At 37.0% G+C, this 72089-nt stretch overlaps 4 protein-coding genes and 1 long non-coding RNA gene across 5 annotated transcripts in view; 3 read left to right on the plus strand and 2 right to left on the minus strand.

The window, feature by feature from the left end:
- The window catches only part of DUBAI (Deubiquitinating apoptotic inhibitor), a gene marked incomplete in the record, with an annotated part of 38943 nt that extends 34576 nt beyond the window's left edge, over window positions 1-4367 (minus strand). The window contains 2 exon segments of the mRNA XM_074096478.1: window positions 1123-1286; window positions 3900-4367. Coding sequence (XP_073952579.1) covers window positions 1123-1279 — 157 coding nt within the window.
- Window positions 4368-8086: 3719 nt separating this feature from the next.
- Window positions 8087-17579, plus strand: LOC141434165 (uncharacterized). The gene is made up of 9 exons (XM_074096490.1): window positions 8087-8499; window positions 8644-8844; window positions 10444-10548; window positions 10631-10780; window positions 10860-12139; window positions 12314-13511; window positions 13936-14054; window positions 15101-15488; window positions 17096-17579. The coding sequence occupies exons 1-9, from the start codon at window positions 8358-8360 to the stop codon at window positions 17347-17349; spliced, it is 3837 nt and encodes a 1278-aa protein (XP_073952591.1). The 5' UTR covers window positions 8087-8357; the 3' UTR covers window positions 17350-17579.
- A 3948-nt stretch (window positions 17580-21527) lies between these two features.
- Window positions 21528-54528, minus strand: LOC141434169 (SPARC-related modular calcium-binding protein 1-like). The gene is made up of 12 exons (XM_074096506.1): window positions 54213-54528; window positions 46482-46650; window positions 45789-46007; window positions 36221-36274; window positions 34912-35117; window positions 34427-34553; window positions 33728-33796; window positions 31939-32054; window positions 28251-28443; window positions 27812-27905; window positions 27474-27730; window positions 21528-26499 (listed from the first exon to the last, which is right to left on the minus strand). The coding sequence occupies exons 1-12, from the start codon at window positions 54291-54293 to the stop codon at window positions 26423-26425; spliced, it is 1662 nt and encodes a 553-aa protein (XP_073952607.1). The 5' UTR covers window positions 54294-54528; the 3' UTR covers window positions 21528-26422.
- Window positions 54529-59362: 4834 nt separating this feature from the next.
- On the plus strand, window positions 59363-65183 carry LOC141434170 (BPTI/Kunitz domain-containing protein-like). The gene is made up of 5 exons (XM_074096521.1): window positions 59363-59525; window positions 59726-59812; window positions 61615-61806; window positions 61907-61994; window positions 64471-65183. Exons 1-5 carry the CDS (start codon window positions 59378-59380, stop codon window positions 64631-64633), a joined length of 678 nt encoding a protein of 225 aa, XP_073952622.1. The 5' UTR covers window positions 59363-59377; the 3' UTR covers window positions 64634-65183.
- A 4248-nt stretch (window positions 65184-69431) lies between these two features.
- Window positions 69432-70754, plus strand: LOC141439489 (uncharacterized). Its single transcript, XR_012452599.1, has 2 exons — window positions 69432-69652; window positions 70464-70754. It is a non-coding gene; the product is annotated as an uncharacterized lncRNA (long non-coding RNA).
- Window positions 70755-72089: the final 1335 nt, after the last annotated feature.

Genomic DNA, 72089 nt, shown 5'->3' on the forward strand with positions numbered 1-72089 from the left:
CGGGAGACGAGGTGTCGGTAGGCCTCCAACAAGATGGAGCGACGACCCGGTTAAGATCGCGGGATCGCGGTGAATGCGGAAAGCACAAGACCGGTCTGAGTGGAGAGCCTTGGAGGAGGCCTATGTCCAGCAGTGGACGTCTTTCGGCTGACATGATGATGTCAAACAGAAAGTCTCGTGTGAGGATTTTTTGAACAATTAGACAATGATTCCCGTAAAGTCAAGTAGGTATAACTAATGACAAAATATAATTTCTCGTGTGGGCAAGGAAAAACAGTAAATACTACAAAAATTAACAGCTTAAGGTTTTTATATAATGTAATTCCCCTCTGTATACCTATACCTACATGAAAATAAATATTTTACTAAAATATACGTACAAAGTAAGAAGCCGGATAGTCGGCGCTTTTTGCCGACTATTCGCCGACTAGTCGCCGACTACGAAAGTGGCCGGATAGTCGGCTTTCCCGACTAGTCGGCACATCTCTAATAGCCAGTATTAGGGTAATACCATTTGCTTGTACTAGGTGGTGTCTCTGTTATATTATCTACTCTGTGACGGCGGGGAACAACGCAGTCTTTGAATTGTTGTTGTTTGTTTTGTGATAAATGTTTTTTATTTCCTCGCAGTGGTTGTGAAAAGCACAATGTTTAGTCTCGGCCAAAAGTGCAATGTATGAATTGAACTCGTATTATCGAAGGCCTCCCCTTTCATCTATTGCTTACTTTTCAGCCTCTACAACAATGTACTATTATTTTGTTGCATTCATTATTTGACAAAGCCAACAAAGTTGCGGACGATAACGTGATACAGTCACCAGCCCCAATATCTGACACGCTAAAGCGTGCATTAATATCTGATACTCGTAGGACTCTATTTCTAGGGCCGGTAGAAAATATCAAATATTTTTGCACACTCACGAAATTATGGAAGTTACAAGTTTAGCTTTGCGAACTTTGTGAGTTATCAGTTTAATTAAACAACAAAAAGAACTTGCTGAGTGGCCCATCTGGCAGCTGGCCCTCTCTCTAGTAAGCTGTAAAAGCCATCAGAGGCTAACAGCAACATTCAGAGAAAAAAAAAATAGGAAACATCAATGAATAGAAGAGAAAAGTACTTACATAAACATTTCACAATATCTTGGCAATTCTTGACCAGCTCATTTGGAGGTGGCAGATAGTTAGGCTGCTCATTCATTAGTTTAATATACTGCGCAAGCGACTTCAAGTCCAGCTGGTTGCGATTGTCGTGCACCAGCTCATGCTTCTTAACCGCCATACTGAAGCTAGTTTAAAACAAAAACAATACATTAACACTTTTCCAGAATACATGGACATCAGACAATACAACTGATAACTAGACTTATGACAGCACAAGGGACTTTAGGCTTCGTATTTACAACCTAGCACTAGCCACCTTGGCCCCCTTTTTAAATATTCCCCTATTAGTTAGACCGTGTCATACTAGAGCCAACATCATTCCAACACAAGCAAAAAAATTCTAAAATATGTACACCAACTTGTATCAAGACCCGACCTTCACAGACAAGACACGGTATGCTACATGTTAGTCTATTCATGTCTATCATCAAGGGCGTCGCCAGGGGGAGCAGGGAGGGGCGCTGCAGCAAAAGTTGCCAAATACAAAGCAAACAAACCAGACTTAAGTTTTTGACTTAACTTGCTTGATCAATCATTCCTGTAAGTCAAAACCGAAACTCAAAATGAATTCACCAATTCCAATAAATACCTATAATTCATAACTTTTTCATTCTCTATATCAACTTGACACCCCCCCCCCGAACCATCGGCTGGCGACAGCTTTGTCTATCTTTCCATCTGGCACATCAAATTTGATCAAAATCCCCATTTGGTGGGCCAATCAGAAAAAACCTAATTCAATCTTTAAGATACTTCCATTTGACATAAAATTTAACAAGTGTTAATTTGGCATCAGCTTGCAGAGCCAGCAGCATTTTCGGAAAGGTACAATTTGGGGATCTTCAAAAAATGAGCCTACTCATTTCTCATACCATACAAAAACATCACTATGGACAATGAGTGAAATTATCAACAATCCTAATACGTATACTATACATAGTATAGTAGTAAAGATAGCATATGTGATGACAAAATAAATATTTAAAAAAAGCTTGTACCTACCTCAACATCAATGCTTTTCTTACTAAAGGTAAACATTATTTTAATCTAAAATGAACATTATTTATTTTAATCTAAATAAAATGCTAGTGTTTCTCTTCATCCTGAAAAAGTGAATACAAGTCTTGTAAAAAGAGATTTATTTTAGTGAAAAATAAATACATAACCTGTCTGCTGGTCCATGCTCAATTGGCATAAAAAGTTACCATAGCACAGTACTACAATATTCAAGGGAGTCATTATGCTAACTCCAGAGCCTTTTCATTCATTAAATGAGGTGAAACTCATTTAAAAAAAGACAGGCAAGTGCAAACTGAATTTAAACATGCACTATAAAAGTAAAAATTGATTAAACTTTTAAATTTATGCTTTACCATGGGCAAAAATTACTTTTCTTTTCAATAGCATGTTTTAGTAAGGCTTTAGTATATATATATATATATATATATTTGTAAACCAAGTTATTTTTGCTAAACTAAATGACAGTCTTTCTATTATCGATAGCAATCAGTGATTCTCTGCATTTTATCTTTATTTGTGATGAGACTTCTTGCCACACATAATATTTGTATATGTAGATGGCATGAAGTAATCTAGATTTTGATACCCATTTTATATTATATGAAGATAATTTTTCTTTTGCCTGTGTGGACTAAGATATACATATTTTTTACTTTTACAGTTGCAAGTGACCACATTTCTAAAAATTTCATATGAAGTTCAGCCTGAAACCTCCACACATTTTTGAGAAAAGAGTTACAACATGCATGCAAAGACAGGCAACAAAGCAATCCCATACAGGTCATGTTTTTTCAGTTTCAGTAAGAAATCCCAAAAAGTGTAATGTATATAACTTGACAAGTCTCTGTAGAACCCTGATGCAGTCAGCATTTGCCTGACTTTAAAAAATAACCTTGTTAAAAGGCAGCAGAGGTTCCCTGCAACAGCATTCTACCGAGTGTCACTTACGATCTTGTCAAGGTTATAGTATGCAATTGTTATCCAAGAGCTATTTCATCTTTAATTTAATGTAGGTATTGTCAGTTGATCAAAAAGATAATGGAAAAGCAATTCAATCTGACTGAGGTTGGTAGGAAGACCAAGACTGAGATCTCGGTCTCTGTCTCGGCCCAAAACAGCCGTTACTCAACCGCAACCGAGACTCCGCGGCGGCACTCATATTCTGACCTCATATCTGACCCATATTTGCATTAGCGGGACACATCAATTAAAGATATACCTGTGAGAAGGATCCATCCATTAACAAAGCAGGTTGCATCAACCAAATAAAGACAGGTAAAAGCAGCAACAACAACAAAAATAAGTTTTTGTTTTCCTTAATTTTTTACAATAACAATGAAGTCCAAATAGTTTTCACTGCTTGCTGTTGCAACAAATTTATGTTAGGTTTGGATCTACCTGTTAATATTCTTATTGTAGGGAACAATATTGCATTCAGACATGGTGTAAAATTAAAAAGCCTATACGCGCGGGCCGCAGCGCATTGTGCGACCGAGACAGGAGGCTACTGGCGACTGGCAATTGCTCCAGCCCGACGGCTACGCAATAGGCCGTGGATGTCAAAATATTGCACCCCTACACATCACATGCGCATTTGCATCCACCCCTGCCCGCTGATATACGTAGAAATATAGCTAAGGAATATAAAATGGCCTCCACATCACATCTGGTGATAATGATTGCTGATAAATGATGAAAACTTAAATAAATATACTCACATTCGTTCGAAGTCCTTATGTAGGTATTAACAATAAATGCAGGTGGGTTCACCAGTTCTCGTCAAAAATAGAAAAACACATTGTCCTTTGCATCATATCTTTTAAATCTATGATGGAATGCCAAAGAAAGCATAGTGGAATCTTATAAAATACAATTAAAGCAAACACTTGCTGCCTCGCATAAAGAAGTACATTTGAACAACAAAGTGACCACTATGCAAGTCCGTCTTCATTGAACACCAACACTGTCCAACACCAACGAGATCAGCCATGCAGTGTCTAGTCTATGCACTGCAACTACACAAAAATAATCGTTATTTCATGAACATCAGCAACACTAACAAAAAACTTTTCAATCACAGCATTATCGAAAATTAGCTTTTTAACGAGCGAATTGATTTTTGTTTCACTAGCAAAATTTTCCATTTTCCATGAGTCGTAAATGTAAGTAAAGTTACCAGACTAGTGTTGTCTATGACTTGACTGATTGTGATTGGTTGGATTGAACCTGAGCATAAACTCATAGATAGAACTCCACAGAACTAGTAAATTTCTTTTGATTCGTTATTGTATGAATTATTTTAAGAATAAATGGAAAGAATAACATTCTTTGCAAGGCATAACAATACTTAAAATAACTTATAATTTTTGGGTGACACTCTTTCCCGGCTCAAATAATACCTACATGGAAATACCATCCCTGTTTTTCGTGAACACGCCCATAGAAGCTCCTGTCAGTTTCTATTCTATGGGCGTTTCTTAGACTATAGAGATCATAGATATATTATAGAGATCCAGCAGGGCTACTACGAAACTCGAAACTCGAAGTTCGTGTTCGAAGTGCGGTCCTTCTGACACTTACACTATTTAATACGAGAGCGAGAGGGACGGTACTATACGAACTTCAAGTCTCGAGTTTCGTAGTAGCCCTGCAGCTTTGAGTATTTATCTAGTCAAATACTATATATATCTATTGCACAGACTTCACAGACTACCTCAGAGTACTATAAAGAGATAAGAGATAGGATATTTTGTTATTTATATTTGTGTATAGATATTTTGTTTTCAAGAACCACAACAAATAAATAAGGAAGGTATCATTCAATGAATAGAATATTACATCGCACGCGTTATAATTTTGTTTAGCACAATGTGCTAAACATGTCATTCATAATTTTCATAAATAGGTAATCAAAATCAGGATTGCGTCGGCTTTGATTGAAATAGGCACTGAAGTAGATGTAAGAGCTCTGTAAGGGACAATAATCTAACCAAAAAAAGTTGGAAAACCCCCGACTTTGTCACTTCCAAAGTTCAATATCTGAAAAACGGCTAAACCAATTTTGATAAAACATGTCTAAGAACCATTGCTAGAAAACCTGCTTTCAAATAAAAACAACGCATTCTAATCGGTCCACCCGTTTAAGAGCTACGGTGCCACAGACAGACACACAAACACACATAGCGGTCAAAATTATAACACCCCTCTCTTTGCGTCGGGGGTCAGAAACAACTATAACTCTGTTTCATTTCATTGCAAACAAGAAGCTATTGTATACATTGCGATTTGCGATGCGAGTTAAATAAATTTTCTTTTCGAAAATTTTCCCTTCAGGCTACTACGAAATTCAAAAATCGAAGTTCGTGTCGTTCGGTTCCTCTGACACTATTATTTTATTTAATACTAGCTTTTACCCGCGGCTTCGCACGCGTAAACTATTCGGCCTGGTAGTTGCAATTGAAATTTTCGGGATTTTACAAAATTTCCCTGGAATTTTCTAAAATTGATATCGTTGTCTTCATTGAGGTTGTGTTGTGAATTCACAATTTTTATTATTCATTCAATTCTTATCTTAGTTATTCATAACTGTACAGAATTCAAGACTCCAAACTCAGTGATGAAATTTAAAATAAATCCCTATCCAAATTCAAATTCAAAATCAAATCATTTATTCAGTAAAAAGGCCGCAATGGGCACTTTTACACGTCATTTTTTTTAACTACCAGCGCTTTCGGAAAGACCATCATTGCCAAGAAGAATGCACCGCAAGAAACTTGGCAGTCATTTTTTCAAAATAACATAATTACAAATAAAATACTTAAAAACTACAGTATACAATTAAAGAAAAAATTACAAAATAATAATAATAATAATTATGTGTCGGGGCAGATATTTGTATGAAAAATACGAATGTTTGTTCTCGGGTCTTGGGTGTTTACTATGTATTTAAGTATGTATCTATCTATATAATTATATTTATCCGTTGCTTAGTACCCATAACACAAGCTTTGCTAAGCTTACTTTGGGACTGGATCAATTGGTGTGAATTGTCCCGTGATATTTATTTATTTATTTAATAATAATAATAATAATTCATGGATGTAAGGGGTCCCTTAGTTACAAAACTATCCCGTGGGAATATCGGGATAAAAAGTAGCGTATGTGTTATTCCAGATGTCCGGCTACCTACATACCAAATTTCATGGCTCTAAGCCCAGCGGTTATTATTTCGAGATTTTATCCCTAGGTATCCCGTGAGAATATCAGGATAAAAAGTCGCCTATGTGTTATTCCAGACGTCCAACTACCTACATACCAAATGTCATGACTCTAAGCCCAGCGGTTGTTATTTCGAGACTTTATCCCTATCCCGTGAAAATATCGGGATGAAAAGTATCCGATGTTTTAATCCAGGTTATAAACTAACTTTTTGCCAAATTTCATCCAAATCCGTCCAGCCGTTTCAGGGTAAAGAAGTAACAAACATACTCACTCACTCACTCACTCACAAACTCACATTTATAATATTAAGTAGGACGAGAGCGAGAGGGACGGTACAATACGCTTCGGAGTAGGCCCTCTTTACTACGAAGAGCAAAATTCGAACTTCGTATCTTGCCATCCCGCTAACGCGTATATTATTTAAAACGAGAGTGAAAGGGACGGTACGGTTTTAGAATTTCGTAGTAGTCGCCCTGTATAGTTACATTTACATAAACTTGGATTGTACTAGTTGTACTATTACTTATTCTATGGTATAGTGTAGCCAGCAGGGCTACTACGAAACTCAGAACTCGAAGTTCGTGTCGTGCGGTCCCTCTGACACTTACACTGTTTAATACGAGAGTGAGAGGGAACGCACGACAAGAACTTCGGGAGTAGCCCTTCTATATATAGCGAACAACATCAGTGCTGTCAACGTAGGCAACTTGTCGCCAATTAGGCTACTCAAGATGAAAATCGGCGACGTACAATTCTAAATGGCGACTGGTCGCCTTTGAGGCCACTTAAAGGACAAGAAGTTGAACGAAAGAATCACAACACAAATTAACATAAGCACAAGAAAAAAAAATACCTCCCACGCAAAATGTAGATTGTGTGGGATCAAAAAAAAAGAGTGGATGAATTAATAAAAAAAAAGCAAGTGCGAGTCGGACTCGCGCACTGAGGGTTCCGTACAAATTTATAGGTATGTAACCGGAATCGTGTTGAAGAAATTTCCCGCTTTTTCCGAGTGATTTTATACATTTGGTCCAGTGTAAGCAGAGCCCTGCTCCTAAGCAAAACGTACGCAGTGTGGGGTCAGATTATATTGGTCAATGATATTTACAGAAAAAAAAAACAAGATTTTCAGACTTCTAGTTGGTTGTGTTATAATAGCTACCTTCACACCAAATTTCAAGTTTCTAGGACAACTTGAAGTACCCTATAGGTTTTCAGTGCACGGCAATTTGTATGGAATCACGTTGTTTAAGGGTATTACTTAAAAGCACAAAAAAAGTCCTTTTTATATCCAAAAAAATCCGAATTCACAATAAAATTACTGATTGCACAGCAAAATACTCCACTCAAAATATCAATTTCAGCTTGATACCTCCTCGCGTTCCTGAGAAAAAGGTCTTGACAGACGGACGGACGGACAACAAAGTGATCCTATAAGGATTCCATTTTTCCTTTACAGGTACGGAACCCTAAAAAATAATTAACAAATAAATAACAATAACAAAATAAATAACCATAAAACTGACCAAGCGCAGGCTTCCGTAGTAATATTTTGCATTATCTTACTAATCTTACAGCCCCTTCTAGTTATGAAATTTGACACCTGTTCTGGACTAACACATAGGCTACTTTTTTAGGCGACCTCAGTTCAAATTTGGCTACATTAGGCTGTGAAGAATGGCAATATCAGGTTCCGAGTCGTTTGCATTGCATGTCGTTTGCTACAGCCACAGAGTACATATATAAACTAAGCGTAAAAAACGATGTCAAAAATAAAAGCAATCAAAAACATTACAATGTAAAAATGTAAAAATTACCCGAAATTAACTAGAACAGCTAAACATTTTGTGACTTATTTTTAATGTTTGGTTTTCTGCGCAGAATATATTTTACATTATGTGGTGTTGTATTACATCTCTAAACATATATACTTTCTGAAAATTTAATAGTGAGCAATGGATGCATCGGTGTCTCCGAGGGTTGATTCTGATATCAATGATGTGTTTTTCCTTAAAATCGAAGACTCCGCATATCCAGAAAAGAAACGCACCGTAATCAAATACACTAAGTTGCCGGACTTTGACTATGATTCAAAAGGTATGTGATAGATAAATCTTGTTATTAAAAGTCCTACCATGAACTGTTATCATTGCGTGTTCATTTGGTTTCAAAGGCAAAATAAAACAAGTTTGCAGAAGGTCTCATGATGTAAATACTTGATGGTTTATTGATATATTACAGTATCGTGGCCTAAACACGGTAGCTACACGTTACAACCAAGACTACGCCGAATTATTGAGCTAGATGACGCGCAGCAGCAGACAACTCGATCTCTCAAAACCAGCACAATGGCCCAGTCAAAAACAAATTCTACTACTCACGCAAAACGGAAAACAGTGACAATTTGTGAAAATGATGACAACAGTCTTACTCAAAATCAAGGTTGGTAAAACCATTCTTCATAGGACTGAGGTGAAGCCCTACTAGGAAGTTAATGTTTTTCACTATCATGTATGTATGAATATAAATCCAGTTCTATGCACCCTGCTACAGCATTACATTACTTGTACAATTCTGAGAAATCATCAAATGTTACTGGCATTTTTTTTTATTATAGTTTATTTATAATAAATATCGGATAAAAAAAGGAAGGAGGAGGGATGTGTATGTATTATTGTCATGTTTTCATTATTTTTTAACTGTACAGACAATGATGCTAGGGCTTGTGTGGTAATCATTTGTGTTGTATAAAAAAATTGAACCAACAACAAAAACCATGAAAATAATTTACTACCGTTTGAAGTCAGTGCCTTAGCGCAAGCCAGCAGGAGTGATAGAAGTGGCATGGAATGGAACAAATAAGACTTCCCTCTAGATCTGAAAATGATGATTGTGGAATGTCCTACTCATGGTACATTTGATGCATTTAGCATGCAGCACACAGTTATGGAGTGAAGCACTCCCAGTCTTTTCCAAAGTTGTGTGGATTGCAGCCACAAAACAAATAATAAAAGGAATAGAAATGTCATACAAGCTAAAAACACAACTGCACATATGACTGAAAAGCCACTATGTTAATTTCCTAGGTTAGCCTAAATTTCATTGATGAATACTGCTATGGAAATCTACAAAATTATTAAGAAATGTGTGCTTATCAATGGCAAGATAGGTAAAAAAAATCTGACATGGATAATGGAAGAAAGTTAATATTCTAACATTTCTATCCCTCTTATACCTATTAGGTCTGTGATTGTGAGTCATATAGAAAGTTACTAAGTTTGGGACCCAGCTTACCTGGCATTACTGTTTGAGCGGTTTTACTACTACTTAAGTGCCTAAGGCGGACTTGCACAGAGTAAACAATATAACTCTGGGTTAAGCGCAAACCCAGGAACTCAGGAAACTGTCATCCATAACCCAGGGTATTTTTTTTATATCTACTGCAAGTGGCCTTAAGACAGCTGTTCATCGAAAATGAATGCTGCTCTGTCCTATAAAGAATATTTTGGGACAACTTTGGGAAAGACTGAGAGTGCTTCAATCCATATTATTGTGCACTGCATGCTAAATGCATCAAATTTCTATCATGGATGTACCAGTACCACTACAAGTTAAGTGACATGCTCTCTCAGCGAATAAAGCAGCATTTCCACCAGAAATGTGCAAGGATGTGTTGATATGAATGGTTTTACATTAACTAATAGAAACGCTTCATTTACCTCGCCTCGCTATGCTCAACTGTTTCCACCAGAGATGTGCTGTGCGAGGATAAGTAAATGAAGCGATTCTATTGGGTAATGATAAACATATCCCTCGCAACACATCCTCGCACATTATTGGTAGAAACGCTGCATAAAGGTTTTCTACTTCTCATTCTCATGCTAAGACCAAGACTCAAAAGTATTAATGTTGATGTTACTCAATATTTTTCATTATAACTTATCCGATCTTGAGTTAGGATATTTAGATCTATTTGTTTTTTAATTTAACATAATCGGTTATTTCTTATGGTTTTGTTTTATAAACTCTTCTGTTGAATAGTTTGGAATGAGAAAATATCTACAAAATCTACAACAAGTGTCTCCAAAAGCGAGAAACATGTAATACAGAGAAGTAATTGTAGATTAACAAATACTCCACTGAAATGTAAGTATAAACAAGATTTAATTCCTTTATGTGTATTTATTACTACATGCTCACTTGATACTTTTATATTTAATATTTGCAGATGCTCGCGATTCTAAGCAAAGTGCCAAATCAAATAATCTCCAGACTAAGAGAGATAACAGTGTTCCTAAACTGAGTCTTAGTGGTAAATCATCACCGAACAATCGTTCATTACCTGATAACACCCGAACTAGAAGTATCAGAGAGAGAGGTATGCAATGGAATTTTATTGTGATATTTGTATATTACAGTTAATTTTAAATTTCACTGTGCATCGTTATATATTTCAGAAGCACCTAGGTTCACACACAACAGTTCTAAGATAAATACAAGCAAAAATATATCAAATCCCAGTGTGAGTGATAAAGAAATATCTATGTTGAACAAAAAAAATCTTGAGGAGGTTAAATATACAACTCCTAAACAGCCTTCAGAAAAAAACCGTGCAACAAGAACAGCTCCACAAAGCAGAACTAAGATAGAATTATTAAAAGACATTAAATCAAATACTAGGCCTATCACTGTAATACATGTGCCACTTGATAATCAATTTAACAACAAGAAAATAGAATTAGAAGAAACAACATCAGAGTCTGACATATATCATACAGATGTTCGTGCTAATGTAGATGGTAGCACTGACATGGGTACTGATGTACATCCTACAGATGCAAATGTGGGAACAACTCCACTACCAATGCTGGTAAATCAAGCAACTGAGACATTAAATAGTCAACTGAATGATATTTGCCATCTCCAGGATAGTGCTATTCAAACTGAACAAGTAAAAGAGATCTTTGATAAGCTTGATATACCAAATGTTACATTAACAAAGGATAAAAATAATTATCTCAAAGAAGATTTAGTCACTTTTTGTAGTCATTCTTTACCAAATCTTCAAACATCAATGACACCATCATTTAAAATAAGTCCCGAAGAAGAAAACAATGTCAACCATCATGGATTTATTAACAGCAAGTCCTTTATAATTGGTCGAGCCACTGTTACATACACAACCAAGCAAAAAATAAATTTCCATGTTGTCGGCAGCAGTGACGACGGCTTGTCTCATCAATCGTCTAGTCCATTAGGTTACCCATTAAATGTAGTATCCGTCTTTAAAAAGAAGTTAAATGACTGTGAGAGCTCTGAAGAAGATAATTTTAGAGGCAAAAAAGAGAAACCTATTGGTCTACGTAGTAATTTATGTGAACTCCAAGCTCTTGACTGCTCGTATATCTTTAAAAATACTAAATTAGTAAAGCCATCTGACTTAATAAGTACTATAAGTGTTAATAGTGGATTATTGCAGAACAACTACATTTGCGAACAGTTCCAAAGAGAACTACATTTTATTGATTCGTTTTTCGAATCTTTACAATACTTAGAAAGTTGTTCTTTATCTGAAAAATGCTTTCCTCTTGAGAAACCTGACACTTGGATAAGGAAAACAGGATTGGATTTTAAAAATTCGGAGTATAATTCCTTATTGTCCAAGATTGAAAATGGCGCTAACACACTCGCGCATGTTGACGATATCGAAACAATGGCGTCGAAAAGTCTTTGTCTGGTAAGTGCTATTCGTAATACCAGTAAATATTTTGACAGCAATGACTACACATACACAACATTCTGCTCTGTAAATTGAGTCATTACTTTATCACATGTATGTAAGTGTGATCATTGAGCGAAAAAATGTTTTTGTCTTTTTTAATTTGATTAATGACAAAATTTACCGTTTCAGCTTAATTTACTTATCCGCGATGAACAGAGGCGAGCCAAGAATCTCCTTTTTGTATTAAAAATGCGAGAAGATGCATTGAAAGATTTTACTAAGAGTCAGATTATTTGGTTAGAAAACAAGAAGAAGCAAGAAAATACGGACGTGTCGACGTTGAAGAAAAAACAACGCGGTGCTTTATTGAAACTGCAGCATGAATGCGGAGAAATGCAACGGATGCGCAAAGCTTTGCTGACGTTGTCAGAGAAGCGCAAAGCGGCTCTAATGAAAACGAGAAATAACATAGAATTAAAATTAAAGAACAACGTAGACGTAGATCAGATATTGTTAGGAAAGAAGAAGTTGAAGAGAAACACAGCTGCGGATCGTAATGTAGCACCTCTCAAATGTTTTGATTTGTCAAGCAGTGGGTGTGATGAAAGTGTATCACCAAAGCAAAAACCAGAAAAATTACAAGATATCCCGCACAAGACTTCATCGGCCGAGAAGTGTATTCAGACAGGCGACAGCATCTTAGACACGCCCGTTTATGTAGACCAAATGACTGACACGGCAGCCGAAAACTTTGTCGCAGTCGACGGTAGCTACTTAAATATTCTCTTTCAAAGCCTTTCGCTGCCGCAGATATTTAGTAGCGGGAAACAATACGAAGTGAATGAGGAGGCTTTGAGAAATATTGTGAACTCATCTAATAACTCCCATCACAAGAATCTTTGTGATGATTTTGTCGAAAATTTCATGGATAAAATAAAAAGTAGAGAATCTGACAGGTCTACTTCGCCATCTACAGCGCACAGTCTCGTGGACGAGTATGATCAGTACTACAAAGGCTTAAGCGATGGAGGCAAGTCGCCAATAGATTTACCTGATGTCGAGTACCACAACCAGAGTTCTGTGTTCGAAATCAAGGATTCATATGTTCAGGCATCTGATATTAAACAGGATCATTATGATAGAGGTAGTGGACAGAGTGCAGGAACCATGACTAGCGGTAGTGCTGAGACTGTGTTGAATCGGTATGACTTTGAACAGGGTTGCGCATGCGAGGTGTTGTCTATTTCTGTAGAGACTCAATCAGTGAAGGGCAGGGATGTGACAGAAGTACTAAACCAGGCCGGGCCTTTGCCCGTGCCGCCCGGCGCTGCTGCCTCGCCCGAACCTCCCAGCTCTGACGGACCAGAATCATCATCTACAAGCTCAGGTAAGCTTTTTCTACCGCACTAATGTAGCATTATGTCAATATTTTTGGCGCATTCGAGGAACGTGTACACGATTATTGTTGCCATTAACGTTTTGAAAGTTAGTGATAAAATCGCATTTATTTCAAAAGGTAATTATCTAAAGCAAAAAGGAAAGTAAGTATCATCGATAAAATTGAACAAACAATTTATGTCAACGCATCTGGCTAATAGATCAGATTTACGCTGCCGCCCAACAACGTCCAGTCGTTACGACCACGTTGCCTGAGATTTTTCCTTGCAATAAGTCTTAACAAATTAGCCGTCCAGAGGTCGTCTTGTCGCTGAATAAACGTCACTGTCCTACCTCAGATTGTAGTCACAACGATTTCCTTGCAAAAATTCTGGCATTAGGTGTATTATTAACTATTTATCACGTAATTACAGAGAGCCATAGTTCAAGCAGTGCGGCGCTATGTCCTAGCGTGTCATCTCTGTCTACGCTCGCTCCGGGCCACAACGAGGCAGAAGAGTTACGCCGTCAGCAACTGGCGATAGAGAGAGAGGTATAGCCTAATTAGACTTTTTTGTGGTAATCTTCAATGTCCATCAGCTAAAGTAGCAAACCAGTTGAAGAATACACAACGCTATAGTCTTACAGCCTTATTCATAAAAAGTTAGAGCCTCCGATGCTAAAAAACGTGATTCATAAACATCTGTTAGCGCTAATCAGTCGATCAAGGCTCTGCTAAAGTTAGAGGACCGTAGACCCTCCTTTATTTCCCTGCTAAGTCACGAAATGGCCGCCACAAGTTTGAACAGCTGACTTTGACAAGAGCAAAAAACCATACCGAAGATATTTTTAGTGAAGGGTGAAGTTACGCAAAGATGAAAAAAAAACAGGAAAATTTATTTTCAGGAATTTGTATTTAAAAATCCTCTAAAATTACTGCTACTTTACTAACAATAAATATGAAAAAAAAAAATTAGGATGATTAACATAATTACGACTTTTAAACATGCAGATCGGAAATGGCGGGAAAACAAACATCTCGCTTTTTTCCTGCTAATTTGCTGTCACTGCTGTCATTTTTTTTTTAATTATCAATGAGGCCATTTTTTGTCTTTGATTTGTCAAGATGGCCAACATAACGCCTCTAATCCGTCTATCAGCAGCTCAACAACTAGCAGACTGCTAGCAAGCGTTTATGAATCATACTTCTTGACAACCGTCTAACAAGCTTAATCAGTCTGCTAAATAACAGACCGATCAAACCTCAATTAAGGATTTTTTATGAATAAGGCTGTTAGAGTATAAGAGTAAAGCGTGTCTAAATCTTTTTAACTCTTCGAATGGCCACGTCTTGCGCAAAAAGAATTTTTAATAGGGTAGGACATACCTACTACATTTACTAAACCAAGAGTCTATGGGCATTATTTTTACTTAATTTTACCTTATGCTTTACCGTAAATCGTTAAGCAATTTTTTCGAGGACTTGGTTTTCAGATAAATGAAATTGCATTTTCTACATGATGGTGTTTTAAGTGATACCACAGCAAACTCACAGGTTTTGAATCAAAAACTTAAAAACATTATGTATGTTCTATCCAGATAAAGGCGTTGGAACAGCAACAATGTCAATTACTAGCCGTGCGAGAGATACCAGACAAACCACCGCCCCCCTACACTCCGCCTCACAGCCAGCTCAACAAACCTCCGCGCACGTTCCTCATGGATGAAGCTGTAGAGCAAAAAATTATAAAACATGTCACACATGGAGAACTCTTGACTGTCGACCCCAACGATCCATTTGAAGTATTCATAAAAGACATTTGCGATGAATCTCTGAAAAGGCAAAGATTGGAGCTTAGTGACGATCCTTGGGACGCGTGTAACTTATTGCCACATAAACAGAAGGCGAGCCCAGAGAAAACTGCGATTAAAACAATTGGAGATGTTAAAGATCTGCTCTCTGGTGTTCCTCCGACAGTTGTCTCGGGTAAGAGCTTTTATTTTTAACATGTTTTTACTACTAGCTTTACTGGTAACTATGTATCTATGTTGTGATGCTGATGATGATGATATTGTTGTTCAGGTACGAATCTTGGCTAATATGCGTAGTTCTGAAGACAATACAATAATATAGTACCATAACAATGTAACCTGTACAAGACGTAACAATTTTCCTAGAGTGTAAACTTTCTTTTGATTCATCACATGTAAAGGACGTATGATACAGTCGAGTTCATAAACTTGTGAGCCAAAATATCTGAACTCTCTTCTGCGCCGCTAACAATAGAGTCGTGTTAAGATATTTTTGATCAAATTTTTGCTCTCAAGTTTATGAACTCGACTGTACAAAAACTATGAGCCTTGATTCGGGATGCTAAAAAGCTTTCTTTCAGAGATATAAATATTTAAAGATTATGTAAACAAAATACAGTGGAAAGTGTTAGATAAATCATGTTAAATAGTTTCAGAAGTAAATCAGTCGCTGTTATGTACAGTCAAATAATAAAGAGAGAAATTAAACGAGAGCACCTTTTGCTTCGTAACCGTCTAGTTTTTGACGTATTCTGTAGGTCAAGTACGTTATATTAGCATATTCGGGCACATAATAAACAAATGCCATTAACGGGACTTATCTCAAAACAAGATTTATATTTACCTCGACGGTTCGACCACATTGCAGTGGCCGTGGTCACGAGTAGACTGAAATTGGTTTGTTAGTGTTGTGTATCAGTGTGAGGGACTATTAAAAATTACCAAGTGCGGGTACTTCAAGAAACGAGTGCCGATACTATTAGTGATCAAGTGCGGGTAGTTCGAAGGACTCGCGCTGCTAAACAGACATGACCCTCTCTCTACACTTCAGTCTACTCGTGACCACGGCCACTGCAATGTGGTCGAATCGTCGAGGTAATTTTTACTTTTGTGTTGCGATAAGACCCGTTTAAATGGCATTTGGGTGAAGACCAAAAAATTGCACATCTTGACGCAGGTAGTTAGAATTACTATACTGGGCGGCAAACAATCTGGCCCTCAAATGTATACAGAATCGGTAATTTTGTATGAAGGGTGGGCCAAATTGTGCCGCTGAGTATATTATTTTTTCCGGTTTACTAATGTTTCGGCGAATAACGTTTGGCAACCTGTTTCATTTCGCAACTTTTCATTTCCCAACTGTTTAATATTTCTGAAACTGTAAATATTTCAGGATTTTTATAAAACCAACCTAACCTAACCTAAAGGGTTCTTACACGATGGCCCTGAAATAAATCCTAAAATATTTACAGTTTTAGAGTTTACGAAATGAAAAGTTGCGAAATGAAACAGGTTGCCAAACGTTACGTTGCGAAAAGGCAGTACTCGATTTTTTCCATTGTGACACGAAAATTACCCATACAAATGTATGATTAATTTTCGTGTCACAATGGAAAAAAATATTACCTGTGTTAAGGTGTGCAACTTTTTGGTCTTCACCCATTTAACTATGAGTGAGAATCATGAAAGTTTTAAACATCGCATAATAAACAAGCCTATAGGTTCGCCCGTGTCGTACACGACATGGAGGACAACATATCATTATAAAGTTTTTTTTGGCAGGTGTCGGTGCTCGGCGATCGGATCACATCGACGACATACTGTTTGCGGAGTGGCGGCGCTGCGAGCCGGAGTGGACGGCTCTGCACGCAGAAGAAGCCACCGTCAAAAAACAAGTGTTCGAGAGCATATTCCAGACAGTTCTCAACGAAACCATCGACCGGTACAAAATAACAGTCCTCGGACTAATAGACTACAAACACAACCCAGTGCAGAAACCAAGTCGAAAGAAAGAAAAAGAATACAAAAATACCTGAGCCAGTGAAATCACGGAAATCCCGTGCGTGGTGTTGTTAAGGTTCGGTTTGAAAAGTCGTGATATAAATTGAATATGTTACTGTATGGTAAATTATTACCAAGTTATCAGTGGTTTTCTGTATTTATAATTAATTATTACAGTATAATAACGAAATGTATTTACGCTTAACATACCTATTTAGGAAAAAAAGAGTCATTATTACATTATTTGCAGTGCAAAAACACGTTATACTTATTTACTCGCCACCTTCAATCTCAAAAAACAAAAGTCACGCTAAGAACAACGCAGAACAGAGGCCGTATTGCCTTACGTTTCTGACGCTCGCGATCGCAATCAAATGACAGTTTTTGTATCCTAACGCCCAAGTCAAATGTTTGTTTTATGAACATGAAACTTTATCACTTCTGAGAGAGTTCAATGTCAAATTACTGATAAGTCCTTTATAAAGGACTTTGGGCGTTAGGAGGGTATTCGAAATCTGTTATATTGTGATTGCGATCGCGAGCGTCAGAAACGTTAGGCAATACGGCCTCAGAACTAGTATAACAATCGACTGATTTTGTTTGCCAATCCTAAACCACACACCGTTTATTAATTAGTATCATTTTATTATGAAAAGTCTGATTTGGGTATTATGATTTTGTTAAGGATCCCCGTCGCCAAAATGGCATAGATGAACTCTTTACAGCCGTTAGCTTCGTAATGTCCTTGCGTGTCTGTCTGTTATAGGTATTTTGCTTGGTTTGAAAGGGTTTATGAATAAAAATTTGAGGGTAGGTACGCTTTCGTAAACAGCTTCCTTTATCTGTGGTAAAAGTACGAACGAGTACTTGCACTCGTCCATGCATACAAGCACAAGAAGTGAATTTGTATAATATGCTTCCGGTGACGTACGTGCTGTTGGTAAATCATTAAATAGGTGGTCTAAAATGATAAATTTGGATACTTAAGGACCTAAAAGCTCCGAAAGCCGTAAAATTTGTGCCGCTCTTGAATCGTGAATTTTTGTAAACAAAATTAAAGGTAATTATCACATTTATATTCGAAACTCGCTTTTGCCCGCAGCTTCGCTCGCGCAGATATGTACCTCGTTTGAAACTTGTTTCATCCCACAGGAACTATACATTGTTTCGGGATAAAAAGTACCCTCTATGATAATTCATTACCTTTATGCCAAGTTTCATGCAAATCTGTAAGTAGTTTTTGCGTGAAAGAGTAACAAACATCCATCCATACAAATATTCGCGTTTATAATATTATAGTAAGATTAACCACGAGATTAGCAGTGAACGGAAACACCGTGAACAAACCACTCAATCATCTCAATATCCGTTTGAGTTTGACGTCAGTCTTGCTTGCGAATGGTTTAGTTATTTAATCAATCACAACGTGGCACAAATGTCAAAGTTGTGGTTGGCTCTAGTATGCCAACCAGCTTCTCTCAGAAACCCTCGTTCAATGGGGTACTTGTGAAATTAAGAAGTTGATATGAACAAAGTAGGTTTATAGTTAATAGATTAAATTTTGATTATTATTTTATTTATCTCGGCCTTACAGTTCCGGAGAAATGTCCCTGTCACATACAAACAATCCGGTGTACAAAAAGACAAGAAGTAAGTACACAGAACACAAAACGTCGAAACGACTTTAACGCCATCTCGTAGAACACGAAGGCAACAACCAATATTTTTGTGGCGATGCATTCAGATGTTCCTTCAGCAATAGCGAATTTTATTTTGTCTTTTTTTGCCCTAGCGAATGTCGTACTGAAGCGAGTTCTTTCTTGTAGCGCCAAAAATGTATCTGTGTATAATACTGAGATGTATACTTAAATTATTGTATTTTTGATCACTTAAGCTCTGAAAGTAGGTTGCATTTAACTTGAAATCCGTGTTGTAATAGTAGATTGTTGCACCAAGCAGAAAGTTGTTTATTATTGCACCGAGTGCCGATTTGGAGCCCGAGCGTCAGCGAGGGCTTTAAAAAGCACGAGGGCAATATAAATTACTTAATGCGAGGTGCATAATCTACTTTTCTTACAACTATTACAAGAATAGTAGACGAAAAAAAGCTCATGCTAAACAATTAAAAGTAAAGAAGTGTCACTAGCACTCAATGATTCCATTTTTGTAAGTTTATATTCGCACTCTCAAAAAATGTCCACAGAAAATTCGCAAGGCTCCCGCCAATTTGTTTTTTTTTATTTTCATTTCTTAATTTTTTTGGCAGAGTTAGTAGCCAGTAGCAGATAGGTATTTTAACCCGCGATCTGTCAAATTTCGGCTGGGCGCCAGGTTGGCCAACGAAACACAAAGTTTTTTTTTAATGTAATGACTTTATTGGTAGCAACATTTTTTATACGCAATCTGTCAAATTTCATAGGACCGTCAGGTTGAGCAACCTAACACTAGATTTTTTTACACAATGCAGGCTAATTTTATAGCAAAAATACTTGTGTTACCTCTTTTGTGGTGCAATAAAAAAAAACTAAAACAATGCAATAAAGGATTTTCATACAATTTTTCTGCTCTGGAGCAGAAAAGTCCCGCTTTGTGCTGGGTATTTAGTGCGGTTATCATGAAATTAAAGCATAGTTGGAAGAAAATTCGATTTACATCTTTAGGGATGTAAGTAAATTTAAAAATCGAATGGTACTCCCTTGTACTCACGAACTGGTAAACAAGGAGATTGTAATGCGTAATACTTACCTCGAAACCTCCATGCTGGCATAATGCTGCTAGCCAGTGCTGACTGAATGTGCCAAAGCCAAAGAGCGCGAGGCCATTAAAAAAAATACGGTTTGGCGCGATAAATTTTCTCCCGCTCAGTTACAAATTGCGTATACATTTATAACGGTTTTTCTTTCATTTCCTCGCATTTGTGATGAAAAGTTCAACTCGAGTGTAAATGATAAATTACACCCGCGAACTATATAAATATCTTGGATGTAATTGATCACTTACAACTCTTGTTTATCAATCTACTATCAATCGATTTTGCTCCCATTTCCGATACCTGCAAATACAAGATGCCTAAAAAAAAGTGTCGCTTAGCTGCCAGATCATGCTAAGGAACAACCAGACTAAGTTTTTCTATCTACCCGTTTTTAACCCCCGAGACGCAAAAAGAGGGGTGTTAGAAGTTTGACCGCTATGTGTGTCTTTGTGTCTGTGTGTGTGTGTCTGTCTGTCTGTCTGTATGTGGCACCGTAGCTCTTAAACGGGTAGACCGATTTGAATGCGGTTTTTTTATTTGATAGCAGGTTTTCTAGCGATAATTCTTAGATATGTTTCATCAAAATCGGTTCAGCTGTTTTTGAGATATTGAACCTTGAAGTGACAAAGTCGGGGGTTTTCCAACTTTTTGTTGGTTAGGTTAGTTATCATTCTTTCTAATAGGTAGTTGACATTCATTGACATCTATGTAGACTGCATGTTTCTTACATCAAAACGGCGCTTAAAATTTGTTCAGCGCGGTTTTGGGAACAGTTCAATAATATAATACACTAATAGAACATGGTCCTTGATAGAACTAGCCTAAAAGCTATTAAGAGTCTCAAATTTTTTTAAAAGGACTTCAGAGGGCTTATTGTCTAGCACAAATGGAATCACAATCGCTTTCACCATTTCAATCTGTCATACGGTATGAGACGAGGGTAGAAAGAGACGGTGAATGCGATCGCGAACGTCAGCGCGTTATACAATACGGCGTCTGGTTTCATTATACCTAGTAGTGTTTTATTTAGCCAAATATTTTGTTTTAAAGTCGAGGCTCCTAAATATACTACAGTTAGGTTTGGGGGAGAGAGCTTTTTGTTTATCAAGAGACAATTAAGGCGAGCCTTTTAAAAATGGGCTAAAAGACTCTATAGTCGTTTGGCATACCAATCCTAGTGCAAACGCTATAAAGTTGATCAATGACGGTCGGTTACTTTCATTTAGCAATTAAATGTTTTATCTTTCTTTAATTCATTTCTATGTTTCAATAGTCACTTAAGTATGTACCTATTTTACTATGATTACCTATCGTGTTTGGCGAATGTTAATATTGTTAAACTAGGTACTTACCTAATAAAACCTATCTATCAAATGCCTACTGCTTTGTATTTTAATAAATTATGAAGCGCGCAATTTGACAACACTTGCATTGACTCAGGGATAAATTTGGAGATCAGTAGTTAAATATTTTTTTTTATTCAGGAATAATTACAGTTGAGAAAATATCACATAGTTTCTAAATTTAACACTGACTACTTAAAATTATAAATACACATATAATTACTGTAATTTTCAAAAATAAAGCGATTCATTATATCTATTTCATGTGAATTTATACTAAATAATGTTTGATTATAATGAAAAAATAATCTAGGATAAGAAACGATTCGTATGATGGATCACATGGTATAGATAGGGTACACTACTTGACTACCAGCACTGATTTCAATAATAAGCACACATTATCTTAATTTGTTAAGGTACGCTTCTTGTCTAAATAGTATGACTGAAGTTTAGATTATTAGAGGATACCAACAATTTATTTAACTCTAATCTAATTTTTTAAATAAAAAATATCTTAACAATTATTATGCCTAATCGTGTTAATACTTTCTACTTCTTTGAATCATATGGCTTCATGTAGATACGCGAAGCAGCTCCGCAATTTTTTTTACTCTGAATACGAGTTGCTCAATACGCCACAAGATTTTCTTGCCCTGGCTAAATCTACAAAAACAAAAATTGCATAGTGGTACGGTACTGCCACTTCCTGCCTTCATTGCCGATACGTTTTTTCAAACCCGTTGACATTAACATATTGACTGGTGATGTTAAAATAGTTAACCAGTAAATCTATAAAGTAGGTATGGAAAACAAAAAAAACACTTATACATAAAACTATTTACCAGGTACAGTCGAGATCATAAATTAGTGAGCAAAATTTTGATCAAAAATATCTGAACACGACTCTATTGTTAACGGCGTAGAAGCGAGTTCAGATATTTTTGATCAAATTTTTGCTCACGCTTATGAACTCGACTGTAAATAGTTTCTGTGAGTGTATCAGGCAAAATGTCGGAGTTAACAGAAATTAAATAATGTGTATACTAAGAAGCGTAACAGTCAAGGAGATTAAAGGGCTGTTTCACCATCCATTGATTAGTGTTAACTGACGGTTAAATGTGATGCCATCTCTATTTGTTTTGTTCGAATAGACGGAGACGGCATCACATTTAATCGTCAGTTAACACTAATCAATGGATGGTGAAATAGCCCCTTAATCACATCTCAATCCCAGGGTTACCTTTGTGCTACTAAGTAATGTCTATTGATATTCCATACATCTGCTAAAGAAATCATGACGTAATTAATTACGAAATGGTTCCACCCTGTTCGTCATTTAATTTCCTCGACTGTACATATACGACTATTTCTCGAAAAGTTGTCCATTTTTCAATTTTTCAGTTGTCCACTTAATTAAATAAAGAGAAGCAGAAGTGCAACCGTTGTCCCAAATACCTGGGAGTTACCCTGGACAGATCATCTCACAAAACTCTATGAAATTAGCATCGCGAAACAACATCCTGCACAAAACTATGTGGTACATCTTGGGGAGCATCCGCCGAGTGCCTGCGAACGACTGGCATCGCTTTGGTATACTCAGCAGCTGAGTACTGTGCACCGGTTTGGCTGGGAAGTGCACACGTGGCGAAGGTGGATACCAAACTAAAAGACACGATGCGATGTAGGTATCTCAGGAACCATAAAGTCAACCCTTACACACTGGCTACCGGCACTATGCCACATAGCGCCCCCGCATTTGCGTAGGAAATGGGCACTAAAGAGAGAATCTGAGAAGATTAGGGCCTTTGTTTCGTTCCCCATCCACGTGGAGTTCTGCTACCCACCACCCCAACGTCTGGGGTCCCGAAATCCTTCGTGTGGCCTGCATCTGCAGTTTTAAAGTATCTGAGGCTTGGAAAAGCGAATGGTCCGCTGCTGGTGCACACCACCGTACTGGTAACACTGATGCCACGCGGAAACTCCCGGGTTTTGACCTCCCTCGTAAACAGTGGTGCCGGATAAACAGATTAAGGACTGGGCACGGCCGCTGCAATTATTTCTTGCACAAGTGGGGTGGAGAGACTCAGCCTTGTGTGAATGCGGCGAAGAGATCCAAACCATGGAGCACATAATCCAGCGTTGCCCTCTGCACTCGTACTCGGAGCCGCAAGAGGACCTACTGCACCTCAAATCGGACGCAGTTGCATGGCTCAACACCCTGAATGTAGACATTTAGCATGTTGTATCGTTATTGTTTTTGTATTTTGTAACTTAATATGTATGTACCTATATATTATAAGCCTATTTCAAATGAATGCCATACGATTAAATAAACTTAATTAAAAAAAACCTGGCGCTATTTCACCACAAAAAATAAGTAATATTGTTTTTAAATATATACAAAACCTTGTGGCAAAAGTGATAAAAAGTCAGATAATCTTTGTAGTTGGATCCTCCTTTTCCTTACAAGATTTCGTGACGTTATCCTGACGTCAAGAAATTGTGGATGTTTTATGTTGTTTATGTTTTATGATCTCATCCTTAGGGTTAATGATTTCTTGTCAATTTCATGACGGGACAACTTTTTGGGAAATACTCATATGTAACTTGGTATTAGAACTTGGTACAACTATGGAGTGTAGAATTTAAAAGCTGTGTATTCAAGTGTCCATCGAAAAATATTAAATAGGCGGCACTACAGTAAATTTGTAAAGAAGCTTTATAACGATAATTCACACAACAGCAGTAAAAATCACTCAACAATGCTTTTAACAGGTCACGAAAATTCAATAGTTGTCTACTTGCTCTCACAAGAGTTATTTTAGGATATATTTACTGTAGTAGTTTATGCAACTGTTACGTAATAGGGGCCCTTAAAACACGAGTATGGTATAAGTATTCTAAGATGGGTTCAAAAACCGATGACAAATGAGCTGCATTTCATTACTGACTTGTTCTACCAGTAACTTATCCGTATAATTAAACTAATGGGACAGTTGCAGACGATGCCCATACCGTCAAGTGCCGCAAATATGCCTTTCTTAAGAACAACTACCTACTTTTTTGCGGCACTTGCGGTCGAAACCTTTGGGCCTTGGTCGTCCGACACAAAAAAAAATTATGAAAGAAGTGTCGGACAACCTAATCGGCGTATCTGGCGACCAAAGAGCAGGCTTTTTCTTCGCCCAAAGACTGAGCCTTGCAGTGCAACGAGGCAACGCCGCTAGCGTCTTAGGTACCCCCCTCTCAGGTCTTAGGTAGGTGTCTTAGGTATGACCCGCGCTGCGCTGCCTTTGGAAGAGGACGCCAGTTTTAGTTAATTTTATGTGTTTTTTATTTTTATTTTTATGTAAAAAATCATTGTTTAAATAAATAACACAATACTAATGTAATATATAAATTAAAATAGATAAAGAAATTATTTTTCATAAACTAAACAAAAACACGGCAAAAAACAACAAATAAAATGACAACAGTAATGGCAGCCAATCTCTGTCACTACGAATGTTTTTTTAAGACACAGACAAATCAATAAAGCATTCTTTGCATATTATGCGTTTAAGAAAAAAAACACCGCATAAAAGTCATAAATGACGTATTCTCATTGGTCAATTTATTTAATTTCACATGCAGCAGACGATTACTTTCGATTGGTCCTATTGTCATTTCAGCACGCCAGGAATGAAATATTGAAATATATTCTAAAAAGTCGTATCTTACTATGAAATACATAATTATATATTACGACCTATTACCGTAATGTGTTACATTGTTGTCGTGTTTTGCGAGCCATAAATGAGTCAGCTGTTAAATGTGCATATTTTATATAGCCAGTTTTGGGCACTGGATTACATTTTAGAGCAGTGTCGTGGAAAAAATATGTTAAACACTTGCTGCTCTAACGCCAATCTGGAGGGATTAAAAACTATTTCCCGCTTAAAGTTGAACACTTTTGCAACATTTCCGTTCTATAAGTAAATACTCCTTTAAAATCTACATTCCATATGTACAACCTTTTAGTAAGAAGATATCTTAAAACGTGACAAGGATGGTTACTTTATGAAGCTCTGGCACCATTGAAAAAACTTGTACGATGTTATTATCAAACCGAGATTACAAACAGAAGCCGTATTGTCTAACGTGTTGATGTTCGCAATCGCATTCACCATCTCTTTCTACCCTCGTCTTCTACCGAGTGTGAGAAGGAAGTGGTGAAAAAGATTTTGATTCCAATTGTGTTAGACATTAAGGCCTCAGTTTTGACAATCGTTGAGCATCTGTTATGCACAACATTTCATAAAAACTCTTTTCTTGTCACTGGACCCTACAGACATACACACGTTTACTTTATAATAGCCACAAACATTAATATTTATTCCATGAGTCTACGAAGGCTCAATGTATCAGTAGGTACATTTGATTTGAACCGATTTAAAAAAGGAGGTTATTAATTCTCGCATAATTGCTCGCTTTTCTAATCCTTACATAATACAGGAATAACATTTAAAAAGTTTATGGGACTTCTAAATAGATAACAAAAATATGTTCGCGCCTCATAAAAAACATAAATTAATATCTACCTAGTCATTAAATACGTCTATTCTCGTCGACCTAAAATCACGAAAAATTTAACTCGTATAATAAGACTAGTTAGTGGTTACTAACTTTTAAATAAATTATTTTACGTTAACATAAACTTAAATATCTCCGATGAAAACAATATTCCTACAGTTATACAGCACGTGATATAACGTAAAAGGAACCAACTTTGCATTTTATCGTATCAGTTGATCTTTCCGCGTACCAACTGTACATGACATTATACCAAGAAGTCTCGCACTTATTTCACTATTCTTAAAAAAATGTCTGTTTCACAAGCACTGACACTGGTAGGTATTCAGGAATTGTGCTTATCAGCTGTAGGTAGGTACTATTTATTTCTCCCGCTTTTCGGCGGTGGGCGGAACAGGTATACTCCAAACATAATGCTTGATTGCGCAAATGTTCCATTTAGTCGTCGGCTTTTAGGATGGATTCGAGGGGGTTTGGCCCTTTTCTTCTAGGGTTTGAAACCTTGGTCGTTTCCGCTGAAAAATTGACAAATATTAGCTTCAAGCTTGTTGAGTACTTATTTACATACATTATTGAGTCGTCAATGCAGTGTGTGGAGTCATGGAAACTGAATCACGTACCAAGATACCTTATAGGTACCTTTTCGCTGCAAATCTCGTGTTAATTTTCACACATCTGCCAAAAAATCATCGTGAAATTTAAAATGAAAAGGTCCATTAGGTCCATCGTGATACGCGATTCAGGTTCTTTAATTGTACATTGTGGCCAGCGCCAAATATATATAAGGGAGCGGCCGAAGTATCAAATATCGATCAAATTCAAAACTTTCGACTATATTAACCGGTTCGTAATTTTATCCGGTATGTGCAACTATTTGGAAATTATCCAAATATGGATACACGTCTCTATTGTAAAAAGCTTTAAGCGTTGTCTCATGTTTGAGCTCATTGGCCGATCCCTTACCTACTTGCACTGGCGATTTGCGGGCGAGTATAAAGAGAAGCGAGCGTTCTCGTTCGCTGCGGGCTGCGGCTACGAGCGCTCAACGATTTCGCCGCAAGCGCACTGCGAGTTAGCTGTGTAGAGCACCGAGGAAAGACTTGGCGCTCTAAGTTAAGTTTCATGCGAGGAAATATCGACTAATTGCCACTGATTTTGTTTTTCTAGCTCTTTCCTATTTATGATTTTTCCTAGCATCACATGGTAATGTATGGTAAGACAGGTCTAGTGCATAGGTTCCGAACCTGAGGTTTATTACCCTTAAAGGGTGAAACTATATTTCGTTAGGGGTAACGATCAAGATGCCATCAGACATTGTGGGTAAAAATGCGACTTATGAATCGCACTGCACACGTTTTAAGAAGCACGTAGTAAATTATGACTACCTACAATTTTCAGGTCCAAATTTAAAATGAAGGCTAACTGCTCTAATGGATGCTCAGCCAAATGGGACATGGTCTCGTATGGTGACCTGTCTAGAAAAACTCACTTGTTTGCCCTAACGAAGCCTGCGTTACTTCCAAACACGCCATCCACTCTGTAATACTAATTTTGGAGTCGTGGTTGACGTCACAAAATCGCGGCAATTTGCGGCCGCACCTCCTAAGCGATTCGACATTCGATATCAGCTGGTGAAAGGACTTCCACTCCCGTCGCTCTAGAGCCTTGTTCTTGTCTTTGTCTAGCATCACGTAGGTCCACGTTGCTGCTTGTTCCTCTTTCGACGCACCCCATTTCACTATTTCCCTGGAAAATAACCAGTCTACTTCGTTACCTAGTTCTCATATGATAGAAATATCTTTGTATAAAAATTCAGTGATTGCTTACCCGGGGCCAGTTCCATTCGTGGTCGCTCCCATCTTCGTTATAAAGAATCTCATTAGGTCTCGCAGGAAGTTGGACTTCATCGGTTCTGGACAACCTGAATGATAGAAAAGAAAGGAAAAATGTTCAACGCAAAGCCTGGTTGAGCTAGTACGAATTTCGTTAAGTGTATGATAAAATATGCGTCATTTTCTGACCATAGCACTGACATACATAAGTGTACTTAACAAACGTGGTGAGTGAAAGTCTATTCCGCTTTTCGCACAAGATACCAGCAGCATATGGTTCCTGGCAAGATCTTCCTATATCTTATAGTTCCAGAGTTAGCCATAAGTACCTATGGTCCCTTCATTCATACATAAATTTTATGAATAAATAAATTTGAATCTAAATATACCACCCGGTATACTCGTAATATACATATGTGAGAAATAAAGATGACCTCTCATAGGGCTAGCGTGTTGGGGCGCGGCGTCGCAGTCCGGGCGGCGGTCCTTGACTGAGGATCCCGGGATCGGTTTGCCCGTGTCCTGGTGCACGCACCAGCAGTAGCCCGTGGAGCGGTAGCACTGCGCACGCGCGTACCGCCCGTCGCCAGTGCACTCTGGGACGTATAGCGCAGCCGCACCCGCCTTCTGCAATTAAAAGAAAGTCAGTTGTTTAGGTAATGGGCAATTCCAGCGCGGGCCAATTAAATTCACGGGTGCAACATTTTGACCCAATTAAAGCTTTCTGCCTAAAAAAAGTACCTGTTAATACCTATTTTAGGAAAAAAAATTAGAAAAAAAATTGAATGTATGTTATAGCCACCAGAAAGGTTTAAAGTGCTATTGCGGGTACAGTCAAGGGCAAAGGTATCGACACGGTCAAAGTTGCAAAAATATGTATATTTTTGCAACTTTGACCGTGTCGATATCTTTGCCCTAGACTGTACAACAATTTCATTCGTTTAGGAATGTCTTCAGTTAGGTCCCATAACTTCTAATCAGTACAAATTAAAAAATGAACAAAGTTTTAAGAGAGTACTTTTATTTTTGATTTTACCTTTTTGATCAAGAAAGTCGATAAGTATTGAATATCGATATCGATGAATAGCAGAATCGCTCTAATCGCTACGGAATTTTCTCAATTAGTAATTGACTAAAAGGTCACAACATAATATGTTATAATGCCTTTAGCTCGTATAAAGAATAAATAAAGTAAGTCATTGAATAAAGATATTTTGACTTTGACTTTTTTATACATGCATGCACGCACACCAATTTAAGTGTCAAGTTATACATAAAATAGTCGTCAAAATAGAACATTTCATATGACCAATGGAGTAAGTAGTAGTTTCTCCAGTGAATTTATTATTCTGGTATAGGAAAACTGCTCGAAGCTCGACCCGCAATACAACCTTTTCACAATAAATGTCCTAGTGTCTTCATTTATAAGTAGGTAGTAGCCTACAAGGGTGGCTTATTGAGACAAGGTTGTACTTTTAGGTTGAGGTTTATGGCGGTCTACCGTTTACCTGTAATAAGGTGACTGTCACATTGATTTGAAAGTGAAAACAATTTTTGGTATTTGTGACGTCAAGGAATTCCTAGGTCGACTAACACATAACAATCAAACTTTGCTTTATCTGGCTGGATGGAACGCCAAAAAATGCGAATTATTAAATAGAGTTAAGGATTTTTATGTTGATTGCGTGGCACACATACTTGCTGCACAGTGATTACCAAATAAGTATTTGTTAAAAAAACATTTTTAATACAAGCTTTTTTGCTGACTGTACTTTTAGTTGACTGTACTTGAATTAACAAATTTCAAGTCGTCGCCATTAACTATTGAGGAGTTCCGTCCAGCGGAGACGACCCTGGCCGGAATAGCAGGCTGTCATTGTCAGATTTTAATACGTAGGTATGCCGAATTGCAAGTCAATCACTACAGAAAGTGGGTCAAATTTAGCTACCAAGATTTGACCCGTACAAACAAATGAATAAATAAATAAACAAGCAGGGCAACCTAAAGAAAAGCTTGTATAAAACACACACAATGAACAGAGAAAACGAGATACGCCGCTACGTCATACACACTCTCATCTATGGCTACGTGTTGCGTCGCGTGTGATCGTGACCGGGCCGTAACAGGCATAGCACAAAGGGACTGAGAAAGACGCATCAATATGCCAGAGCAGAAAGAAATGTATATACCAATATCTATAAAAAAGGTATGCTTAGATGTAGTAGTGCCAACTGAATGAAGTAACTTTTGAGATGGGACATTTATAATTGGCACCACCAGAAAAAATCACTCAATAAGCTTAAAAAGCAGCAGACTAGTTTGCCCGCGACATTGTTCTCTGCGTAAAACCGTTTAACACCATCCGGCGAGAATCATACAATATACTGAGACAAAGTAGGTAATTTTTAAATGAAAGAGTAACAAAAGATCATCCAAATGGTTCCAAAACGTAACAAAAAGATGTTACAAAAATTGTTTTGAAGATGCAGTTCGAGTAGGTACATGGATATTGCACCTTACAAAGACAAGGGGACCTTCACTCCATTAATGACAAACTAAAAAACCAGCTGTAATATTGTGATACCTACCCCACCTAAACCCGGATTTTTAATCCCATTGAAAAAATGTAAACAAAAGTGTTCATCATCATCATCATCATGTCAGCCGAAAGACGTCCACTGCTGGACATAGGCCTCCCCCAAGGCTCTCCACTCAGACCGGTCTTGTGCTTTCCGCATCCACCGCGATCCCGCGATCTTAACCAAGTCGTCGCTCCATCTTGTTGGAGGCCTACCGACAGCTCGTCTCCCGGTCCGCGGACGCCATTCGAGAACCTTCTGGCCCCATCGGCCATTCGTCCTGCGAGCAATGTGCCCCGCCCACTGCCACTTTAGTTTCGCAATTCTTCGGGCTATGTCGGTGTTCGGGTATGTGTAACAAAAGTGTTGCCGCTATCAAAAGACATTTGCAGAATTCAAGATATTTTATTCTTTCAACATTTGCCAGAAATCGACTTCCCATTAAAAACTGTATTTCTTAATCAAGATAAAGTATTTTAATTTACTGATGAAAACCTTTACTTTGGCATTTACTACGCTTAGATATAATTATTTACAAAGAGAGTACTGTTTTCGTATGCATAATTTATTTATTCTCCTGGTATTACACCCGGGTTTTATGCTGTGGGCCGCTTGACGCGAGACGTCACTCAATGCACTAACATTCGAGACTGAATTGGCAGTGTCTTATCCAACCTCGACATTGGCGGAATCATCGCATCGTTCGATGGGGCCATTATAATCCCAAAAATTGAATTGAGACTGAATTCGTAGTCGTTTTCCAGTGACTCTTGTTCTGTTATTTTTTTACTGTCGACATTGTTGTTATATTTTTATTGTAGTTAAGTTGTTCATTGTTACGTTTTCCGTTGTTTTTCTTTCATTTTTGTATGAAAGGGTGGACTCCGGTCCGAGTACTTCTCGGTCAAAAGACGACTTGTAAGTTGTCTCCCGTAAAAACGGCTCTTTTATCGAAAATAGAAAAAACATGGCAACAACAGAACTTCATATAATATTTCTAGCGGGCCCATACCTTAAAATCCCCTGAAATGTCACTTTGACAATGACGAAACTTTGTTTACATTTTTTTGGGATTAAAAATCCGGGTTTACTTTTTATCTAGTTTTACTAGGTAACATGCATGCCGCAAGAAACCTAATAATTAATGAACTACGGAAATAGGCCTCTATAAATAGCGGTTAAGATAGTAATCCATATTTGCCATCAGGTAACAATCGTTTAAACCGCATTATAAATTAATTCTAGTCCATGTAAGGTCGTCAATCCTAAACGACTGTGCTAAATAGTTTATGATTTATAATACTGACTGACAAACACAATTTTTCCAGGAGGACGTCTATGAGAGATCTGTAAATACAAAAACTTGATCAATTTATTAATATGGACACAGCAAAAACATTATTATCACATAATTTTCTTTATTAGTAGCACTCATAATAAAAATCGCAATGCTAATAATTAACGGTCGCTTAGTTCATTACAAGATAGAGCTATGCGTTTTAGTAGTAGGAAAGGTTATGGTTAAAAACTAGTTGAGCGTACCTGTTCGTCCAGGACAGCCTGTCTGTCAGTGAGACAGTCGTTTGCTTCGTCTTCTCGATGGGACTCTGCCTCCGAACCGTCCGGTGCGAACGAATGTCGTATGATTCCCGGTAGAACTGGAATAAGTAGCAGAAAGTTATTTCTGAGTTATTGTGTAAGTTATGTAAGAGTTAATTCTTTTATTACATGATATTTATATTTATATAAGTACAAATAAGTAGATCTTATATATATCAATTTCTAGTTCTACGTTTGTTTGTGGTTGTGCATTTTTCTCAAAAACTATATCAAGAACTACATTTTTATGCAGTTTTTTGAATTTATTCCGATGCCCCATTGGATCTTGATTTTTAAAGTTAAATCCCGGAATTAAAAAAAGATCATGCATGTAATGAAAATGAGATCTTCACGTACGGACATACAATTTATGGTGAATAAATAAATAAATAAATAAATTGTAATTCAACTACTGGATCTGATAGTTCATGTGAGCGGAGCATCGGGTTAAGGCTAGTATATCGTGGGTGAGATTGTCAATTCTGTTATGTGCATTTTTTCATATATTAATTTTGGCACATATGGCTTTTCAATTAAATGCCAAAATCCATATATCAAATATTAAAGTTGTACTTGGCGAGAGTAGGAAAATAAAGTATGTAACCCTATGGGTCTTTCTTTCCTTGCACATCTCTTGATAACCTGATTGTTGCACGGCTTAACTCGTAAGACAAGGATAGAATGTCACTAGTCTCGGTCAGAAAGTATAATATACAGGGAAAAGAGAGCCCTCTCTCGGCTCATTCATGCAGACGGTTTTGAAGCGCCGTCTGCATTTCGTAACTAGTACCATTGATGTATATATCCATCCATACGTATAGCTATTAATAGTCACAGGTATTCTTTTACTTTACTGGTTTTGCTTCCCAGTTCAAACCACATAAAAACTAAAAACAGGGCTGCAAAGAGAAGTGAGACCGCTTGAATTCAGTCTTCTTAAGTTTAAACCCGCCTCAATTTTCCGTTTGCAGCACTGTCTTTACTTTTTATGTGGTCTGAGTTTCGATTGTAACGTAGCCATCTTGTTCCTTGTTGAGCGCGAATAGACGCCTGACATAGAGGGTTTCTACACAAAAAATATTTGTAACGACTGAGCGGATACAATTATGTGACTTTTATATTAGAAATTACAATACGATTGTCAATTTCGAAAATAAAGTTCATTTTTGCGGTAATTATCAACGACAAAATATTTTTTAATAAATAAAATTTTGTTATCTCAAACTTACAGTGACATCTATCTGAAACAAACGACAACAATCTGTTTTATTTTAGGTTAAACAAAGGAGATGGCGGCGCTATCGACATGAATTAGTACGGTATAGGCGACTGTCCCCCCCTGCCTTAGGGTGTCTACTTTCCGCCTTTTTCTTCTTCCTACTAACTTGATTTATGAATCCTGTATGTAGGTACTTGGACAATTATGTATTTAACCATTTGTATTAGTTGATCGTTTTTTTGTAGTTGTGATTGTTTGTTTATGTATTTAAATAAAACCTCTATTCTAGCTCTTCCAGACCGAAACACAGGATCTCCTAGTTCGGGCTCAGGAGTTACTTACTTAGATCTACAAGAACTTAAAATTGATACGAAGTCGTATCAATTTTAAGTTATTTTTTAAAAATGAACTTTGAATACACATACACACACACACATCACACCTGTATTCCCATAACTTTTAATAAATTATATAAATATCATAAATTACGAGATTTATGAGTCTATGAGTCACCTGCGCTGGCGTCTGGCGGTGGCTCCACCTCCGGGTAGTCAGGCTCCTGTTCTGGCCCGCTATCCTCGTCTGCGTTCAACGACATGAAGAAACGGAGAGAGACTATATATTATTATTATGTTTGCACATCCATTTGCATTTCAAATTGGCGACGTGACACAAAATATACCTAAATGCCATCTCACAAGGTCGACACTAACGAGCTTTGGGCTCCATAGGATTGTATGTAGATTTACGCTATCAGAAACCGCATTTTTATGTTCTAGTCGTGTGAATATTACCGTTATTCTGTTTCTGATACAAAGTGGCATACGATTCGAGTTATTGTACGAAACCTATTTATGATATGTCGAGTCCAAAAATTCACTTTAGATTGATGGCAATTTTTTAGTGGCATATAATTTAAAAGTGTATAAGAACTAAAACTTAATTCCGTAAAAAAACATCTACTATAGTGGTGACATAATTCCATCTGACGCACTGAAAAATCGCATCCCATACACATAGGTAACTGCAATGTCTATTTAAAAACCGTCATAATTCAATTCAATTACCACTATATACACTGTATGTATGTCTAATTACGTGTTTCAATCAACGCACATGTTTGACAGAATCTGTGGGTGGCAGGGTTTTCCCACCACATCGAGTACCCGAGGGGATACAAGGCAAGTGGCGGGAAAACCCGAAGCTACTCACAGTCCGGTGCCGGGGGCTCGGGGCTGGCGAGCAGGCACGCCGCCCACTCGGTGAGCGCGATATCGCCGTCGCCGTTGCCGTCGCAGCCACGCGCCCATGCGCGAGCGCAACGCTTCGGCTTCACCACCTGCATCAAAACAGAAGCTGTAGAGCTTAAGAGCGATATGATTAATCAAACCAAATTCATTTTTTTTGATAGCCTGTCATACCTACCTACCTACCTGGTGTAAAAACCTAGTTACTGCTTATGTGATAGTTACCTAATTTGTTTAAAAAAAGTACCACAAGACGGTAGTATAAGAAAAATGAAGATTCATCTCCTGTTTCACCACTCTGGGTCCTGTTATGTGTGACAGAGAACATGGTTACGATTTGTTTTCTAATCTTGCACAATGCATTACTCTTGAATACCTGATACCTTTCATTCTCTCTGATTTTGCCTAATGTTGTAGATTTTTCTAATCACGGTAGAGTTTTCAATTTACCTTTTTAATAAGCCTTCTGAGTCCTCTATATTCGGGTTTTTGCAACGCTCCACTTCTGTCGCGATCGAGTTCCCTGAACTTCCATTCGGCTACAGCTCTCGGCTCCATGGTCGCACCGCCAGGGTCAGACCGGGCCCTCTCATACTCCCCGCTGAATATCTTTATCAGATTCCCGTTAAACAGTACGCGGTCTGCGCGAGAGCAACCTGTTAAATACGGTTTTTATTATTTTATAATCATCACGTCCACAGCTGGGCTCCCGTGTTAATCTTCTCACAAGGAATTGATATTCAGATAGGCCCAGTGTGGGTTGGAAGTTTTACATTCATGATTTCAAGATGAAGACAAACCCAGATGTTGTATCTCATTCTTACGCGATAAACGAGACACGAGAGCGAGTGCTGAGAAGCAGGATTTGGTCATAGCTTGGACGTTGTAAAATGTTATTAGACCCAAGCAGATTCAACGATCAGACAAACAAGAATCGATAGCTTGGAGTCAAGCTTTTTTAATAGTAAAATGAAAACAAACAGAAATATTAACTTACACTTAATTTATATTAAAAGTGTAAAACTACTTAAATTGCCTCTAAAACTATTGCAAAAAAATTGCTTAAAAACAATGAGATATAAATACCAAGGCACATGTTTTAATCGATCGAGTTGTAGGGTAATTGTGAAACACGATTACAGTGAAAACAACAAACTAGAATTGAAAACTTCTCGTATTGTACATACATTCTATCTTTCTTTAATATATTAAATTTTCGTGACGTACCCGTGGTCCAACTATAGTTTGTCCAACTGCTTATTTTCGGGTCAAAAATGTTTGTGACCAAACTCCTTCGAAACGGCTTGACCGATTTTTATGAAGTTTTTTGTGCAAGTATTCGGTAGGTCTGAGAATAGGATGTAAACTATTTTTCATACTTCTACGCGGACGGAGTCACGGGTAACAACTAGTAATGTATATATGTATAGGTAGGTATGTAAAACTTATATCTACTCTACACATCGTCACTACTTTGAAAAAGCCCGGATCTCAAAAATGGATAATTTTTCAAGGTGAACTTTATGAACATTATTTCAAGAGCCAATTTTGTTGACGTGTCGATTTGAGGTACGAGATTTTTACAAAGTAGTGACGATACTCCGGCTACTTAAATTGATCGTAGCTTTGTTCCACAGAAGCTTCACAGTTTTTGCTAGAATCTGACTCAAATTCATGTTACCTAAGCTATAAAAAATCCATTCCATCGATTCTTATTCGCATGCATCTGAAATACTTAAGACCTTCGTCTAGAGCTTACTTCTTTTATTCCGTTGACCTCGGACCGATGACCGACGTCTCGTGTGCGATTTACCTGAGAGTAAAATGCCCGTGGTTAAGGTTGGTTCGCTATAGTGATTTAAGCGAGTAGCGAGCACATTGCTGGTTCACAAGGAAGTGTAAAAATTAGAGTCACTTTGTAGCACGCAGCGTGCTCGTCTACTTGATTATATCACGAATAAGTATAGTCGTGGAGTCCGGATCGATACTCGGCTTGCGTAGGTATCTGTTTATAACATTTCGCCCTCTAAACTTAAATAACACGTTCAAAATGAAATACAATTTAATTTGGACTGTTTTTTTATTCAAGGCGGTTTAGGTTAGCTCAGCGTTTAGGTAAGTAGGTACTTAACTAGTTTATATACGCGTATTTTTCGATAAACGTTTAGATTTTTGCAATACCCTGACTTAGTAGGTAATGTAATAGGTATTTATCAGCCTCCAGCAGCTACACATCTATGTATGGGTATAGATCTTTTAGATATAGAGTTGATATGTAGATATCTATAGCTACGGGGAGCCGGAGAACCGTCTGCACAACCGGTCCAAGCGCAATCAGTGATGGGATAGCGCTAAACTTGGTTAATCGATACTTATAAGTACTAAATTCATTCGAATACAAGTCGAATACAGTCAAAGAGTTCAGTCGTGGAAGTAATGTATTATTTATTCCAAAATTATAGTTTTGATATATTGAATTAAGTTTAATTAGGTAATTAATTACAATATTAAATTGAGTGGGTTAGCCATGTTCACCTACAGTTAGTTTAGTATTTTATTCACTCCAAATGTGAGAATTATCCAATTAAACATTAGCTACACACATACTACATCTACGGAATCGAAGGATTAGCTACATGAATTGCTTGCTCGATAATTTTCAGATAGACTTTATTTACGCGATTTACATCCCTTAACACCTTGTATTGTCCCATCCTTAAGCGCACCAAAATGGTCGATAAAATTGAACAGAAAAAAGGGCCACAAAAACGCACCGAAATCGGGTTTGGTAACCGCCTGGGCAGACTCGTTGGCGCCTGGTGTTATCGAATTTGCAGACCAATTGCATACTGCTATAGCCGGAACCAAAAAAAACACCTCATTCTCTACCTTTAATAATTTACGCTAGCAATCACTTGTGAATGTACATGTATGAGCCTAGTGATAAATTTAAGACCTAGGTCCAACATCTGTATGGTAGAGTCACTGTACGATGATCCCTGTGACGGTATTAAAACCTCCGTCAAAAACAATATCGACTTTTTGACATCACTCTAACTATAAGAACTATCATTGCAAATGTCATGTCACAGGGATCATCGCAAAATGAATAGGTATTAGGTACAGTAGTGCGATGAAACCGTTAAATCCAGGATATGTATTTGTTGGAGATACAAATAGAGGAGTGAATTTATGTATGCCCTAACAAGGATTAAGAGGATAAATTTCTTTCACTTATATTTTATAGCAATGAACTTTATTAAACTTTAGATAGCTAGATAGAGTTTTTGCGCTTTCCGTATTAAAATTTGTGTCGGTCGTACAGTATACATTTTTAATTACAAGCTCTTTGAGCAGAAAACTACAGATTGCTCCATAAACACAAGTTCCGACAAAGCATTCGCTTAGAAATATGTCTGTTGCGTTTTTTTCCCGCATCTTGACTACGAATTGTTCTCTACGCCCTCAAACGAAAAAAAAACGAAACTCCATTGTATTTCGGCGTCAAGCTGTCTGAGGCGACCGCTGTTTCTAAGAAACCGACTTAAAAGTGTTGCAGACTCACTGGTTTATAGTTCAGCTTATAATACTCCGTATTGTTATGATGAATTATAAGGCAAATGTATCATTGTTAAAATTATCAGTGGACTATGGTTGTTATTGAAAAGTTGTTATTAGTTCCTATGCTTCTAGCAGTGTGGATGTATTTCTTGAAAAGTGGAATCGTTAGGTTTATTATCGTCGGAAATAACATTATTCTTTATATGAATGTTTATGCTACCTTCCAGTGACCCCGGCCGGACGAACGACGGACGCTCGTCCGAACGACCGTCCACTCCGATATTATATGGACGTACCTACAATTCAACATCGGCGAGTAGCGAGTTAAGCCCTGGTTATTTTAGCTGGGCACCTATTTTCTCGATAAGTAATAATCAACGTCACCTACTACGATAATTTGGCATATCTAATAACGACTATAAACCGGCCAAGTGTGTTTCGGGCCACGAACTAATCGTTAATACGTTTATTTGATTTACACCTTTACCTACTTATAAACCGCAGATGTCTATAGATTTATGCTTTAGAAATAAGTAAAAAACCTCTAAGTGCAGATTTAAAAAAAACCCCAAAGTGCACCAGGCATCTACTCAAAACAAGGCTATATTACTGAAATGAAAATGCTCGACTGTATACACCATGATTATTAGCCATGCTAGATAATAACAACATAGATTTACAAAAGATACAAAGCTCTGAGAGCTGTTTCCTCGGCCTCCCCCTGTGACAGATTTGAGTTTAAACTGAAATCACTGATACAAACTATAATTTAGCTTTAGCTAAATCTATATACATCGAGTCATCGAGTCACCGTCTTGATATGCAGTCAACCACTGAAGAATTCTAAATAGTCTCTGTTAGCAACTGCTGAGATTACGAAACGAACTGACAGGATGTAAGTAAGTAGAGAGTAAAGAGCGACAGTGGATTCCCTGCAAACGGGGTCAACGTAAGTGGCAATAAATGTTTAATTGGTAACTTGTGTAGGCATCAGTTAATCTCATCAGGCATCAGTGACTAATGGGGGCCTGGCTTAAGCTCGACACTAACAGCCGCAGTTTCATTTGATGTCGCGCAAAAGCATTCGCTATGGCCCTTAGCAAGCCATAAATGGGCGACATGCGTTCGTTGTAGATAAGAGTATAAGCAGTTTACTAATTAATCAACGAACAGTGTTCCGCAATGAGTGTCTAAATCTAAGAGCCAGTTATTTTATTATCTACTAGCTGTGCCCGCGACTTCGTTCGCGTTGACTTAGAATCATCTCAGCCAGTTATTGTTTTGACTGCTTATCTGTCGGTTTACAAAGAATACCTGCCATAAACATTGACTTGCGACCTCGCGACGTGTTGCTTCAATGAGAGTCCTGACATGCTGACACCCAAGTCATTTACGGTGCTTGAACAAGACGGACACTGACCACTAAATCAGAGTGCCGATGCCAGTCCTTTACTTATATTTTATTAAAATATCTTGTGTCTTCCCTACATTCGGCGATAGCCTCCATAAGCCTACTCCTGCGTGTTCAATATAATAATGCATTCAGGTTGCTGTTGGGACTACCCAGGTGGTGCAGTGCATCGTGGATGTTTGCAGAGGCCCGCACAGACGGTTTTCTAGCGCTCATGAGTCAGAAGATCGTCTTGTTGATGGGCCAATCTTGAAGAGTACTAACAGCATCCTGAGTGTCATTGCTGATAGGTAGGACTGCCCCATTTTAGCGTACTGTATGGGTCAAGTAAAGGCTGTAGCGCGATTAAGATTTAAGTAGGCTATCAACTAACATAGACTAATAATTACTGACACTATATATGGATGTATTCAAGTCTGAAATAAAGTTTTATTTAATTAATTTAATAAGGAGGACCAGGAGCACCAGGCTCTTGCAGGCACAAGAATCAGTTTTAGTGAAATTGCCCAACGATCATGTAGCAATATTCATAATGCCCAGACAATGTGATAAATAATGAGCTTTAGCTAATAATAATTATCACTTTACCCGGTATAGCTTGTCATTATTCATAATGCCCTTATTAATCACTTGGTCCATAACATATATAACTATAAAGTCGAACGTAAGCTGAACTCTATTGGATATGCTTAACCACAGCTTAAGCTCACATTATCGTGGTGACATATTTAAACACCTACTTTATATTTTCTAGCTTTGTATACTTAAAAAAAACCGGCAAAGTGCGATTCAGACTCGCGCACCAAGGGTTCCGTAAAAATTTGTAGGTATTTACGAATACACAGTTCAAATTTCATAGTTCTAGGTCAACAGAAAAAAGGGGCCCTAAAAATTTTGATTCCCTTGAAAGTGTCGAAATACCTATACGTTTATTGAGGCATAAACGGCCGTAACTTTTTTTTCGTTAACTTAGAAATATGTTTTTTTCACAGCTTTCTGGGACTGTAGAGTTGAGTATGTATTATGGTTTTAATTTGCACGCTTTCCCGAGATAAAGGGTCTTGACAGACCGACGGACGTACGGACAACAAAGTGATCCTATAACTATTAAGCTAACCCTATGAATGTTATATTGACAAAATTCTACTAAACTATATTTAATCCAAGCTTTACACAATTGTTTAAGCTTCAGCTTAACTAACTGCAATTGGGATGTCCCAATTTTTGACAACATATAATAAATCGAAAATCATTTGGAGAAATAGGCTTTGTGAAACGTTTTCAGAAATCAGATTCCAAAAATGTAATAAACTGAATTAAATAAACAAAATTTAAGCAATGACCCTCATTTGACCCCTGCAGTGTCTCGTCACAAAGGCAGTTATAAAGCAGGTCTACACTCTTAAGCAAATTGACAGTTTGAAATGTTGCTGTCCTGCTTATAATAGCAAATAGTGACAAAGATAGAACTTTTATCACATGATGCGCACCCGGCTTTAAACAGTTGTCATTTATCGTAAAGTCCGAAATGTATACGAGTATTTCCAATGTATTTTTACAAATTAAATTATTAAATTACTACGTTACAAGTAAATACAAAAGATTTTAAATATCAGATTTAAATAAAAATATCTATTTACTATCACACCATTAAACTCGAAATAATTGAAGCTAAAAGAAGAGAAATAAATAAAACTATTTGTCATGGTTCATTTAGGACCCTAAGCCGTGCTTGAATTATTGTCAAAATGTAATGCCACAAATTATGTTTTATACGACCTGAATTTTTCTAGGCAATGGAACGTGGCTGTCTCACTGTGACGTCATCCTGCGTATTTCGTAATAAAAATATAAAAAATTAAATATTCATCCAAATTCAAAAACAATGAAAATGGTATCTTAAATATCCTATTCTTTCCAAAAATAAAATAAAAACTATAGGTAATTTTTTTTGGTGCATCCCAATTCTTCCGAAACTGTTCCATTAAATTTACATTTCCGTTTTTTTTTTTAATTTGTGAACCGATTCTAATGAAATAAACACTCAATGTTAATCCAAGGCAAGGACAACACATTAGTGAAAACTGCATTCCCCTTAGGTTAAGCCGTTTCTGAGATTAGCGTGTGCAAACACACAGGCAAACCGACTAACAGACATCCAGATAATAATTCTAAAAATCATGGTTTTGGGTTCTATTTGGCTAATATTATCTTATCCCTATAGTAACAGTTATTCGCAAATATTTTCAATGTACAGACACCGACTTGTTACAGATTTCTTATATGTAGAGAGATATGTAGATAGATAAAAGAAGAAAGAAAGACAGATTGGCTTAGCACTTTATTCATATGTTGTTAATTATACCCAAATAGAAAAAGGTGGCTGCGATTCTTTGCTGAAGTGTAAATTTGCATTAGGTACATTTTGACCACGCATCAATTTATATGGAAACCGTACCTGACTGTTAGAAGTTTGAATTATTTTTACTGCTTCAAAGGGTATTTGATATTACGAGTAATTTCAGCTTGATACGCATTCCTGAGAAAAAGGGTCTGGATACACAGACAGATGGACAACAAAGTGATCTTATTAAGAATTCTGTTTTTCATTTTGAACCCAAAAAACTATAAAAAGAACACCCAAATTGATAACCTCCTTTTTTGAAGTCGGTTAAAAATGCAGAGCAGGCAGATGACTATACTTGTTGAGTCATAGCGATTTTTTACCTGAGTTTATTTTTAAAAATAAAATTATCTCTTCGCTCCACCGCTGCAAATAAATTATTAGTCATTGAATCGTTTGATAGAATAAAAATACAAGGTCAAGAATAAACTGGACTGGCGACTGGAATAAATAACAGGGTAGGTAATAAACAGATTTAGGTACGCATATTTTCAATTAAAATCGATATTCGCAAGTACAGTCAACCAATTTGATTTCTGGCGCACCATGGAACTTTATCATAGTAGATTATTTTATTTACCTATAGTAATACATATCGAGACGTAAAATGTGGAATCAAATTGGTTGACCGGCGTCCTTACCTATATAACTAATATTTGCGATATTCTATTAAAAATTACTACATAGTCAGTTTAATACATCAGTGTACATAGTTCTATTTTCTTCTACTGTACTATTATGATTATGTGACTGGGCCCAGAGACGCCATAATCACTAGCGCGCGCAGGCGCTCAAAATCGCATTTTGCAATCTATTTCTACCCTCATACAAAATTTATCCCATGACCGGGGTTTTCTCCAGATTCTGTGCGTCGATGAATATGCATATTGTATCTGTGTGCGTAAATCTGTAAACAATTACCTCTAAGTTCAATTTATTTTTCTTTATCCGTGCAAAACTTATCAGTATCTTCGTGCGAAAGGGGAAATCCCGTTAAGTTGCACCAAGTTACCGTAGCCAAAAGTAACATCAAACCTATCCTTAAGTCTCTTTTATTTGGCAGCTAGATTGACATTGGTTATCGCTAACTGTAAATTGTTGTAGAGGCTGGAAAGTAAGCAATAGATGAACAAGTTAGTTTGAAGGCCAATCCGAAAGGGAATTTAGTCTTTAGTTATACTTATTTGGTCTTAATGCGTTCACAGTAAGAAAGGAAAATATTCTACTATCTTGCGGCGTTCTTTTAGCTCTGTGGCCTCCAGAGTCGTGATAGTTTGGTATTAAATTAAATTGCTACTAGGAAGCGATCCATAATTACCAATTGGGGAATTGGGTCAAATGACCCAGGTCATAAAGAGGTGCGGGTTGCGTTGGGATGGGTGCGGGGAGACGATTACAAGTTACAAGTGGCCGAGATCGGCCTGCGGGCGTCGCCCTGCGTAGGCAGACCCTTTGTCTGAATCTGAAGTGAACTACGACTAACAATGCTTCACTTTGTCAGCTTACTCGTATAGTCAAAATATATGTATCTAGGGAACTGCACCATAGGAAAACAAGTTTAAATAAAAATACGAGTAAGTGCCATTAATAATCATTGAGGAGTTCCGTCTCGCGGACACGATCCTGGCCAGACTACCAGGATGTGACTGCCAGATTATTGTATTGTCATCAGATTTACGTAAGTGTGCCAAATTTCAGCGCAGCCTAAAATCGAAAAGTGGGTCAAATTCAGATTCCAAGATTTGACCCAATTGAGCAGAAACTTATTAGACGCTTTTATTTAACGGGGCAACAAAAGCTTGTAATAAGTTTCTGTTAAGAAAGAACATTTTTAATACAAGCTTTGTTTTTGCTGACTGTACTTTTTGTTAACTGTTCTAGCATTGTCATCTCAACTACATTTCTGTACCTAATAAATTTCAAGTTCTTGCATTCTAAATCGATGCCATGCCATTAACCGTTGAGGAGTTCCGTCTTGCGGAGTAAATTCTGTCCAGACTACCAGGACGTCGCTACCAGTACGTATACCTAGATAAGTACCTATACTAAATTTCAAGTCAATCTGACCAGAAGTTACTCGAATTTAATTTGCAAGATTTGACCCGCACATAAATAAGCGCGAGCACGAAGCAAATTTTGGGTTCCATACCCCAAGAGAACTATCACTGCAATGAGGCTCTTCTAGTCCGTCCGCTCTAAGTCCGCTCTATCTGTCCCTCCGTTGGTTCCAAGGCTGTAGTATAGAAATCTTTTAAGTCATACATAATTATTATTAGACTCTTAAATTTTTGACAGGGTAATATAGAGGTAATATTCATCTGCTATTATTTACTATGACTGACATAAAACTATAATAGAAATAAAATAACGTTAAAAAGCAAACTCAATCCTCATACGAGAAACGTGTCTTTTTTTCGGTGTACTTGATATCTCCAATAACAACTAGTGTGACAAATCGTACGGTGGTATGGAAAGAAAGAAAGAAAGAAAGAAAAGAATTCATTTATAACAGCAATGACATTACACAGGTTAGGAAAAATAACATTAAGAAGTGTTGCCGCTATAAAAAGGTCTCGGCTCAGCATATCGCTGGTTGAAAACCAGCACTGGTCTTCCGCCGGGCCACAGTATGGGATCTTCCGCACGCTTATCCAGTTTGTTGTCTGTCTATCCGTATGTCACAGGTATTTTATTGGGAAACTATAAGTGCTATAAGTTTAGGTATTTTTTGTAAACTGCTAGGCAGTTAAAACAATAACTGGCTAAGATAAATCTAAGTCCACGCGAACGAAGTTACGGGCACAACTAGATAATTAAAAAAAAATTGCTTACGTACCGCCTACATACTCGCTGCTGTTTAGTCCCACTCCCAATCTGAGGCAATTTATTAGAAGCGTCTGCTGATTCTCACTATTTGGGAAAATACTTTTAGTTCCGTTAATTTCATTTCCACACCTCTTATTATAGATTCTCAACTAGACAAAAAGTAAACTACTTATCAGTTTCTGCTAGCGCCTCAGTGTTTTTAATGCACAATATCAAAACATATATACGGAAAGTTTCTGATATCATACAACACGCAAATCGGCGCCATGAATAACGAGTTCAGGATTTCTTTGTAATATCAATACAAAATGTCGCTCAATTCGATAATACCTGTGCACTAAACAGCTCTCGAAATTGTTGTCTTCCGCCTTCACGCGTGGGGCCCCTGGGCCCTTTTATTTCTGTTAATGTCGAACCGCCGAGTGTGTTGGTATTTGGGAATACTCTTATCTAGCCCGGAACTACGACGTCTATTGTTGAATACTGTTGCCTATTAGGTGAGTGAACAGTGAAGATCTGTGTGGTGCCGATATGGAGACAGCTTAGAATATTTAGTTTAACGACTATGGATGCGCCGCATTATAGCGCCTGATCTTCATCGTCTGTTTTACGTGTTTTATGTGGGCTTTATTAGACAAACTGCACATTCATGAATCGGCCCAAGCATTACTCATGTTTCAAATTAAGTGCTGAACCATTTATCTATAATAAATCAACGTCAAGCTAGCTATCAAGTATATGTGAGAAGATACGGCGCAACGTAAACACTTGTTCGCATCTGGATCATTGTTTACGGCTTATTTCAAACATAGTCCGACTGCTATTTACACTTTAGGGCGTTAGTCAGAACAGATGTTGTAAATCCAACTAGAAGGCATTAGTTTTAGAAAATTTATAACATCAGATTTCATTCGAAAACAATGTGATTTTGCATTAGCGGTAAGATTTTCAAAAATAAATAACGGGGCTCTTTGGTTGAAATACATATATATTGGGGCTGATTTCTTGAGCTTGTGTCTCAAGCAAAATATTTAACGTGTTCGGAATCCAAAAACGCGTTTGGTCCCTAGACAATTTTGATTATCTATTATTATGTACGTCTATTTAGTGTGAGAGTAAGCTAACCAGTGTTGGTACAGTTGGGTCGGCCATTTCTGACGGCGGTGTCCGGCAGCGGTTTGCCGTCCGGCGTGACGCACCAGCAGCCGGCGGCGGCCCCGGCGGCAGCGCACTGCACGGCTGCATAGGTTCCGTCCGCGCGGCACCGCGGCACGAAGTTTGCCCGCCGACCCCTCTGCCCGTTCAGCGCATAGCGCTGCGTTATCAAGCAGGACGACTGACCATCTTGGTAAAAAATAAAGTTCACATTTAAACTTTGTATATAAATACATCAAAATATACAAAAGAACTACTAATTCGTAGCTGCAAGTAGCTGGCACCCGCAGTACCTACACCGGCAGCACCAGCTGCCTACTCTGGAAGTGACCCACTGCATGCGATTGGCAGCAACGTAAATTAAATCTAATTATATAACGTTCCTGCGCTTCAAAATAGATACGAGTAGGTATGAGTAGATGCTTGAAGTCACCTAATTAAGTATCCCTCACTAAGTGTAGGCACTTACATTTACCTTTGCATATTTGCCTCGGAGATGAGGCAGATCTAGATTAAATGAAGGTCAGATGTAGACAAAGACGTATTTGATCCGAGTCAGTCGTTGTTAAACAAGGCCTCCTGGTATGTAATTTTTGCAGTGACGAGCACGTGTCATTTATATTGCGGTGTACAAATGAATGTCCCGGGTTACTGAGAGCTCACCAGCACATGGTCCTTTCCTGGCGACAGCGACAGGCTCGCCGGCGCACTGCGCTTTGATGAGATGGCAGCGAGTCTGGTAAGTCCGTCCGTCGGTGCCGCAGACGGCTCGCCGGGGGCCCGCGGACGTCTCACAGGCTGCAGATTGGCCGACGCAGTTTTCGTTGCTTGTCTGCATAAAGAAACATCAAGTTGACCACCTAAATTAGTAAAAGCTAGTAAATATGACGCATATGTAATATACGATCAGATCAGAGGCTGTGTTGTCTAACGCACTGACGTTCGCGATCGCATTCCACCATCTCTTTCTACCCTCGGTATATACCGCGTGACAGAAAAGAAGTGGTGAAAACGATTGTGATTCCAAGTTTGTTAGAAAATAATCCATAGATAGGCGTTTAATTTGGTATCATATTTACAACACCAGTTAGTAGAATGAGAAAATATTTTTCACTTCTCATGCTCGTAAAGTTGGTATTTATGCTGGATCTAGGCGATATAAATATAGTACCCAGATTGAACAACTAGAGCATAAAACGAGCCGTTTTACCCAAGACGTTCATATAGCCACCCGAGCCGGTACAGCGAGGGTGGATTAGACACGTCTAGGGGAAAATGGGTTTAATGCTCGAGTTTTACACTGCTTTTCGCGCAGATTGCGAGGAAATAAAATAGCAACAATGGAAACAATTCACTTTCTACGTGCCTTTTATTCTTCATGCATTATTATATAATCATGTTTTTTTTGATTTATTGATTTATTCTGATTAATCTGATTGATTTTTAGTTTTATATAGATTTAAAATTATTAAAAAGTATATGTAGAAACTTTTTTGTTTGTGGCTGTTGACACCTAATTAACTTGGTCTTAGACGAAGATTTAACTTTATGCTCTAGAGCATAAAAAGTCATTTTATGTCGCCTAGATCCAGCATAAACACGAACTTTACGTGAGAAGTGAATATTACTTTTTATGCTCATGTTGTAGGTGTCAACAGCCACAAACAACAAAGTTTCTATATGTATGTCGTAGCTTCGTTACACTGCCCACACTAGTTGGAAAAGCCGTTTAGTTTAACCCATATATGCACAGAACTATTTTTAGTCTTCAATATCTTTCATTCGCTAGACGTGACAGATAATTAACCGTTTTCGTATACAAATTCGCGGGTTTTTTGCACGGTTCAAAAACGACTCACTGGGCATATATGGGTTAATTAAGATAGAACTGTCGTTAGGTACTTAGCTATCATTCTGGCTAATGATTCTGTCAGTTCGTCTGTCGATTAGCTCTGTACATACTCTGATTGGTTTTGTAATTTAATTATTATCGGCTGGTGCAATAAAACAACCGTGTTCCAAAAGGAGTTCTTATTGAAGCTCTCACTCAAGTACCTACATACATCATGAACGCACCCTGACGGCGAGACGGAAGTACTCTCAATCCATCCATCATCATCATCTCATCTCTCCTCTCCGCTATCGTCGATATATTTTTTTATCATTTTTATTTTATGTAAAACTAAAAACATCCAATCATTCAACAAAAGTAAAAATTATTAATTGCATGAAAAATAAAATGTATCTACTTAGTGAAGTGAACAATAACTAAGTGAACGATTGTTTCCACTGTTGCTATTTAATTTCATCTCAATGGAAGTGAAAAGCAGAGTGTAAAACTCGAGCATTAAACCCAATTTTCCTCTTGACGTGTCTATCCACCCTCGCCTCGGTTCGTCTCGCCTCGCATAATATGAACGTCTCGGGTAAAATGGTCCGTTTTATGCTTTTGTTGTACAATCTACTATTTACCCTGTTAAACCATGATTGAGAAACACGCACACGCAGCACGTTTTCATTTTCTTCTAGTGGCAGTCGCAGTAGCACTGGCCTATTTACAAGCACGGATTCTTTCTGTCTTTGGTATGTCTTAGGATGCAACACCTGGCAGCTAGCGTCACAAGCTTCGCCATTCTGGTAATTACTGATGTCACGCAAAAATTAGGCAATTCGATGGGAATCGAGTTATTACGGTATCTACCACGCTAATGTAATGTGATAAAGGAAAATATATAAAGCTACCCAAGTTTCTTTCGTACCCATCACATGCTTATAATTAGATTTTTCCGATCAGCGCCGTTTAAATATAACCGATTGGAAAGGTCTTTCATCCACTATTCCTCGAATAATAGGCATGCGTACTTGCGAGGACTGTAAATCTTTTACTTATGTCCATTTTCCTTATAAACGGGTTCGAATGTTTTGTTATGCCATCATTAGAATTCAATCCACAGCACTGACGAGTGTGCGAGCGCGTATGTTTATTCTTGATACCAATTTTTGCTTGGGTACGTTTACATAAAATACTTAATACCAAAAACATTTTGTTTAAATTAATAACCTATGTTAAACCGTCTAAATTTGTTTTTCTACGAAATATTAGTACTACTCAAAAGAAAATAGAGGCCACGTGAGTTTCATTGATAAAAAGAAAATAGTAAGAAATGTAATTCTTTGTAAGATTCCTTGTCCAAAAATGGTTTTATACTCGTAAATACTGCACAATACAAATACTATTAATTCAATTAAATGTATTCCCATAAAAATGATTTTTTTTACGACACTGTTCGAAAATGGCGCCATAGTAACCTAAATCCAGTACACAAAACTGCCTATATTAATTATGTACATTTAACAGCTGACTCATTTATGGCTCGCAAAACACGACAACAATGTAACACATTACAGTAACAGGTCGTATCTACGAGTATACATACAGTGTGTTACCAGCAGCCAGGTTTTTTTTTAATGAGGTTAAAGTGACGTAGTTCTGTAACTTAACCATGACGTAATGACATTAATTTCATTAATAAATTAAAATTCAGACTGTTAACTTTCTAACAAAATTATAATCGCCAGCAATGTAGGTACAGCAAAGCAAATTGACAAGTAAGTGTAAATGTCTTATAGATACTTTGATTATTACTTGTAATTTTGCTTTGCTGTCCATGGCAATTAAAATTTTGTTTTAAAGATAAAGTCTGATTTTAGTTTATTATTTACATTAATGTCATGGTTAAATTACAGAAATACGTTACCTTAACCTCCCTTAAAAAAAGCCTGGCTACCGGTAGCACACTGTATACGTGTTACATAGTACGATTACGATACGACTTACTTAGAATATATTTCAGAATATTTTTCCCGGCGTGCTGAAAGGACAATAATCAAACCAATCAAAAGTATTCGGCTGCTGCATGTGAAATTAAATAGACCAATGAGAATGCGTCATTTTTTAAACTATATTTATATTTTATGACTTATGAGGTTTTCTATTTCTTAAACGTATAATCATGGACGTACTACCTCCATGCGTATAATATAAACAAAATGCTTTAATTTTTTTTACGTATTATAAAACGCCACCGTATTCACTTTTTAAGCCGCCGCGCACAGCACTGCACTGGCTGAACAGCCAGGCTGCTTAGTGCGGGGTATTCATTTGGTATTTATCCTCGTCATGTTCATCTTGCTGCCGCAACCAAGCTGCTCAGTGCGCGAGTACGGAGGTCGGAAATGACCAGGATAACGTTTTTATTTTTTTAATACTAGTTATGTGGTGTAGGGTACCGGCCACTAAGAACGGAGTCGTTTAAAAAAAATGATATCACAATAGAAAAACTAAAATCGGCGGCGGGAAGCAAAACGCAGTCTTTGGATTGTTATTGTTTGTTTTGTGATAAATGTTTTTCATTTCCTCACAGTGGTCGTGAAAAGCACAATGTTTAGTCTCGGCCAAAAGTGCAATAGATGAACTCGTATTATCGAAGGGCTCCCCTTTGGGTCGGCCTCGTTCATCTATTAGGTATAGATGTACCTATACCTAATAGATGAACGAGTTAGTTTGAGTATGTATGTATACATACTTACATTCCAGCCTCTAAGTACAACAATGTTCTATTGATTTAATTTTACCGATGAAACTCAAGTGGCCCTTATTTTCTTTTGACTAGCATAGGTATAACTTTGATGTTTTAATAATAATAGCTGTATGAAAGTAAAATATATAGGTACAACATTACCTACTAGATCAACGAATGATGGATGAGGTAAAGCGGTTTCTCATTAAAAGATTAATTATTACTTCATTACGCGGACGTAAAAAATATTCTACACAACATGAGAATTTATCATTGAACAGTTTTATTATTAGCCAGAATGCGTCATAACACGATGGTCAATTTAAATAGAATATTAATGACGAAACATCGTAAATAACAGAAGAAATTGTACATCATAATATCAAATAATATGTAACTGTAATAACTGAATCGTGATCCCCTGTGGAAACTTTTCGTAGAAAAAGTCATAGTGACATCGCATTGCTTGACAAGGAAATATATTATGACATTTACCGTGAGAACGTTCTACGGTGGGTCAGAAATCGAATGGTTATGGATTTGTATATAATATTATGGGGCGCCCCTTGAATTGTCGACTATTAATCGAATTTAATTTCATCGAAAACAATTCATAGAATATTCAATACTAATATTTTTTCTTGGAGTAATTTTACTGCATCGATTATTCATTACATATTAAACATTATTAGAAAAACAGTACAAGGATTATTATTTGCTTAACAATAAATGTCATCAACTATTCATGAGACAGAACAACTAAATGTTGCTGTTTATTTCTTGGACATATTATTATAAAACGCTAGAAAATAGCTTAGATTAGAACTACGACATCAACAAAAATAAACCAGTACCAGAAAAATTGGTTCGGTTGGGTTCGAACCGCGACCCCAACAAAAATAAATCGCTGTCAGAAAAGAAGGTTAGGTTAGGTTAAAACTGCGACTCCAACAAAAATAAATCACTGACAGAAAAGTGGGTTAGGTTAGGTTGAGTTAGTTAGGTTAGGTTACGTTAGTACTATTATATATTCTGTGGTTAGATTAAAACTGCGACCCCAACAAAAATAAATCACTACTCGGAAAGTAGGTTAGGTTTGGTTAAAACTGCGACCCCAAAAAAAAATCATTCAAAAGAGTATGAAATGCAGGTGGTAGGACCTTGTGCAAGGTCCGCCCGGATTGCTACCACCATCTTGCTCGCTAATCCTGCCGTGAAGCAGCAGTGCTTGCACTGTTGTGTTTCGGCGTGGAGAGTAAGACAGCCGGTGAAATAACTGGCACTTGAGGTATACCATCTTAGGCCTCTAGGTTGGCAACGCATCTGCAATACCCTGGTGTTGCAGTTGTCTATGGGCGGTGGTGATCTCTTACCATCAGGAGACCCACTTGCTCGTTTGCCATCCAGTCGAATAAAAAAAAAAAAGAAATAATAAAATATGAAATGAAGTTCTGCCAAATAAGCTATCTATTAAATAATATTTCCAGAAAATCGATCCCACAATCGGTGACTTCAAAATACTTATTTTTTATCATTTGAGGTAGATTTGGGGTAACGAATATTCGATGAAATGAAAAAATAGGAAACGTTGACTTTTAAACTGTTATTCGATTAAAAGTTTGTCAACATTTCAAGGGTAATTAAATCAATATTATGACGATATAATCTAACACCCTATTATACCTACTAGAGTAGAGGGGGAGAGTCTTGAATATGTAGGTAACTTGTAGATCGGTACAATATCTTTATTAGCTCTCCCAATTGAGCAGTATTATGAAGATGTAAATTTGCTTTTTAGTAGCCAAATCAATATTTTACAGTACCCGGCGAGATTGCACATCGGTCTTCGAAAAAAGAAAATTGGCTGTTCAGAAGCCGTATTGCGTGAAGTTTCTGACGCTCGCGATCGCAATAAAAATGACAGATTTCGCATATAAAAACTGTCATTTGATTGCGATCGCTAGCGTCAGAAACGTTACCCAAATACGGACTCAGGACGATTTCCGAAAATTGGCGACAGTCCGTCAATAATTTTTTATCATTAATTAGTTTACGTCAAATTAATGACATGTAAACTTCGAACATCTATAGAGAACTGTTGCAACTACTAGAAAAAGGATAGTGTTTCCACTTTTTCCTAAAGTTGCCATCGTACAATTTAAAGTTTTGGGGGTTTCAACAACTCTTTATTATATTTTTTCATCTCAATGCGTCCGTACTCTATTAGTAGCCGAGTCTCTTTCCAAAGACCGATGTGTAGGTAATCTTTATGGCTGGGTACTGTAGTATTAATTTTGTAAGTTAAAGGTTTAACGTCCAAAACCGCCCAGCGCAAGCTTTCTGCTTTTAATTTCATGCTTGAATAGATCAATTCAATAAGCCTCGTATCGTCAATTTTATTTAGCAAACTGCTAGTTCTGTATTTGAGGGGAACCGTGCTATGAAAAGATGATTTCGGGGCTGCAAAGTTATCTTAGATGAGAAAGCTTAAAATTACCAGGCATAAGTAAGTACCTAGTCTTTGTAACTTTAGTGTGGGTACGCACGCATATGTAAAGCCATTTGGATTAGTCGAAATTATTTTTTTTAATTAAAATTTTCGAACATATATAGGTACAGATGCGTCCTCGAAAATAGAGGATAAAAAAGCTTCGTTTACGCTTGGAGAACATTAGAACTCTTCATATTGTTCTTACGCACGTAGGTACAAACGGAGCCTTAGGTAAGTCGTTTTTCAATTTTTTTTAGTAGATTAAATAGGTAGATACTGAGGAATTAAACTCATACAACAGGATATTCTACTACCTACGTTCGTTTAGAAACTAGCAGTTTACTAAACAATTTGATCGTTAGATACTTTGTTATTGAACTTGTGGTAAAACAGGGTCTTAATAATTTACCGTTTGGTAAAGAGAGGAGTCGGTCTCTCTGCTCTTTGAATAGGTTCTTACTTTTTTTTTGCCAGCACAGTTTATCTTTTTTTTAAATAAAGTCCTTGACAACGCAGCGAAATGGCGTTTTGATTGCATTTTGAAATAGGGTTTTGTTACTAGACTTCCATGATAATTCCAAAAATAACATCGGGTCTTCATTAGCATAGCATGAAGAACAACCGTGTATAGTTACAGATTTATATCTCTAGTCTTAGGGATTGATATTTCGAAATTTTATAAGCGTGAAATATCCTGATCCTTGAGAATATCCCAGTTGTCCCAGATCCGTACCTTTCTATTGGTATAGCTATACTTTGGTTCAAATTAGTCCATAGTTGTTGGGTGAAAGAGAACAAACATACTTACACTACACACAATTACACAAACTTTCGCTTTTACAATATACTTAGTAGGATTTAATTTAAAATACATTTATTATTTACACACGCTTAAATAAATTTATTCAAAGCTACCACTCGCTAAATAATTTTGTTAGAAACTAGAAAACTAAAAACTATGCTAACGCAAATGCGAAAGCAAATATCTATGTAAACATTACCAAAAGCTTAAAGCTCAAAGGCATTTCACTATCAGAATTACATAGTCTAACACATTTCCTCGATAAGTAATAAGTAGTTACTTAATTGAGCATTTAAGGATAAGCTTAGCTTGTGACTATGGCAGTTTAATTCCACTACATACCACATTAAAAATGCGGCTAAGTTTGATACTTAAAAATACATATATTTACAAAACAACATTCACTTAAAAATGATCTTAGCGCAGTTAATTAATTAAAAGAGAATTGCATTTGAGTCGGCTTTAGGATGAATTATTAGCAAATTAAGTTTAATATCATTAACTACATCTAAGAACTTTACCTTAGCATGGGGCACTGCACCAATAGTACATATTTTAATAGTTAAAATCAATAATTGGATGACTAAAACACTAAAATACATATTGCCAAAGTGGTAATCGAAATTCTGAATCCGTGTTCTAATGTCACTTGTTCACAAAGCTTGTACCGATCCGGGTATAGTTATTTAAAAACTGTTTGGTCATATTGACATAGCTTTATTATACGATATTATTTGGCACCGGTAATAATACGGTACGGGGCAGACGCGAGACGTTCGTCTGGAGTGAGAGTTAAAACAGAATAAAATACATAATAACAAGGATAGAGCGATCCCGTGCGAGCAAAGCGGCGCGCGCGCACCCCGCCCCGCCCACCGCTTAGAGCTGATTTGCGACTCAACGGGAATAATGATGCACTATTTAGTAATAACTGGTGCTAATCATCAATTTGAAAAAAACCGTCACGGCGCGGCGTATTTTTTTGAGAAGTTAGTCGTACTCGTACGTATATTGACTTTAACATAAAAGCTTATAATTATAGTGAATTAGTGACGTACCTACATATACTTACTGCTGATTAACTTATGTAAGTAATTGTCGAGACACCTTTTGGTTAGGAATAGTTAGGTAACTATTTGTGCAACAAGAGAGCAAAGTTATTTTTTGCTGCGAGTGTTGATTTTGAATCCCGAGTAAGCGAAGGATTCTATAATTGAATCGCGAGCGTAGCGAGTGACTCTAGGTTAGAATTCTGAGGGCAGCGAGGGATTCAAACACATGAGATGCAAAAAAACTTTGGCCTCGTGTGACGCATACAACTTTTCACCTCCAGCAGCGACAACATAATTTAAAGGTTTGAATAAAACCACATAATATACTTATTATTTGACGACCAGATGGCCTAGTGGTTAGAGAACCTGACTACGAAGCTTGAGGTCTCGGGTTCGATTCCCGTGTCGGGGCAGATATTTGTATGAAAAACACGAATGTTTGTTCTCGGGTCTTGGGTGTTTAATATGTATTTAAGCATGTATCTATATCCATATAATTATATTTATCCGTTGCTTAGTACCCATAATAACACAAGCTTTGCTAAGCTTACTTTGGAACTAGGTCAATTGGTGTGAATTGTCCAGTGATATTTTTTTTTTTTTATTTATTTATAAAACAAAAAATATAGTCCGATTATTAAGAAACAAATATAATATAATCATCACATTTAAAACCTTTAAAAAAATTATACGTTCAGTCGCCATTACATCTTTAAAAAGTCACCAGAAAGTTAAGAATGCCGGACAATGTTATTATCGATATATTTTTAATACTATAAACTTAATTTAGGATTGTAATTAACACATTTGATCCTGTCTCGTTATATTTTTAACCGACGTAAAAAAGAGGTTATCAATTCGGTTGTATTTTTTTATGTTTGTTACCTCAGAACTCCGTCATTTATGAACCGATTTGTTTTTTTTTTGCGTTCGTCTAGGAATGTCTTCAATATAACCAACATATCCACCACATCAGGATATGATGATTGGATCTTGAGGAAATCGAGGGAACTCTCCAAATGTTTTTGGGACACCTATAGTAAATTAGATTGGATATGGATATATTTAGTAGTAACTAACTCGTGCATTTGCTCTTGAAAATCATCATTTGGTGAAGTGGAACGATGATAAAGACCACAGTTGACCACTCAATAACAAGTACTTCACACAGTTGCTTAGCAATTTATGCTCCTCGCAATGCATATGGTGAAACGGGTGGTGAAGCACCAGGACTCCTCAATAATGAACGTCTCTGCATCGGAAAAGCAATCTTTCGTAAAAGGTGACGAGCAGTTGATATTAAACTATTGTATCTTAGATTATTTACACTAAAAAGCGTAATAAAAAAATATAACAAAAAATTGAACCGACTGCAAAAAACCATGAAAATTATTGTCTACCAGTCTGAAGTCGGTCGGTGCCTCAGCACGAGCCAGCATGAGTGATTGAAGCCCAATAAAAAGTGCGTAAAGTGCGTAGGTGAGGTAAGTAGATGACTATAGGTCCACTCCTGCTGCCTCGTGCTGAAGCACCGACCGACTTCAGACTGGAATAAAATTATTTTCATGGTTTTTTTGAAGTCGGTTCAATTTTTTGTTATAACATTTTTTTTCGTGTTGAAGTGGTATTTTGCAAACTTACGTGTTAAAAGGATTATAAAGGTATTTGATTCCCGATAAAATTCTTGGAACTTTAAGTTGGTGCCTTGGAGTAGGTCTGCAAAAAATTGTTTTATGAAATTTTCAATTAAATCTTAGTTATTAGTTACCTGTTTGCACTTGAAACTATATCCTTACGATTGTGTTTAACCAGCTTTATACCACGGCTTTGGTTGTGGGAGAGTAAAAAATTGATTAGGTAGGTACTTAGCTCTCTCAGAATAAAGGGCTCATTGATTGATTGATTGATGATAGTCTCATGACTTTTTGCGAGGTAGTCTTAATTTTCATTAGATTAATATTATGTCCCAAAACCCCCGTCCACAAGCTAACCATTGGCTTGAAAAATCTGAAAATAAAAACATGATGTAGGTAGTAGATATTTTAGTACATTGTGTCCTAAGGGTGGTAAATAAGGAATTACGAACGAGAGTCTATTAGAATATTTTGTAAAAGAAAAATTATTATTTTTACAATAAATGCCGATGCCCCTGGCTGGGCTCTTGGCCCCGCCGCCCTCCCCCTCCGCAGCATAGCATGTGCCTGACGTGCGTGCGCGAGGTCCTCCCGCAGCTCGGAAGCGCTGTTGCAGGGGAGGATGCTGGCGCTGCCCTCGAGCGCAGCCTAAGGTATCGGCAATATGCTATTTAATACGAGAGCGAGAGGGACGGTACGATACGAAACTCGAAGTTCGTTTCGTATCGTACCGTCCCTTTCGCTCTCGTATTCAGTGTCAGAGGGATCACGCGACACGAACTTCGAGTTTCGTAGCAGGGATGTTACGGAGCTCCGATTCCGTTTCCGTTAAGATGGAACTTCCGTTTGATATTAAACATCCGTTTCTGTTCCGGTTCCGTTACTTTACTTACGGCGGCGACTGTACATGAGCGGCGTACATCAAAAACATACAGAGGGCTAATAATTATGTTTTTGACACTCGCGATCATAATCAAATGACAGTTTTTGATCGCGAGTGTCAGAAACGTTATGCAATAAATCCTCCTACCCTTATCATCTCTTTCACCTATCACACAGGCTCCGATTCTGGGTCCGGTTCCGATTCCGTTTATGGTTCCGATAAACTACATTGAAAACACGTGGTTCCGCTTTCGGTTCCGATAAAACCGCATCCGTTACATCTCTGACACATAATATTTAATACGAGAGCGAGAGGGACCGCACGACACGAACTTCGAGTTTAGAGTTTCATAGTAGCCCTGCAGCAGAAACAGGTGTAGTTAATGTACGACTTGTTAATGCACGCGCAAATAATGCACGGCCTGATAATCCGTGCTTATAATATTGCTCGACCTATTTTTGATTCAAATACTGACCCTTTTTTTGGTGTATACCAAATATTAATAAATTTATATTTTAACAGAAAATAACTTAATTAGGCCCTGGCGCATTGTGGTCACAATGAGGGCTATCGCGTATGAATTCGCCGCTAGAGGCGCTAGTGTAGCGTGAGGTCTCCGAAATGTCAAATCTCATAGTTTTTGGGCGAGCTACGCGGGTTTATTTACAATTAGAATAATTTTGTGAATATTTTGCATTACCTGAAATTAATTATTGCAATTATGCGTTACGGGGCAGTGAATGTCTGTGTTTTGAGACAGTTTTGTCTTTCGGAAACTTTTGTCCTCCCTTTTTTTCCGAACAAAACGGGTCTACGCAACACTGTGGTTGTTCAATATTTTTATGGTCCGGTTTTAAGGTGTATTAAATTAACCTGTCCTCTCCCAGAGGCACAAATTTGTGCCCAAATTCCTTTGATCCTGTTATCCTGGGAGATGACAGATTAAATATGATTTTACTATCATTTTTGTTTTCACGCCCGTAATAACAGACAAACTGAAAGCCACACTTAAAAACCCTCACGCAACAGTGGCGCCATCTAGAAAGACAAAAAACGATAGCTCTCATTGAACCTAACACAAATCTATGGTCATTCGAATCGATTGGATTCAAATTATCACGGTGTACATTATCACTACGTACATTACCCCGCGCGCAATATTTTGTACGCCCTGATAATGCGCGACCATGATATTGTACGGCATGATAATCGGAAGCAATAATGCTTCTTCGGATTATTACGTCGTACATTATTGCGCGTACATTTCGAGTTGTACATTATTGTTTCCCGGAATCTATACAGCGTTGAGTATAGCGACTTTTGAATTTGAGTCTAGCGACTCGATTTTCTAGGAGTTTGCAACACCGCGTTGGATCACATTTATTTTGACTTTGACATTTGGATATTTTAGATAAAAAGTCATAAAAGTAAACAAATCTGTCTGCGATGCGAATAAACAAACAAAGCTCCAAAACAATCATTAGTCTAGTAAATATCGAAAAAGGATGACTTCTAAAAAAGTGAGTTTGATCGAAGGATAAGAAATACACATATTATACTTTTTTCTTTTACCTGTTTTAGCTGCATACTTATATTATATTAAATAATCCTTTGACTACTGTCCATGTTTTACTTTTCCAGGGGCACCCTGTTTTTTATAAACGAAACTCAGAGGCGTGAACTGACTGACACTGTTATTATGCAGGTAATAGAACAACTTATTAACTATTGTTTAGTTTTAATTTTTCTATTTTTCATAGTAACATTACTAACCTACAGTACACTGTTCTTTATTAAACACCACAAAACAGTATATACAGCGTAAAATGTATAATATCTTAATAATAACTTGACTAACTTGTAACAAAAAATAATTGTGACATTTTATTAAAAATATATTTTACACATATTTTCAACTTGTCATTGTAAGTAATTTTGCCTTTAAAATAGCTCCATCCAGTACTTTGTCAATTAAATGAGTAAAGCTTGTTGTTGTTGACAGTTGGTGTTCAACAATTCTTGACTAAAAAGAAGTATTTTAAATTATTTGGGCATCTTGGTTGCTTTCATCCATTAGACACATTTGATTTGGATTTTAAAAATTTAAGTCAAATGCAATGGAATTAATGCTTAGGGAGCAATGTGTCCTTATATTTATAGAAATTTCCAGATGCCTATATAATTTGAGTGTTATACAAAGTAATAGTTCCAAAAAATCTTTCAAAAACAATATTACTGCATGCGACTGTACTAGTAAAGCTACAAGTATATTTAATCATCTATAACTCAATTCACTTTTATGACTTGGCAAACATTACTATTTTGAATTGTTTGTTTAGTATTATTGCATTATACTTGATCTAAGATCATGTTGAACAAACCTCATACACGTTTATATGGTACATTGAGATGGGAATTGTGTTTTTTGTTGACAGCGATAATTATTATTAATTTAACTTCTGCAGGGCATAAACACAGACTTGGATTTTTTGAGTCAACAAAGAATCCATACACAAGAAAAATTTGTCTGGATGTGGAACGAACACTAAGAGGTATTTTGTATAAATAAATCACAAAACATTTACATGTGTACATTGTTCTAGTGATACGACTCAAGCCGTTTTTTACTTGAGTGACTCAAGTTAATTTGTTAAAACTCATATTCAAGTGAGTTACCAAGTCAACTCTGTGCACTTAATTAGTTGTAAGCGTAAGAAGTTATTTTGTTTTTCTTTGTTGATTAATGAATAATGACATAAATAAGGTAAATAATATTTTGTATTTTATTTTATATTACCAAATATTACTAATTTAATACAGGTATTTAACAAATTCTTAACATAATCCTTTCGAACCCAGCCAAGTATGAAAAGAATTACGACAATGGACTTTATGTAAAATTCATGTCAAGTTCAAAATTCAAATGCAAGAGTTATGACAGTGTACCTTATGTACAATCCATGTCAAATTCAAATGTAATTAACCTGCACAATCATAAGGGCTGGGTTCGAAAGGGCTAATCTAATCGAAAATCAGCTCAAGTGATGAATTCTTACTCAAGTAGTAAGGAGTGTAATTAGTTTAGGTACTCAAGTGACTCCAAAACTCGAGTAGTGGCTCGAGTCACAAAATCCAATTTTAGTCACATCACAACATTGTTCCAATGATTTTAAGTTTGTCATAGAGGTATGATGTGAACCTGAACAATCAAATTAAAAGTAATCAAAAATAATACATAATGTATTGTATTGTATTGTAAGGGCCTGTTTCACCACTCATTGATAAATTTTATGTGACAGATATCTTTCATGCTATCTTGGATTGTTTTGTTGCATAAAATACATTAATGAGTGGTAAAACAAGTCCTAAATCTGTTGTATGTTATTAAGACCCACATACATTTTTGATCATTAGAATTTGAAACTAAGGTGCTGTTTCACCATCCATTGATTAGTGTTAACTGACGGTTAAATGTGATGCCGTCTCTATTTGTTTTCTTCAAATAGATGGAGACGGCATCACATTTAACTGTCAGTTAAACTAATCAATGGATGGTGAAACAGCCCCTTAATGTCAATTAGTGAAGTGCTAAATATCTCATTAATTATTATTTGTCCACGAGATTACAATAAATCAAAATAGTAAGATAACAAAATTCAAATTCAAAATTCAAATCATTTATTCAGTAAATAGGCCGCAATGGGCACTTCTACACGTCATTTTTTAAACTACCAGTGCTTTCGGAAAGACCATCATTGCCAAGAAGAATGCGCCGCAAGAAACAAACACCAATAAATACAAACCATAATCTGCGACACGCTTCATCAATACTGGTACATACTTACTACTTACAAGACTACAATACAGAATAATAAAATCAGACAGGCCTCCTCCAAGCAAGCAAAATAAACTTTATTACTAACAAGTACAATACAGAATAATAAAATCAGACAGGCCTCCTCCTCAGCAAATTAAACTATAGTACTTTTCGGTTAGGATGGGTATGGTGACACATGTCATTAAGCAATTAAAGGGTTGTGTCAATGTAAATTTGAATCGATTAATTGCGATTCTCGATTAAATATACTAAGGGTGTGTAATCGACTTTAATTGCGTGACAATACAATAATCTGGTAGTGACATTTTCGTAGTCCGGCCAGGATCGTCTCTACACGACAGAACTCTTCAACAGTTAATGGCATCGGCTTGAAATTTGCTATGCAAGTTTGGGTGACAATACAAGTACAGTCGGCAAAAAAGCTTGTATTAAAAATGAAATTTTTACCAAAAAGTAATTTCTATTATGTGTGTATTTTATTTTAAATTGACACAAAGTTTTTTTGTTTATTTTTAGCTAGGCACAAGAGTTGCTTTCTACGGCCGGATACAGGACCCTGCCGCGCCGATATCATCCAGTACTATTTTGACGTAAAACAGAAAAGATGCTTCAGATTCTTTTGGGGCGGTTGTCAGGGAAATGGGAACCGATTTGAAACAAAAAATGAATGCTATTCCAAATGCCATTTGAATATCACTAATCCTGATTGTAAGTTATATTGTTTCACTGTTTTTTTGCATTTACAAAATAAATAACCAAACTGAGCTACGTGACTCATTTGTGTTTATTTATTAATCTTGTTTTCCAGCCGAGATACCGCATTTCTGCTCTTTGGCGTTTGATTATGGAACTTGCTTTGGCTATTATCATCGATGGACATGGGACAACATAGCAAAGTGCGTATTTACTATTAGAAATCAACCTATCTTTTTTATGTCCACGACCATTTTTTACGTTGACGACCGGATGGCCAAGTGGTTAGAGAATCTGACTACGAAGCTTCAGCTCCCGGGTTCGATTCCCGGCCGCGGCAGATATTTGTAAGAATAATACGAATGTTTGTTCTCGGGTCTTGGATGTTTAATATGTATTTATCTTTATAAGTATGTTTATCCGTTGCCCATTATCCATAGTACAAGCTTTGCTTAGTTTGGGACTCGGTCAATTGGTGTCAAGTGTCCCATGATATTTATAGTCTGGCTAATGAAAGATGAACCTGCAAAACCGCGGCAAATTCAATAAATTTCCAGATGGTATCACCAGGTATTACCATAGAATAAGTAATATAATAGAACAAGTACAGAAGCTTCTCTGCCGTACAGAAGTGACGATTAGGCATAAGAATCGTGCCTACTTATGCTTCTCTGTCTATCGCATGCCTATTGGAAAATAAGTAATTATTTATTTAAAACGATATGTTGAACATAAAAAGGTTAATACGAACATTTTTGAGAAAAAGTAAATCTTAGAAACCATAATTGTATTGACCAGTTCTGAAAGGGACATTACTATCAAAATATTTTGCCATACCTACTAATCTACAAATTCGGTCACCGCATCTAAACACTCTTTTTTTCTGTTTGAACAAGGCTTCCCTCTCTGCTTGTTAGGGTTTTTTTGTTTGAATTTGCTTCTCATGGTTAAAATAATCTGTGGCACACCACTTTTGATTTTTTCGCCCATGTTTCAGCAGTAAATTTCCACACTCTTATTTTAACACACGAAGGTACTAAACTCAACAAGTCACAGAATAGATAATAGTACAAGCTCTTCTCTTTTTCTTATACTCTTTGGTCTGTTTGCCCATGACATTTGAATAATGTTACTCAAATAATAGCTGGGTTCAGCTTTCATTAGCAAAACTATATTTATTTATGTGATGTGTTTTTTTTTGTTAGGGTTGCCATCTAAAAATTTGGCAACCAAGACAAGAAGCGTGAAAACTCTGGATTTTGGAACATTAGCGTTAGCGATTTTCGAATTTCGTGGTAGCCCCTCTGGAGTCTGGACATGTGAACATTTTTTTTTATTACTTTGCGTTCGCGATAAGTTGAGATCTGAGGCCATATTGTCTAACATAAGTACTTGAAATCTCAATCATTTTTCCAACTTTTTTCTGTTATACGATGTAACAACATGAGGGTAGAAAGAGATGGTAATTGCAAACGTCGAAGCGTTAGACAATACGGCCACTGAGGCCATTTATTATCTACCAGCGGACCCGGCCGAACGTTATCCTGCTCGAAAAAACACTACATTAAAATTATGATAACATACCAACAACAGCGCCATCTAGCGGGTCCAATTGCGTTTTTAAATCATCAACCAACATAAAACAACCATCAGCCATAAATATTTGACAACCAAAATTTCGAGGGTTCCCTGGTCAAACCCAACCCTATGTCAAACCCAACGTATGTCAATCTTATTTCATTACTGACATTATTCTACATTTTTATAATCTAAAATACGCCATTATCCGAATATTGTGGATATATATTGTCGATACGAAACCTTTATTTAAACGTGTTCTTTAATTTGAGGGGAGAGTTTCCCGTATCGACGCCGCGACGGGATGAACATTAAATGTTTGACAGTTACGAAACACAGAACATTTGATATGGGAAAATGTTTTTCTTTTATTTTTCGTGAAAGTTCCAATGTTTTTAATAGTTATTCTGCTATTCGGGACGAAGACAAATATAACAAATCAAAACCCATGAATATCGGTCCAGCCGTTCTTTAGTTATAAGTGTTCGAACAAACCCGACTTTGTTTTATATATTAAGATACGCCCAGACGCTGGTTGATGGCATTCGTCATCTCTCTACTCTCATCCTATATCGTATTACAGAAAGGAATGGTGAAGAATGGTGAACGAATGTGATACCGAGTGTGTTATACTTAACTTAAAACTACTAAACCCGGGCTGGGACGCTCCCTAGGCACCCTCGATAGCAACCCTATGTCAAACCCTACCAGACCTCAGGTGGTTGCCAGAACGTAGTAACGAAGTGTGTATGACGGCGGTCCTAAAAGGGTTTATTTTAGTGTTGCCGATCGATAGTCCACTATCGATAGTGTTTCGATAGACTATCGACATGCACTATCGATCGATAGTCTTATCGATAGTATGGCCTTTTTCCGATTAAAACTATCGATTGCAAATATAAATTTTTCGGAAACACTAGTTTATTTCCTTTTGATACGATATATAGATAGACAAACCAAACAAAGTAACGTCGTGTTTTGTAGCAGGCTGAGTTAGTTCTAAGTCCACGCGGACGAACACAGCTAGTACATACCCGGTAGTATAACTTTAATAACCTCAAATATATATTTTTTTTCAAACATCAGTGCACGTTATTTCAGGACGTGCAAACGACGCTTGTATTCCGGCTGCGGTGGCAACCAGAACAACTTCCAGACCCGCAGGGAGTGCTTCGCTAACTGTGTCTCACCGCCCAACAATACCTTCAACAAACACAACCAATACACCACCTGCATCCCTTACATCATCCCAGGGGTCTCCTAGAATACCTGTCCAATTCGATTTGATTTGCTTTTGCTCCTGAGCTGATACATAATTGACGTCGAATCACTCTAAATTATCAAATGTACCTTACTCGTAGGTACAAACATCGCAGGTTAAATGAAAGCTCGTTATAATCTGTGTTCCAGCTTAATTATTATGTCAATTAGTTGACAACATTAATAGAGCCGTCATGTTTTACAAAATATTTTAGTATGTACCGTATAATAATTATACAACGTGTTATTTTTGATGACCAACTTTAAGGGAAACTTCAATGGGCCAAAAAAAGATAATTCCTCCCAGACGTAACGTAACTCTTATATTGATATAATTAATTAGGCGCGGTAAAACAGTGTATGTAACTAAAGAGCTTTAGATTCATACATTTTCAGCAACAGAAGTCTCGTCTATGTCGCTCGTCAAGTTTGTGAATTTGTAGATGATGTTTGTACACAACAATTATTGTAGGATAGAAGTATTATTTATTTAATACTAAGCTAAAGATGTTTTTAACTTTAACGATATGTGAATAAATGACAGGGATGGCGAACGGAAGTATTTTTTTCACACCTCTTATTCAGAAAGTAACTTTTTCATCACACTTGCTCGTCAGTGATGTTATTCCATGCCTGTACACTAAATGACAATGGTCTCAATTGTTCCCGCGGGAATTATGGATTTACGTATAATTTTTCTTCTTATGAGATTTATGACTAGTTTTAAAAGGTAAGTAGGTACGTCATTTCAGACTAAAGAGGTTTCAAGTCAGCCAACGTTTTATTTATGTCGGCGGCCGATCGGAATGGCGGCGTTTCATGATATATATGCCTAGGAATTTCGTGATCTGGCGGATTTTACGATCGGCCGCCGACATTTACATCTTTAAAACTTAGCTAGGTATAACCCAATTTTACACCATAAAAAAATTCCACGCATCATGAAACCTCCTTATTTTACAAACTCGAGTCATTAAAAGCCCTCCACCTCCGGCGTCGGGCTTCTAATAGATTCACGTTAGTAATCCCCTACTTAATGCACAATGTACTATTCCTCCCGACGAGAGGGATCAGTGCAACTTTCCTGTTCAAGGCTTTTCTAAGGTGTTTTTTTGCAAATTAATTTTTTGTTGTTGTTGATTGTAAAACCACGCCATTTTCTATGCTGGTTTCTCTTTAATTATATTTAGAATTGTTTTATTTCAATTTTCGTCGTACTCGGTGTGAAAAGTTGAAAAAAAGTTAGTCACTCGGGAGCAAAATCTTGAATCCCTCATTACGCTCAGGAGTCTAGTTTAGAATCCCACGCTACGCACAGGATTTTATTGTAGAATCCTTCGCTACATTCTGGAGTCAAATGTACCGCTCTCACCGTAAATACATCATTTTGCTCCCTTGTGACACAAATAACTATTATCTCACCTACTCGAAAACCGATTCGCTCGCCATTAAGTGCGAGCAAATAGTTAGGTATTTTCTCCAAGAATCTTTCACAGAGGGCAGACATAAGATTTGAATTCGGAATATGAATTATTGGTGCTCCGCGACACAACCAAGGAGATCGAACTCAGATATTGTATGAATAAATTTACTGGTCTATCTTAACGCATTCACTGCCACCTGACCTCCACTGGTTCCACCGATGCACGCGTGCGTTCAAATTGTATGAATAATTATGACAGCGGCACTGGGCGAAGTTCCGAAAGCGCATATGTGCGTCGGTGGCAGTGAACGCGTTAATTAAAAAAAGTGTGCGAACTACGTCCAGTCTTCTCTGTTCTAGTATTTGAGCTGTCCAGTCTTCTCTGTTCTAGCATTTGAGCTATTTGAAAATAAATCAATACAAATGAACAAATGAGTTTATCCAGTAAGTAGGTAACCGAAGCGCAAATTAACATCTATCTACGACAAAATCCGTTGCTACGCTTAGTAGCTCTAGTGCAAGGTTTCTCAAACTTATGTCCCCACGTACTTACTTACCTGTTAAAGTTTGCAGATGACAGTGAACCTAAAATAAATAAATATATTAATAAAATTGGCTGTTGAAGAAACTAATGTTTTTTATTTCAATCATCATCATAATATTATATATTATTTCTTTCAATAAAAGGTAACAAAGGTAAGAAACATCTTGCCAGTCTTGCAGCCACCTTTACGTAAATCTTATATCGCAAACCCCTATCTTCGAATGGTGAACCCCTGGGGGTTCGCGTACCCCGGCTTGAGAAATCCTGCTGTAGAGCAGTAGTGTAACTTTACCGTAGCACTCTGCATAAAGGTGCGCATCATCTTGATGATTAGTGCTCTTCCACTGCGCGGTTTAAAAGTTCCTTTCTACCTCGCACGTGTAAAATATGGAATGGACGCGGACGACAGACAGACAGACAGACAGACATGGCGAAACTAAGGGTTCCGTTTTTGCCATTTTGGCTCCGGAACCGGAAACCGGCGAACAGCTTGTCGGACACGCCCGAAATAGGGTTCCGTAGCAATTACGAAAAAATTAAGTGATATTTTTCTAAGGATTTCGTATTGTACTATTTACTATTAACTACTTATAATTCTCAAGAAAACTTAACCGTTATAGTTTTCCTTGTAAGTTTGATGTACCTACTTACTACCATCCTGAATTTTTTAAAAAATTTCCACCCACCGGCTTAGATTTTAGAGGGGGGGGGGGACTTGATTTTAATGAAAATAACTTTACAGTTGATATTTTGCAAACAAATCACTGAATCGAAAAATCGTTTTAGCAACCCCCTATCCAACGATACCCCACACTACAAGGTTGGATGGTTGGATATATTGAAAATATTTTTTTTATAAAACTATTTTTTTTTATTTTGTACCATTTTGTCGGCATAGCTTACATATATATTCGTGCAAAATTACAGCTTTCTAGCATTGATAGTCACTGAGCAATGCCGCGGAAGGCTATAAGGGTTCCGTTTTTGCCATTTTGGCTACGGAGCCCTAAAAACACGTTTGAAATACATTTATGCTTACACATGACATGACATGACATGACATGACATTTATGACATGTAATAATGATATTACCAATAAAAGAGTATGAGTATGAGTATCAATCGATTCAATTAAGTATATTAGGGATTAATTCATTTTATTATGCACAGTCCAGTTTTAAAATAGTTTTAAATTTTGAAACTGTTGGCTAAATATGCAAGCTTTGAAAGCGTCACTTCATAAACAATAAAAGAAAAGAAAAAACAGCGCAACAATATTTTTTTTGCTATTTGAATTTTGAACAGATGGCCGGTCCATTAGTCGAGCGTACGTTTTTAAAAAGTTATATTGTTATTTTGAACAAATTATTGTTTTTTTCCTCGCATTCGAAGTGAAAAGTAGTGTTTAACGTGAGACTAAACAACTATAATGCAACTCGAACTATAGCCACCCTTGCTCTGCTCGGGTGGCTAAACATCTCGTATCATTATGGCATGTTTTAGTCCCTTGTTGAACAGTCTACTATTGCATCTTTCTGATAAAATTTACTTACTAATTTTTGTTCTGTCCTCCACTATAGCACCATAATGATGTTTTTACATATGGAACAGTACCTACGTACAGTCACCAGCACCAATATTTGACACAACAAGCGTGCATAACAGCCTTATTCATAAAAAGTTAGAGCCTCCTTGAAGGCTCCTTGAAGGCCCGATGCTAAAAAACATGATTCATAAACGTCTGTTAGCGCTAATCAGTTGATCAAGGCTCTGCTAAAGTTAGAGGACCGTAGACCCTCCTTTATCTCCCTGCTAAGTCACAAAATGGCCGCCACAAGTTTGAACAGCTGACTTTGACAAGAGCAAAAAACCATACCGAAGATATTTATAGTGAAGGCAGGGCTACGCAAAGATTAAAAAAAAAAAAAACTGGAAAATTTATTTTCAGGAATTTGTATTTAAAAATCCTCTAAATTAGCAACAATAAATTAACAGTAAATATGAAAAAAAAATAGGATGATGACAATATTTATGGCTTTTTGCACAACATAAACATGCGGATCGGAAATGGCGGGAAAACAAACATCTCGCTTTTTATTTTTTTCCTGCTAATTTGCTGGCAGCAGTGATGCTGTCAATTTTTTTTTAAATTATCGATTAGGCCATTTTTTGTCTTTGATTTGTCAAGGTGGCCAACATAACGCGTCTAATCCGTCTATCAGCAGCTCAACAACTAGCAGACTGCTAGCAAGCGTTTATGAATCATACTTCTTGACAACCGTCTATTAAGCTTAATCAGTCTGCTAAGTAACAGACCGATCAAACCTCAATTAAGGTTTTTTTATGAATAAGGCTGTATATCTAATACGACTTTATTTCTAGGGCCGGAAGTACGTGTCAGATATTTTTGCACGCTCCGCTGTGGCAGATATTAATGCTGGTGACTGTACCTACTGCAACTGACTGGGAGAGAACTCAAAGCCTAAAAATTAAAAAGAGGAGTTACCACATATTCTTATTCTGACGCAATAAGGCCGTAGTAACATTTATGAGTGGTTCGAATAGATACCTACTTATTTTTGCACTTGAGGTAGGTAAAGACCTACCTATACTTTGAGTATCACAGAGGTTTGTGTGTGTGCGTGCGTGTGTATGTGTGTGAAATTACAGTTTAAGTACTGATTCTGACATGAAATCTATGCCTAGCAGTGAGATATTATGTAGGTTGAAGGTTAATTTTTTGGGGTAGGTAGGTACCTAGCTGAATATAGCGTGTATCTAGGTATATACTGTATCTTGCGTAACATAGGTAATTGTGTACGATAACTAGGAACCTTAACATGAAGCCTTTCGCAATAATAATGTGATAAAGGTGCAATAAAGAAGGAATAACAATCGGTTTGTTATGTTTCAATCTTTGCTGTTGGTTATAGTTGTAGATGTACGTGACCGAAACGTTCGCACAGACGTAAAAATCACAAAGCAAGATGAACTTTTTAAAACAAATTAATTTGTTTACTATTACATTATTTTTGATCATTTACTATGCTAATGCTGTAAGTATTAAAAAACATTAGTACTAACTAGAAATCAATAACTTTTATAAATGATACAAAAATAGATCTATCGTAACTTTAATATCAGATTTATAAACTGAAAAACATACCATTGGTATTTAAAATATTTGTGTTCTTAAATACCCGTAACCCGCGGTTCTAGTCGAATAAAACATTAGATAAGACATTTTTTACTAAATTCTCAAAATAATAGGGAATGGGAGAAGCACAAATTTTCTCTTAAACAATTTAACGTGATACAAAACTGGAAATTAAAATGAGAGATTTAAAAATCATCAATATCTGTTAATATATCAAAGTAAGATATGAGCGAGTGAAGTTAGCATTTAATCTCCTTGTAGAAAAAATAAATTAGGGATTTTCTATGGTGATCCTTATGACCATAAACCATGCATAACGGATCCCTTCCCTGTGTGTGATTAGTAATTGTCAATTTATCGTTCGTTATCACCGTTGTTTTAAAAATAGGTATTTTAAAATTCCTTCCGCAATGCACAACTCGGTTTGTCAAATGATAATATCTGTAAATAATCTTTGTATACAACTGTCCCCGGTAAATCTTGCAGTGTTCCAATTGTGGAGCTCAAAACCAGGCCAATGAAGGAAGCCAAGGAAAACTCATTAAAGTACCCCTGCCCAACGGAAAATATATTTACCGCATGCGGACCATGGACTCTCCTTATTAGCACAGCATAACGACGACGCCTGTAGTTTAATATTAGCAATATTATTTTCACACCCTTCGTTTCATCATGCCAACTACTTCACTTATCTGGTTCTTATACAACAGGCGAATTATCCAAAATCATATAAAACAAAACTACAAAACGGCGGTGCTCGCTCCACCACGCTGGCCATTGAAATACAAAAGATCATAAATCAACTCAAGGAATCCAAGTTGTTAAAGAAAAAAGAAAATTATATGAGCCTTTTGGATGAAATGAAGAAAATATATCACACAACCGCAAAACCTAGAGGAGGGTGTCCAAAATCAAAAGTATTGAAATGCAGAGGTTAGCGCCATATTCATCGAAAATGAGGGCGTAACCATGATAAAATAAAAGCATATTTAATGATAATACGCCACTGGATTTATTTTATTTATGCCTCTCTCTACCTACTCAATAATAAACTGGATTTTTGGTAAGTATGTGCATAATTATCGGCAAAAATAATGATGATCAAAAATTGTATCATCAATTTCATCTATCTTCTACTAAACAATAAACCTAGTTGGTTTTGTTTTAAATTATATATATAGTACCTCATTGAATACAACGGTACGCTGTACAATAATCGGACTCTCGAAGATCGGACTCAATTATACTTAATGGACGCACGAGGAGGTTAGGTAAGCTTTATCATCATTAGGTAATTAAATTATCTTAAATATTAGTCTTATTCTTCCTTAGTAATTGTATTATTATTCGCCAATGTCAAGTGTGAAATACCATACTCAGCGGCAAAAAATTTGGCCCGTTCTACATACAAAATTGCCTATTACTGCATATTACATTCGAGGGCCAGATTTTTTTCCGCTCACTATATTTAAGTATATGCGTATGAGTAGGTAACTAATAGTAACTAACTCATAATGATAGTCCAACTTAGAGAAACCGACAAAATGCTCAACTGGCATACTTCGAATCTGTCCTGGCTCGACTAAAGTGACCGCGGCAGCGCTGGAAGCTGAAGGGTGTACCACGAAGTTCGAAAAAATCGAAGTTCGTATCGTATCATCCTAAGAGAATCTTCCTCTCGGACGGCAAATAAACCCTGAGCAAACCCTGCGAGCTATGTAGGTAGTTTTTAGCCAAAGAGGTTATAAAAATAGGTGTATGTACCTACCTTAACTTAACCTCTTTCTTGTCTTAAAACAAGTGGTGACCTCCTTTTAAAAATAGACTAGCATGAATCAAAGAGCGGCATGAAAAATATTTTCATACCTGTCATTGTAAATCAGTGCGTATTTTGTAAAAAAATAAATAAAAAATTATAAAATAATTATGTCGTATTCAAACGATTTTCGCCCTTATTTCATTCTCGTAAGGAAAGAAGAAGAGAAAGGTGACAAGTTCGCGAGAATCAATATGGAAGTGAAACATACGGCGATAAAAGAACCACAGAATCCGTTCACGAAGAAGACAGTTTTCACGCAGACTTACCCCACAAAGCTGGTGCCTGCTGCTCCGCGGAAAGCCTGCTGCTATTATTGCTCCTAAATTTCTTACACCATATATTATGCAAAACAGGGCGGAGGGTCTCGTCAAGCCAGACAATAAGCGACCCCTTATGCAATTACTCTGCGTTGTGTGGACCAAGAGCCTCGGCAACATGTTAGGTGCTTCGATGAGACTGATATCCTGCCACAAAATGTCTACGAACGTTTATCTTTTCTTCTTACAGTCTTATAGAC

The sequence above is a fragment of the Choristoneura fumiferana genome, chromosome Z, assembly GCF_025370935.1.
Source record: "Choristoneura fumiferana chromosome Z, NRCan_CFum_1, whole genome shotgun sequence".
Classification (NCBI taxonomy): Eukaryota; Metazoa; Arthropoda; class Insecta; order Lepidoptera; family Tortricidae; genus Choristoneura; species Choristoneura fumiferana.

Bases quoted from the DNA above. Each gene is read 5' to 3' on its own strand.
- LOC141434165 (XM_074096490.1), top strand. From the start codon at position 8,358: ATGGATGCATCGGTGTCTCCGAGGGTTGATTCTGATATCAATGATGTG. The intron at 8,845-10,443 runs GTTGGTAAAACC...TCTGTTGAATAG, and splicing joins CAGTCTTACTCAAAATCAAG to TTTGGAATGAGAAAATATCT. The intron at 14,055-15,100 runs GTATAGCCTAAT...TGTTCTATCCAG, and splicing joins AACTGGCGATAGAGAGAGAG to ATAAAGGCGTTGGAACAGCA.
- LOC141434170 (XM_074096521.1), top strand. From the start codon at position 59,378: ATGGAATTAATGCTTAGGGAGCAATGTGTCCTTATATTTATAGAAATT. The intron at 59,526-59,725 runs GTATATTTAATC...TAACTTCTGCAG, and splicing joins CTGTACTAGTAAAGCTACAA to GGCATAAACACAGACTTGGA. The intron at 61,995-64,470 runs GTGCGTATTTAC...ACGTTATTTCAG, and splicing joins ACATGGGACAACATAGCAAA to GACGTGCAAACGACGCTTGT.
- LOC141434169 (XM_074096506.1), bottom strand. From the start codon at position 54,293: ATGTATTTTAGTGTTTTAGTCATCCAATTATTGATTTTAACTATTAAA. The intron at 35,118-36,220 runs GTAAGCTCTAGA...CGTATTTAACAG, and splicing joins AGGTCAACGGAATAAAAGAA to GTTGCTCTCGCGCAGACCGC. The intron at 27,731-27,811 runs GTAAGCAATCAC...GTTATTTTCCAG, and splicing joins ACGAATGGAACTGGCCCCGG to GGAAATAGTGAAATGGGGTG.